The 72,089-nt window shown below is 40.0% G+C and overlaps 3 protein-coding genes and 1 long non-coding RNA gene across 5 annotated transcripts; 2 read left to right on the top strand and 2 right to left on the bottom strand.

The window, feature by feature from the left end:
* The first annotated feature begins 32,424 nt into the window (after positions 1-32,424).
* Positions 32,425-40,593, top strand: LOC104101254 (eukaryotic translation initiation factor 4B1). Its single transcript, XM_009608705.4, has 3 exons — positions 32,425-33,756; positions 37,104-37,790; positions 40,278-40,593. The coding sequence occupies exons 1-3, from the start codon at positions 32,570-32,572 to the stop codon at positions 40,300-40,302; spliced, it is 1,899 nt and encodes a 632-aa protein (XP_009607000.1). The 5' UTR covers positions 32,425-32,569; the 3' UTR covers positions 40,303-40,593.
* LOC138900552 (uncharacterized) lies at positions 37,183-37,981 on the bottom strand. Its single transcript, XR_011411646.1, has 2 exons — positions 37,867-37,981; positions 37,183-37,834 (listed from the first exon to the last, which is right to left on the bottom strand). It is a non-coding gene; the product is annotated as an uncharacterized lncRNA (long non-coding RNA).
* A 10,425-nt stretch (positions 40,594-51,018) lies between the features above and the next one.
* Positions 51,019-51,432, top strand: LOC138900013 (uncharacterized). The gene has a single exon (XM_070186713.1). The coding sequence runs from the start codon at positions 51,019-51,021 to the stop codon at positions 51,430-51,432; it is 414 nt and encodes a 137-aa protein (XP_070042814.1).
* Positions 51,433-52,156: 724 nt separating this feature from the next.
* Positions 52,157-56,858, bottom strand: LOC104101253 (uncharacterized). Of its 2 annotated transcripts, XM_070187667.1 has the most exons (7): positions 56,763-56,858; positions 56,257-56,303; positions 55,238-55,397; positions 54,977-55,069; positions 54,794-54,892; positions 53,600-53,928; positions 52,157-52,419 (listed from the first exon to the last, which is right to left on the bottom strand). In XM_070187667.1, exons 3-7 carry the CDS (start codon positions 55,286-55,288, stop codon positions 52,407-52,409), a joined length of 585 nt encoding a protein of 194 aa, XP_070043768.1. In that variant the 5' UTR covers positions 55,289-55,397; positions 56,257-56,303; positions 56,763-56,858; the 3' UTR covers positions 52,157-52,406. The 2 variants fall into 2 exon arrangements, with proteins under 2 accessions (XP_070043768.1, XP_018627976.2); XM_018772460.3 differs by lacking the exons at positions 56,257-56,303; positions 56,763-56,858 and having other exon boundaries at positions 55,238-55,748.
* Positions 56,859-72,089: the final 15,231 nt, after the last annotated feature.

Genomic DNA, 72,089 nt, shown 5'->3' with positions numbered 1-72,089 from the left:
GGGTATTATAGCTCGGACCATATATTTTATTTTTCCAACTTGACAATCTTCAACGAAACTCATTATCTTTGATTCGTCCACCCTTTAACCTTCACGACACTTTACTTATCGCGTGTTATAAGTAGCATAAATGCTTGTAACCTCAAAAATAATCTCATCCCCGAGTCTACGTCGATTAACTTACGACGAAGCTTTTTTACGTACGAAAATGCGGGATATAATATCTCATTTCCGAGCTTTCATCAACTTACTTATGGCATATTTTTACCTATGAAAACATGGGGTGTAACATCATTCCCCCCTTTGGAACATTCGCCCTCGAATGTTAACTGATGCACTTATCATTCTCATAACCCATAGCTTTTGCGAATACTTTAATATTATTCTAGCCATGTAGGCAACTGTTCTTTGAATAAATCCTAAGTCTAGGGTATTCCCCACTTTAGTCCTCTTTCTCATACCATGACTTGTGGTCGAGATCTTTCCATTCTCGTAACTGTTGCTACCTCATGTCATGCAGCATGTATGACTCTGACTTTGTAAGTGAGCCTATGCGACTCTTCTCTTCTTTTCCTTCCAACTTTTAGCTAATCTTTAGGCCTTACTTTGTAAACATATACAGAGCTTGACAAGATGTCCCTCTGGGCATCTATAGGTATACTTGAAGTTCTTTGCTCGGTACCTTTTTTTCAACTTACGAATATTGCTATATCTTATTTCATAGGTCTGCTTATTCGTTCGTATGACTCTACCGCATCTAGGTAGGTCATATTATACCATAACTCTTACTTTGATTTATCGTTACTGAGGTATGTTACCGAACTCAAAGTTACTTTTGTTACTTATACCATATGTATAAATCTAAGTCCTTTAATGCTTCCTCATTACTTGTTCATCTTAAGAATAACGGCCTAATCTCACCTCATACTTTGTGACTTGTGTCCATCCATTCTTGATTCACCTCAATATTGATCTATCATCTACCACTGCTAACTTGATCTCTTATGTAACACTACCACTAGGGCTCACATCTCATTGGGGACATCTGGAGTAATTAGATTGGTCCACCTAGGGGCGATACTGTACTTCAATAACCATACTTTATAGCATTCCAATGTGACTCACTTACGTGGGTATTTTAATCTTGTACAATTCATGAAATCCCTTCAAATCATCACTCAATCGAAGGTCCAAACGTCATCCTTCATTTATCACAAGTATACCCTCAATTTACTACCCGGGCAACATTCCATCTCTTTAAATGCTATTAGTTTTAGACTCCTTTGAGTTCATTCAGGATGAACTTTCTATAACTTAGAGAAACCATCAGCTCTTTTGTCTTTATGGGCTTAATCCCGATAACTTATCCATTCCCGTAACCTTCTCACTTGCCATTCCTTATTCTTACTCATGTCTTTCCAAAACCTTGTCGCTCTACCATACTTTAGCTTGCAACCTTCACATATTCATTTATACTACTCGCAACCTTTCTTCAACTTACTTGTACCATAGATTCCCTTGCGTTATTCTGGAACATCAAGCGAGACATCACATCATTTCTAACTCTTCTTTACTCTCGTAATTGGACCTCTCGATACCTAGAAATAACACTTTTGTCACTAACGACGCCGCTACCATTCCTGGATACTGAATCCCCACGCTTCTAGCTTTCTATCTACAGTACGGACTATTCCCAACCTTCTACATTTAAGTCTCTCGTACGCTGTTCACTTTTACCTTACTTACCTTAAAATCTCGCATCATGTCTTCTATCTCTTTCATGACCTCCCTTTCACATAGGTATAATTCATATCCACAACTTGAAGCTCTATTATAATACTTGCACCTCTGGTGCACACATAATCCGGTAGGAGCTTCATACTGACTTCTTATAAGGCTGGTACTTTTCTGACTGGCTTTATCATAAAGCCATTATAGAATATGGTTAATGTATTATTTCTCTTGTATTTAAGAGTGATCTTGCAATGTTCTCAATCACTAGGTCTAAAATTTTCTTGGTCCAATAATCAGACTCCTGATTTACTGAGTTGATGTAACTCTTTAGTTTCCTTTTCCTTCTGATCAGCATTCATATAGGCTTAAACTATCTTCCGACATGCCGTTTCTGGGATTAGTTATTACTTTATCCTTTCATGGGCTCTATGGACTAGCCATGACACAATCTATTAACAATTCCATCCTTTGTCTATGCCTTGGGCTCAATTCTTTCTTTTACTTATACCAGAGTCTTCTACGGCTGTATGATTGTCACATATGTGCTGCATGGATAATACTCTAAAATCTTATATGCATTCATAACGTAACTCACTCTGGATCACCGATCGAATAATTCCTTTTGTTCCTTCTCCACTTTCTTTAAATGTAAGCAATTACTTTTCCTGATCGTTTTGCTACTTGTTGCATGTATACTTAGCTTATCTTAGTTCCCACGCATACCGAAATTTTCGTGCAACTCATATGATCTCAAATATTACTTTTGATTTTTTCTTCCCCTTCCTTAGACACGGTAGGTACCACTTCCTTATGGAGAGCATATAATATTGTTGTGAGACTGTTGTTACAAGACCATTTTCTCCTTAGGTTACTGAGCTTAGGTTGAAGCCTTTTTCCTTACTTCCTCAGCTAGTCTTTCATTGTAGTATTTAGGGAGGATCCTCTGATTCTTGTAAAGCTGTGAGCTTATCACATTGTATACTCGATGGAATTTTTTTGATGTCCTTCCTCGCCTATAATTACCCGTAGTTACTTACCTCCACGCCCTTGTGCTTGTAGGGTTGCTTGTGAACTGATATTTTGACTGTCTTTCCAGTGGGACGCTATTTTATTTCCGTAACACTCATACAATACCTTTACTACCCCAACTCCTATCTGAATATTTCTCAAGGATCACGATGTCGTATCTGCGAGACTGAATTTCCCATATTGGGGTTCACTATGTTCATCTTGCACAGTCTGTCAATTTGTCTGTGTCCTCTTGTTTAGCCATAACTAGGCTCTTCCTGGATCAACTACTAACTACTCGTTGGCCCATTCTCATATCAATATTCCGCATAATCTTTCTTGGGTTATTTCCTTTGCATTAACTTACGTCTCGCACTGGCTCCTTATTTATCAATAACATCTCGGGTAGGGACCTTACTTTCTTTCCTTGACGCTGTGTTTGCATAATGTTCTGGAATCGTAGCATATCTGTAGGCTTTGAATAAGTGCAATCTCATCCCTTTTTCATTTTTTTTCTTCGCATTCTTTCCTTACCATTCCATAATTACAAGAACCACTTAATTCTGACTTAATACCACATCACTCTGTATTCCCCTCTTTAGGGTAGCACTAATATTTAGTGCTACGATGATCTACATATAGATGTTTTACCCTCTCTTCTTTGGCATCTTTTCACATCATCGATGATCCTTACTCGCCTCGCGGTAATCTTTCTGTACCAAGGATAACAAAATTCCTCACTCGCGAGGGTGACACTTAATGTAACTGGCACATATAGTCCCTTAAGATTAACTTTACTCACCTTGCTTGCTTTAGGGAAGCGTCTTCCTGAATGACCTTTAAAGGGTATTCTTCTGTCGTCCATTCTATTATCGCTGGAACGGAATCTGAAATTCTCATGATGTCAACCATTATCAAATCATTCAGTCCCTAATTCATATTTAGTTTATCTTGTTCACCAATCCATACTGATTTCTTATTACTCTGGGGTTTAATTTTTCCTTTTGGTAATCGCGTTGGAGTCACAAACTTATTTCTCAAAATGAGGATATGACTTTATGGCCTATACTCTTTTATTGTCTCAAGGCCAGTCACCTCTCATCCTTTCCTTCACCTGACTATAGGCTTTGTAAAACTGTCATTTTTTTGATCTACCATTATCATCCATGTATCACATCTTACTCATAATGCTTCATTAACTCTCTTCTTATTTCCCGCAAATATTTATGTCTATCACTTTATTCTGAAAACTCGAACAAGACATTCTTTTACTTTTAGCTCCCCTTGATCCATCTACTGGCTCCTCGAATTGCTTAACATTCTCTTTCTACCAAGGATGGGAGCCACACTAAGGTAATATTTATCCCTTCCAGGCTTCCAGTGCTTATCTTTGTAGTACTCATATCTAGCTGTACTATTTTAGAGTGTACCATCGAGGTGTCTCACAAGGAGATCCATTACCACGTTTGCTCTATCTTTCGGAAACGTCAACTAACTCTACCAATCCATCCACTATTTTGGGTTACTCTATCCCCAACCGGATCCTGATAACTTGTCCTTCTCTTAAACTATGTCTGTTAGCTCCCATAGGGCATAACTAAGATCGGTGTGGCCGATTGTACATACATCTGTCACTATTGAAGGTAATTCAAAATGCTTATATCTCCCTTCCTGAATGGTAAATAATGATAATCTTTATTAACTGGATTCCTCGTACCCTTTTTCATCTTGCTTCTTATACTTCTTGAAACTTGTATTTATCTTCTGAATCTCTCATTGTCTTTCACCATAAAGGTGGATAAATATTCTTGCCTTAAGGTTCCTTATCAAGAGGCTTACACATCTTAGTGTACACATGATCTGTTGAATACCTCATATTTATCCATCATAAGCATGATGCAAAAATTGAGTTCCTCTGAATCAACTCTTCCACAACTATATCTCTTACCAACCGTCTTTCTCCATGTAGGCATCGTTGTATTACGAATAAGATAGAGCTTAGGAAATTGAGTTCTTACAACTGAGCTCTACCACACGATCTAGAGTAAGAAGAAAGAGTGAAAATCCTAAATGCCATGTAGCCTCCTTCTTATAAGTGTGGTGCACGACACACCCATAAACAAGACTCTACTAGACACGGCTTGTAGACTCCCTAGGACAGAATTGCTCCGATACCACTTTTGTCACGACCCAAGCCGATAGGCCGCGACGGGAACCCGGTACCTTACTCAACCGAGTACCAGCGTAACGTATCTTTCTTATTACATCATCACATACACGTGACATACGGGCCTAATAAGCCAACATCATCATTTATAAACCCAAAATATAGGCCGACAAGGCCGTACAATCTTTCACGTACACGACATATGTCTACAAGCCTCTAAAAGTACATAAATATCATAAAGGTTAGGACAGGGCCCCACCATACTAATCAGTACATGTCCTAATCATACTGACCACATAAGCAACTCCAGAACAAATGAAGTACACCAACATCTTCCGCTGAGCTGATCGCCTACTTGGAGCACTCTCGACCTGTCTATCGAGACCTGCGGGCATGAAACGCAGCATCCCCAGGCAAAAGGGATGTCAGTACAAATAATATACCGAGTATGTGGGCAAATCATCAACGTATACCAGTTGATCAGGTGGTGGTGCGTATATAACGCCATAACCTTTTTCCATATCCCATATACATATAATATACGCGTATATAACGCCATCTGGTCATGGGTCAATGTACATGTATAAATGCATGAAATGCATAAGAATTACGTTCATAAGATTTCTTGGATTATCATAAAATCAATATACCTTTTGGATAAACTTTATCAAATACGTATTTTTCTGAGACCCATGAACAGAAGATATAATAATAATTCACATAAGGAATCAATAACATAGACACCCCTAATACTTCTATGAATAGAGTCATTTATAAAAATTATGCATTTACTCGTTTCGTTTGTATCATATGGATCATGCCAAAAAGAAAGAAGGAATAGCCTTAACATACCTGGAGTAGGGAAAAATCCGTATGATGTTCTTGGAAAAGGTTGTACCGTACTCCTTCAGAACCCCAAAATTTTTGCGTTGCTAATTATGCTAAGAAACTTCGTTGGATTTTGGTTGAATTAATCACGTTGTCAATGTAATGTTTAGAATCTGATTGAAGTTGTTTGAGAATGAAATTTGTTGAAATATTATAAGAATTGCTAACTTCTCACTTCTGATTGTTGTGTGGATAAGGAATTGTAGGAATTTTGGTTGAATTCTTATTAAAATAAAGATTTGCTGCCTCCCAAACATATGCACTTCCGTTTCCATTTTATGATTGAAGGGAGGTTATTGCTTTGTCAAATTGAGTTGGCCCCACTTTGATGACTAATGTCACATAATCTTACTAAATGTTTGCCACCTTTCAAGTATTATATAAGAGTCACAATGTTTAGATTAGTGGGCTGCCACGTTTTTGTACTCCAAACTTTATCCAAAATCACCATTAATTAACCACTAATCTTATGATTAATTTGATAATCTTTCACTATCCAATAATTAACCAATTACCCACATAATAAAGAATTACCTCAAATTACTTAAAATACTACTCACTTTTAACATACCTTATACATCTTACTATCATGATCATGTAGTATCTTGTATGGCACTAATCCATAAATACCGGGTATTATAGCTCGGACCATATATTTTTTTTTTCCAACTCTACAATCTTCAACGAAACTCATTATCTTTGATTCGTCCACCGTTTAACCTTCACGGCACTTTACTTATCGCGTGTTATAAGTAGCATAAATGCTTATAACCTCAAAAATAATCTCATCCCCGAATCTGCGTCGATTAACTTACGACAAAGCTTTTACGTACGAAAATACGGGATGTAATATCTCATTTCCGAGCTTTCATCAATTTACTTATGGCATTTTTTTACGTATGAAAACATGGGGTGTAACAATATATTTCAATTTGCGCAATTGAATTATCTAGATTGCACTTTCATAACAAAGATTTGTTTTCTATTTCTAATGTTACTCTAATGATTGCAAAATAAAGAAAGAAAGCTAGAGATAATTGTTTTTAAGATTTTTCCAAATGGATAAAAAGCATAGGGTTGTGGCCATGACCTAGGTGTCTGCCTAATGGGATAAAGACTTTAATACTTGTTTTGTCGATTGGGGTTATTATAGCTCTCAACTCTAAATTACTCACTCAATACCTCTCGTTCAAAGAGTGGTTTAGCCCAATTTGACTTTCTCAAGACCAAATGGGTATCACCCAAAATAGTTGATAATAGCTCAAGTCGGGTTATTGCTATTTCTAGGTTGAACCTTTTAATTAGGTTAATCAATCTCTCAATTGACCCAATTTCTTGTTAGCCTAGTTATCCTAGACTGGGTCCCTCTTTCTCAAGTAGAGACTAAGTCAAATAGGCATGAATTAATATTTGCAACCATTAATTCTACAATTAAAGTATGAACTAAGCTAAATAATCAACACCTAATCATAAACAAACATTAAATTACATACCCATAAGGTTTACACACTAGGCTTGGGTCTTAACCCTAGTAAAAGCCTAGCTACTCATAATGGGGTTTAAAGAAAATAAGGAAGAAAAACTAATTAAACTCATAATGGAAGCTCAAAATGATTAAATCTATTGTAAATACCAAAGCAAAATAAAACATTCTAAGATAGTAAAGAAAAAAGGCTACAGCAACTTCAGAGGTTCAAACTTGACCTAATTTTGTGAAACTCATTTATTTATATAAGACTGAAAATTTCGGACAAAAAATGCCCCTCGAGAGGTTCTGTGGTCGCACAATTCCATGTGCGGTCCGCAGATTTCTTCATCTGGCAGGAATTGGAGTTCTGCGGCCGTACATTTCTGAACTGCGGTCGCGAGGCATTCTTCTACGGCCGCATATTTCTGGACTGCGGCCACAAGGCAACACTTCTGTGGTACGCATAATTAGGAGTGCGGTGGAAAGACACTCTTCTGCGGCCGCACAAATCTTGTGCGGTCCGCAATTCACAGAAGCTCCTAGACTTGGTATTTTTGCATACTCTCTGATCTTTGACTCTTAGCCCAGCTTTTCAGCCACACAATTCATGTGCGGTCCGCACTTTGCGCAAATGTCTGCTAAATTTTTCTTCTTTTTTTGCGGCCGCAGATGGAATTCTGCGGTCCGTAATTTCTTCTTCGGGCGCAGAATTCCTTCTGCAGACCGCACATTTATGCTTCTGTGCCCTTTATTGCCTTGTGCTTCGGACTACTCCTTTTTTAGTCGGATTTCATCTCGGGAGACCAATTTCCAGCATTCCTGCAATTTTGTATAATTTTATTAGTTTTGGGAACACAATTCAATGCTTTTAGACTAAAACTAAAGCTAAAAGACGCTAATAAGCAGTCAAAATCCCCACTTATCAACTCCCCCAAACTTAAGTCTTTGTTTGTCCTCAAGCAAAAAAATTAGTTCCCACCTCCAAAAGTTAAGGTTCATTTCAGCGAGGAAAAGGTGAGCCATCCAAACATCAGTTGGGACCAACAATTACCCACACTACTCATGTATTATCAACAAGGGAACAAGTTAAACATTCATGCACATATAGTTCTAATGTGACATTTGAGCTTCAAGAATTGACTTTACTCATCAAGGATTCTTGCTCTATCTTGTGTTGATTTTATTGAACCATAGTTCTTTTCAATCTTGAATGTGTTCGTTGTGGGCCCTCGACTCTTTCCTCTTTAACAATCTAGTTGCGTGATTGGTGAGATGCTTTGTTGCTAGTCCAAGTACCCGTGCAAAAGGTCTAGAACTTGCCTTTTATAACCAAAGTCAACACAAGAGTCACAAAGTTACTAACTAGAGTTGTTTCTTTCAAAAATCTTGTTTATAACCATAAGCACGTAGTTAAGTGTGTTGGTACCAATTGAAGCATGTTTGACTCTTCGAGCATGACTTAATTAGGTCTTTTTATTCATTACTACTACTATTATTACCTAGACAACAAAAACGGACTCATTCCCTTAAGAAGGTTGTCACGCCACCCATCGTGGGGACGAGTCACCCGGTTCACACAACAACTATCTTTGGAAAGAACCGTGGCATTAAGAAAACCAAAGGCTTATTATCTAATAGAACATAAAAAGAAGCTACTAAATCAAACAAAGAAGCTACTAACTCAAACTAAGAACTAACAAAGGAACAAAAATAAAGAAGCTAATAAACAAGAACTACTGAATACACATAATGAGAGAAAAAGATAGAATATATATATATAATAAGAAAGAAAAAGAAAATAATATCAAGTTATTACATGCCAAATATCTCAGAATGTACCAAATATGATCAATAAACTCCACCCCCCGAATAAAGATAAGCATTGTCCCCAATGCATAACAAAATAAGAGTAAAAGATGGGAAAGAGTGAAGAAAACTCCCTATGGCTCCTTGGACATCTCTGTATCCCCAGCAATGTCACTGCCCTCAGTCTCATCCAACTAAATCTCATCATCCTCAACTCTGGGTATGACTGGGTTGGTGAACATCTGGCGCACTGCCTCGGTAGTGTTGGCAGCAAGATCTGGCTCCTCAGACTAGCCAGTTGGTGCCACTGGCTCCTCAGACTGAAGGGTGTGGGTCAATCAGCATGTCAAAAGGGATATCTCCGGCTGCAACAAGCTTGGTCACCTGTCTCCGGAGCTTGTCCACTGACTTCTTGCTGTCCTGGGACTTTCTCATCTTTTTTACTTTTTTTCCCAGCTCTTCGATCACTGACCCGTGTTGTACCAAGGTAGTCATGATGGTGTTCAGGTTCCCTAGGATCTTCTTCAATGTCTCCTCAACCATCGGGGGAAACTGAGGTACTTGAACAGTAGATTGTGCTGCAACAGTACTAGATAAGTCAGACAACTTTGCAGTTGATGTCTGCATCCAGTTGTTGAGGCTCGCCAATGTTTGGGAGACTCATAGCGTAGAAAGTAGGGCAGTAGGCATGGGCACCGGATTCAAAGCCTAGGTGGAAGATGTATCAGGAACTGCAGTAGGGACTGAAGATGATGGTAGAGGCATAGTTGCGGCACTAGAGGAAGGCTCGACCAAAGTGGATGGATATCAACTGCCTCCGCAACTACCACAGCTGGCTCATCAGAGTGGCCTGTGGTGGTAGACGACAGACCTTTTCTCTTCGGGTTGTTCGCATCCATAATAGAGTACCATGAGAAAGGCTTTTTCGGCCTCACTTTTGTATTAAACTCCCTTGGTTCCACCCCCGTATCCGTAAGATACTCTATAATGATGTTGGGGTACGGGTAAGAAGAGTCATCCTGTTGGGCGATTACTGAGATATTGGCCGACATCACGACACCCACATTGATAGGGTACCCGGCCATAATAGAGGCAACTAAGACTGCCCGACGAATCGGCAAGTGAGTCTCATTTTGACTCGGGTCCAGTCTGCTGCAGACAAATGATTGCCACCCATTTTCTTCAAAGCTTAGTGTGCTCTGTTGGATAGGTACCCCAGTGGTGATCCATGGTGGTGGTGGTCCTGGTGCAGCTAGAATCTCTGCTAACCAAAGACAAATTGCATTCTCAAGTGCACACTTTTCCAGGTATTCATTGGCTCGACATCATCAAAGCCCAAGTATGTGTTCAATGTGTGCTGGTAAAATCGCACTTTGAAGTTTCACACGTTTGTCACCTTTGTCCCCTTTTTAATATGTGTCACATTGGCGTAGAATTCCCAGAAATGGCATTCCTTAGCATCCACCACATTCTGGGTAAACCACATCCACCATTTGCATTCTCTAAACTGCCTCAGCACGGCCGGGTTGTACCTTTCTACATCTGTCAGTAAGAATTATCGCTCAAGTGTTAGCGACCTCATCGGCCACTAGTGCGAAAACTAGTGAAAGCTGCTAAGATGACGAATCAGTCCTCTCTAACCTATTTTTCTTTGTTCTTTCAATCCCAGCAGTTGTGGCATCTCCCCCTTTACCATCATCGGGTATGACCTGAATAGGTGTATCCTGTGCATAGGGACTGGTGCTGCTGAAGGCTCAGAAGCCTGACTAGTACTTTTCGATCCTTCGAAAGTGCTGTGGGATGAGGACGGCTCGTCCCTAAGTTGAAATCTCCCTGGCGGCATGTACTGTACTGCCGGTTGTTCCTGAATAGAGGCTGAGTTGCCCTCTAATACGTCCCTAGATGGGGCGTATGAACTCGTCTCGGATAGATCTGCACCTCTCCCTCTCCCGACTGTTGTCTTTTTTCTGATTTCCTTCTGTTGGGCAAGAGGTAAAGCTCTCTTGCCTTGTCCCCGAGAAGGTTCACCCCTCCCTTTGGAAGAGCCGCCTCTGCCTCTAGATCAAACCATTGTCTGTACCAAGTAAAGGTGGTTGTTAGTTACAGTTCAATGTTCAAGCATACATAGAAGATATGCAAGAATACACCAGAAAACACAGTGAGGGTCACAGACATAGTCTGCTTGCATGGTAAGGATCTGCGGTTTGCATAATTTTCTTGCGGCTGCATCTCAAAAACCCAAAATATGCCAACTCTCTGATGATAGAGAATTGGCTAATGTGCGGCCGCAACATGATTTCTGCGGTCCGTACAATTAGACTTGCGGCCGCACATTTGAGTCACAAAGTGTAGACTCTCTGATGACACTGAAAGGGATGTTCTGCAGCCGCAATGGGAATTTTGTGGTCCCCACAAATTTCTTGCGGCCGCAAACCCCTTCTTCACCAATAAAACCCTAGATCACTTTCTCCAGACCGCACAATTAAACCTGCGGCCGTAAAATTCAAAAAGACACGAACAGTCCAGTATTTCTATCTAGGTTTTGCAATTCTTGTGCAAAATTTGACATGGTAACAACATAAAGGCATGAAAATACATTGACCCAATCCCCATAGAACATATACTAGTTAACCCACTACAGATTTACCCCCACATGAGTGCACAATTGAATTCTATTGACAAATGGCCTAAAATGACTAAAAATCTACAAATTAAAATAAAAGATTAACAAGAAATTGAAGCATACCAGATGAATGAGTGTGAAGAGTGACTGATCAAAGCTGTTGTATGTGTGTACAGACAGATTCACCATGAAATTTCAAGAGAGTACTGTGTTTCTGCTCAGAGAGGGGAAAAACATAACAGCTGCCCTTAGCCCTCTATTTATACTACTTGGTTTTCTAAGGGAAGGATGGGCAAGTGAGGCCGCACAATTTAATGTGCGGTCTGCACTCTGTTACCTGGGGCTGCATTTTTGGTGCTCCAACTGCCGTCTGTAAAATTCTACGTGCGGCCACAGATTTCTTGTTGCGTCCGTAAATTTCCTCTTGCGGTTGCACATTGACCATTTCTCTGACAGACTAACGTCAGAGAGTTTACATCTTGAATCCTCCATTTGTGCGGTCAACAAGGTAATTATGCGGCCGCAATGCTCTTTTGCTACAACACTCCAAATTGTACGATCCGCACAAATCAACTGCAGTCCGCACTTCTTTCAATACTTAGCCTCATTTTTTTCCACAGTTACTGTAAGTCACACTCAGCCCTATAGCACATTTCAAATCAAGTTAGCGCAAAAATAACACCTAACTACAAAAGAAAAACAGACGAAAGGAAAAGAAACATGGGTTGCCTCTCAAGAAGCGCCTGATTTAATATTGCGGCACGACGCAGAATACCATCAATTGAAATGAATGACCGCCACAACTTGGTCATCTCCAACTCTTCCCAAATAGTGCTTCACTCGGTGACCATTGAATCGGAATACTTCACTATTTTTGTTCTCCAAGTCCAATGCACCAAAAGGTGTCACACCCACAATTCCAAAGGGACCACTCCATTTAGACTTTAGCTTTATGGGAAACATCCTCAACTTGAGTTGAACAATAATACGAGATCGCCCACCTTGAACTCTTTGTTCTAAATGTATTTTTCATGAAGATATTTCATCTTTTCTTTGTAGAAGGACGAACTTGTGTTGGCATGGTACCGAAATTTATCAAATTCATTCAAATGTACAACCCTCAAGTTAGAGGCTACATCCCAATCAAGATTCAACTTCTTTAGAGCTCACATAGCTTTGTGCTCAAGTTCCACCGGAAGATGACAAGCTTTTTCAAACACCAACCGGTACGGCAACATTTCGATAGGTGTTTTGTAAGCTGTCCGATAAGCCCATAATGCATCATCAAGCTTCTTGGACCAATCTGTCCGGTTAGCATTCACTGATTGGACAAAATACTCTTTATCTCCTGGTTGGAGACTTCCCCTTGACCGTTAGCTTGTGGATGATAGGGCGTTGTGATTTTATGAGTAACACCATACTTGATAAGTAAAGCGTCGAAAGCCTTGTTGCAAAAAAATGACCCCCCGTCGCTTATAATAGCCAGCGGAGTACCAAACCTTGTAAAAATATTCTTCTTCAAGAACGCCACCACATTTCCCGCTTCATTGTTGGGTAGAGCAACGGCCTCCACCCATTTGGAAACATAATCCACCGCGACCAAGATGTAGGTATTTCCACAAGAACTAATAAAAGGACCCATGAAGTCAATACCCTACACATAAAAAATATCAATCTCCAAAATGGTGGTGAGAGGCATTTCATTTTTCTTTAAGATTCCACCGGCCCTTTGACATTCATCACATCTTTTCACTAAATTACTAAAATCCTTGTAAAGAGTGGGCCAATAGAAACCACAACTAAGAACTTTGGTTTTCGTTATCGCTCCACCATGATGACCACCATATGGCGAAGAATAACAAGCCCCAAGAATTTCACCTTGCTCTTCTTCCGGTACACATCTTCTAATCACCACATTCATACAAATCTGGAAAAGGTATGGTTCATCCGAATAATAATCTTGACAGTCCCGTTTGAGCTTCTTCCTTTGATTTGAAGAGAACTCATCCGGGATAATACCACACACAAGGAAATTTGCTAGATCCGTGAACCATGGCACCTCTTTCATTGAAATAGCCAAGAGTTGCTCATCGGAGAAGGAGTCATTGATTTCAAGGCCATCATGCGGTCTCCCCTCCCCCTCCAAATAAGACAAGTGATCCGCTACTTGATTTTCACTCCCTTTTCTATCTTGGATGTCAATATCAAACTCCTGCAACAAAAGCACCCATATCATCAACCGAGCTTTGGAATCTTTCTTGCTCATAAGATAACGAAGTGCTGCATGATCCGTGTGGACAATAACCTTTGCACCCATCAAGTACAGGCGAAACTTCTCAATTGCAAACACAATGGCAAGGAGCTCTTTCTCTGTAACGGTGTAGTTGACTTGGACACTATTCGTGGTCTTACTAGCATAGTAGACATAGTGAAAGATCTTGTTGATGCTTTTACCTAAAACAACCCCAACCGCTACGTCACTTGCATCACACATAAGTTCAAAAGGGACACTCTAATTTGGAGTTGTGATGATGGGAGTAGTTGTCAACTTGAACTTTAACAATTCAAAAACTCTTATGCAATTATCATTGAAGTTGAATTTAGCATCCTTATCAAGAAGTTTTCACAACGGGTTCACTACCTTAGAGAAATATTTGATGAAACGCCGGTAAAACCTCGCGTGGCCTAAGAAACTCCGCACACCCTTCAGCGAAGATGGAGGTGGAAGTTTAGAAATCACATCTATCTTTGCCTTGTCAACTTCAATTCCGTTCTTTGGGATTTTGTGTCCAAGGAAAATGCCTTACTCGACCATGAAATGACACTTCTCCCAATTGAGCATCAAATTTATTTCTTCACATCTTGCCAACACTTTATCTAAATTTTCAAGACAATCATCAAAAGAATCTCCAACAACTGAGAAGTCATCCATGAAAACTTCAAGGTAGTCATCCACCATGTCCGTGAATATAGCCATCATACACCTTTGAAAAGTTGCCGGTGCATTTCGCAAACCAAATAGCATCCTCTTGAAGGCGAAAGTACCATAGGGACATGTAAAGGTTATTTTCTCTTGAACCTCCAGTGCAATAAGCATTTGGTTGTAGCCAGAATACCCATCAAGAAAGCAATAGAAAGCATGACCGGCCAATTTATCAAGCATTTGATCTAAAAAAAGGAAGTGGGAAATGATCCTTCCTTGTGATTTTGTTGAGCTTGCGATAGTCCATACACACTCTCCAACCGGTCACCATTCTTGTAGGAATCAACTCATTCTTGTCATTAGTGACCACCGTCATGCTCTCCTTTTTAGTGACACATTGAACCGGAGAAGTCCACAAACTATCGGAAATGGGGTAAACAACCCTGACATACAACCACTTGATAATCTCCTTCTTGACAACTTCTTGCATAGCCTCATTGAGTCTCTTTTGATGTTCAACAGATGGTTTGGTGCCTTCCTCCAAGTTGATCTTATGCATGCAAAATGCGTGGCTTATCCTAGGAATATCTGCCAATGTCCACCCAATAGCCTTCTTTCTCTTTTGTAGCACTGCAATGTAGAATCTACCTGCACGTTAGTCAAACAAGAGGAAAGAATAACCGGTAAAGTAGAACAAGGTCCAAGAAATTCATACCGAATATGTGGAGGCAATGGCTTCAACTCCAAGGTAGGGGGCTCTTCAACGGAAGGCTTTGTAGGAGGAGTTGTCCTATTTTCAAGATCCAAAGATAGTTTCCGAGGCGCATAATTGTACGACCCCATTTCTTGCAAAGAGTTCACACATTCCATGAAGCCATCCATCTCGTCATCATCAAAGTTGATCAAGACGGCCTCCAACATATCACCAATATTGATTGTGGCACTTGTATCATCAACAATAAAATCGGTCACCAAGTCCATAAAAGAACACACCTCATTGCTATTTGGTTGTCGCATGGACTTACACACATAGAAAACCACTTGTTCATCACCCACCCGGAAGGTGAGTTCTCCGGCTTTAACATCACAAAGAGCCTTCCTCGTAGCAAAGAAAGGTATTCCAAGAATAATCGGCAGCTATAATCAACTTCACAATCTAGAATGACAAAATCTGCCGGAAGAATGAATTTATCAACACGAACCAAAACATCCTCAATCACTCCCAAATATCTCTTCATAGTACGATCAGCCATTTGCAATCACATAGAGGTGGGTCTTGCTTGTCCAATTCCTAAGGTCTTGAAAATTGAATAGGGCATCAAATTGATACTTGCCCCAAGATCACAAAGAGCTTAAGCAAATTCGGCACTTCCAATTGTACAAGGAATCGTGAAAGCACCGGGATCCTCCAACTTAGGAGCCATTTAATGCACAATTGCACTCACTTGATGAGTGACTTTGATAGTTTCAAAATTCATTGACCGCTTCTTCGTCACGAGAACCTTCATAAACTTTGCATAACTGGGTATTGGTTCTAAAGCTTCAACTAATGGCATATTGATTGAGAGACTCTTCATCATTTTAATGAACTTTTTGAATTGATTCTTGCCATTTTGTTTGGCAAGTCTTTGAGGGTATGGAGGTGGAGGTGGAGGCTCAGGCAATGGTGACTTAGCCTTTTGCACTACCGGCTCCGGTATGTCAATAATGTGATCCCTAGACGGTTCACCTCCTCTTGAGTCTCTTCCATACGATCATCAATATCAATCCGAACTTCATCATTTGATTGCACCACATTGTTCGGGACCTCTTCTTCTTGTACCACTTGTTCATCATCCACAAGTTGCTTTTGACTTGAGGTGGGTGCATTCCCACCTCTTCCACTTCTTGTAGTAACGGTCGTGGCATGTCCCGCGTTGTTTCCACCCTTTGGGTTTACCACCGTGTCACTTGGTAGTGCCCCTTTAGGATGAGAATTTAGAGCTTGAGAGATTTGCCCCATTTGAACTTCTAAGTTGTGGATCGATGTGTTGTGTGAGGAAAGTTGGGCATCCGAATCGGCATTCTTTTCCATTATTTGCTTGAACATGTTCTCAATACATCCCATCTCATTGTTTTAAGAACTTGGCATATGGGAAGAATATGGAGGCGGGTTGCTCGATTGTTGATATATCGGGCGCCTTTGAAAATCCGACCCCCGATTGCCTTGATTATTGTTCCATCCACCTTGATTGTTACCTCCCCCCCCCTAATTTCCTTGATTAATACCACTCCAATTTCCTTGATTGTTGTTGTTATGTCAATTCCCTTGATTGTTTCCACCACTCCAATTTCCTTGGTTGTTAGAATTCCAATTGCCTTGATTGTTTTGCGGTCGCTATTGTTGTTGGTTTGGGCCTTGGAAGTTGTTTCGTTGCCCTTGAAAGTTGTTCACATATTGCACCTCCTCTTCTTGTTCATTGTAAGAATCGTCTTGATCAAAACCACTATCCTCTTGCACATAACTCCACTCGATGTTGCACTTGTGGACCCTTGATCCTTCTTTTGTCCACCATAATGTTCATTCCCTCCATGGCATTGACTTGCTTAGGATTTTGCACTTGTTGAAGTTGAGCCTTTGCTAATTGATTCATGGTGGTAGTCAATTAGGCAATGGCTTGCCCATGGTCATGCAACTCTTTGTGAAGGTAGATCACGTTGGGATCACCTTGTGGAACATTAGCCCGGGATTGCCCTGCTGATGATGTTTCCGCCATTTCATCTAAAATCTCACATGCCTCCGCATAAGGCATAGTCATAAAGTTCCCACTGGCAAGTTGGTTCACTACACATTGGTTGGTTGTGTTGATCCCACGATAGAAAGTTTGTTGAATCATATTCTCTGTCATATCGTTGTTGGGACATTCCTTAACCATTGTTCTATAGCATTCCCATTTATCATGTAGTGGTTCATTTGGCTCTTGCTTGAATGCCAAAATCTCATCCCAAAGTGTAGCCATGTACCCCGGAGAGAAGAACTTAGAAAATAACTTTTCCGCCAACTCATCCCAAGTGTGAATGGAATGGTTCGGCAAACGTTCCAACCAATCTAAATCTTTTTCCCGTAGAGAGAAGGGAAAAATCCTTAGCCTCAATACATCATCGGAGACATTTGTTTGTTTGCTCCCCCAACAAGTGTCCACAAACCCCTTCAAATGTTTGTATGCATTTTGACTTGAAGCACCGGTGAAGAAACCTCGTTGCTCTAGTAAAGTGATCATCACATTTGTGATTTGAAAGTTGTCTGCCCTAATACGAGGAGAGACTATTGCACTAGCATATCCTTTATTGGGTAACACCCGGTGTGGAGCCGCTCGTGGTGGAGGTGGGGATGGAACGAGGACATTGTCATGAGGAACTCGGCCTCTTCTATTGGCTTGAGGTTCAAGAGGAACCTCATCAACTTGCTCATCTTCGATGTTCACATCCCCCAAATCAATATTTCTAAGCTCATTGTTTGCCATAGTTGTACCTACGATTTATCAAACAAGTTAGGAACACGGAAGGAAAATAAGATATTCAAAAAACACACCCAAATATATAGCTAACATCATTTTTAACTCCCCGATAACGACCCCAAAAATTGATCATGTCCAAAGCACACCTCAATAGAGATATGAAACGGTCGTATGCAATAATAGAAATCCAACTAAGAGTCGGGGTCGAATCCACAAGGAGCTAAGATAGGTGTTAGGGGTATATATTTCAATTTGCGCAATTGGATTATCTAGATTGCACTTCCACAACAAAGATTTGTTTTCTATTTCTAATGTTACTCTAATAATTGCAAAATAAAGAAAGAAGAATAGAGATAATTGTTTTTAAGGTTTTTCCAAATGGATAAAAAGCCTAGGGCTGTGACCATGACCTAGGTGTCTGCCTAATGGGATAAAGACTTTAATGCTTGTTTTGTCGATTGGGATGTATTATAGCTCTCAACTCTAAATTACCCACTCAGTACCTCTCGGTCAGAGAGTGGTTTAGCCCAATTTGGCTTTCTCAAGACCAAATGGGTATCACCCAAAACAGTTGATAATAGCTCAAGTCGGGTTATTGCTATCTCTAGGTTGAACCCTTTAATTGGGTTAATCAATCTCTCAATTGACCTAATTCCTTGTTAGCCTAGTTATCCTAGACTAGGTCCCTCTTTCTCAAGTAGAGACTAAGTCAAATAGGCATGAATTAATGTTTGCAATCATTAATTCTACAATAAAAGCATGAACTAAGCTAAATAATCAACACTCAATAATAAACAAGCATTAAATTAGATACCCATAAGGTTTACACACTAGGGTTAGGTCTCAACTCTAGTAAAAGTCTAGCTACTCATAATGAGGTTTAAAGAAAATAAGAAAGAAAAACCAATTAAACTCATAATGGAAGCTTAAAATGATTAAATCTATTGTAAACACACCAAAGCAAAATAAAACTTCCTAAGATAGTAAAGAAAAATGGCTACAGCAACTTCAAAGGTTCAAACTTGACCTAATTTTGTGAAACTTATCTATTTATACAAGGCTGAAAATCTCAGACAAAAATTCCTCTCGGGAGGTTTTGCGGACGCACAATTTCATGTGCAGTCCACAGATTTCTTCATCTGGTAGGAATTTGAGTTCTGCAGCCGCACATTTTTGAACTGCGCCGCGGGGCATTCTCTTGCGGCTGCACATTTCTAGACTGTGGCCGCAAGGCAACACTTCTGTGGTCCGCACAATTAGGACTGTAGCCGCAAGGCACTCTTCTACGGCGGCACAAATCTTGTGTGGTCCACAATTCACAGAAGCTCTTGTACTTGATCTTTTTGCATACTCTCTGATCTTCAACTTTTAGCCCAGCTTTGCAGCCGCACAATTTATGTGCGGTCCACATTTTGCACAAATGCCTGCTAGATTTTTTCTCTTTGTTTACGGCCGCAGATGGAATTCTGCGGTCTGCAATTTCTTCTGCGGCCGTAGAATTCCTTCTGCGGACCGCACATTTGTGCTTCTGCGCCCTTTATTGCCTTGTGCTTCTGACTACTCATTTTTTAGTCGGATTTCATCTCGGGAGACCAACTTCCAGCATTCCTGCAATTTTGCATAATTTCATTAGTTTCGGGAACACAATTCAATGCTTTTAGACTAAAACTAAAGATAAAATGCGCTAATAAGCAGTCAAAATCCCCACTTATCAGGATGCACAAGGGTTCTTGGATCAATGTCACCGCATTCTGCATATTATGGGTTTGGTGGAGTCGAGTGGGGTCGACCTTGATACTTTTCAGCTGTCGGGGTCGGCGTATAGATGGCGGCAGACTTATGAGAGTTTATTCCATAGACCCATAAGGGTGAGTTGCACGAGGAGTTCGAGCAATTGCGCTAGGGGATTATGATTGTGTCCGAGTATGCTATAAGGTTTACAGAGTTATCTCGTCATGCACCTACCTTGGTTTCCACTGATAGAGAGAGTCCGTAGATTTATTGAGGGACTCGTCTATAGCCTCAGGTTTGGGATAGCACTAGAGTTAGAGACAGAGACTCCATTCCATATGGGATAGGGAGGCTAAGAAGCCTCGAGGTTTTAGAGGATTTAGTGGTTCCCACTCTTAGGCTTCGATCTGTCATGACAGAGGCTTTGTTAGTCGGTCAGTTCAGTCCACACTTCAGGTTACCGGTAGTGCTCCAGCTAGCCAAGGACCCTAGGGTACTCATACCGGACAACCATCTTTCAATGCACCTTCTGCATGGGGTTCTGACAACAGTTATTCCAGTCATCCAGCGCACACTCAGTACCATCAGTCATGCCCACAGAGGAGTTATTTTGAGTGTGGTGATATTAGGCACCTTATTAGAGATTGTCCCAAACTTCGGAGGGGTGGACCTCAGTAGGGTACTCAGGCTATGGTTTTCGCTCTAGTTGTTACTCCACCTGCACAGCCAGCTAGAAGTGAAGGACAGGCGTGTAGAGGATGTCCTAGAAGGGGAGGCCATGCCCGTTGTTATGCTTTTCCTAGTAGGACTAAGGTCATTGCATCAAATCCTGTCATTACAGGTATTGTTCCCATCTGTCATAGAGATGTATCAGTTTTATTTGATTCGGGTTCTGCATATTTGTATATATCATCCTAGTTTGTTTTATATTTAGATATGTCTCGTGATTCTCTAGATACTCCTGTCTATGTGTCTACACCCATTGGGGATTCTATTATAGTGGACCGTGTCTATTACTTATGTTTGGTCACTATTGGGGGCTACGAGACTAGGGTTGATCTTTTATTGCTTAATATGGTGGATTTTGATATGATTTGGGGTATGGATTGGTTATCTTCATGTCATGCTATTCTTGATTATCACGCTAAGACCGTGGCGTTGCCTATGCTGGGGTTATCGATGTTGGAGTGGAGAGGTTCCGTGTCATGTTCCTAGTAGGGTGGTGTCTTATTTGAAGCCTCAACGGATTTTTGAGAAGGGGTGCTTGGCATACTTAGCATTTGTGAGGGATGTTAGTGCTGATACTCCTACCGTTGAGTCAGTTCCGATAGTAAGGGAGTTTCCAGATATTTTCCAGCAGACCTACAAAGCATGCCATCCGATAGAGATATTAATTATGGTATTGACTTGGTGCTGGGCACTCAGCCCATATCTACTCCACCATACCACATAGCTCCAGCTGAGTTGAAGGAATTAAAGGAACTACTTCAGGAATTTCTAGATAAATATTTCATTAGACCGAGTGTTTCACCTTGGGATGCACCAATTCTATTTGTGAAGACGAAGGACGAATCCATGAGTATGTGTATTGAATATAGTCAATTGAACAAGGTTACCATCAAGAACAAGTATCCACTGCCATGTATTGATGATTTATTCGATCAACTTCAGGGTGCTAGGGTATTCTTGAAGATTGACTAGAGATCGGGGTACCATCAGTTGAAGATTAGGGCTTCAGATATCCGTAAGACGGCTTTCGGGACCAGTTATGGGCATTACGAGTTTTTGGTGATGTCTTTTGGGCTGACCATTGCCCCAGCAGCATTCATGTACTTGATGAACAACATGTTTCAGCCTTATCTGGATTCCTTCGTTATTGTGTTCATTGATGATATATTGGTGTATTCTCATAACCGGGAGGATCATGAGCAACATTTGAGGATTGTGCTTCACACTTTGAGGGAGAAGAAGCTATATGCTAAGTTCTCCAAGTGTGAGTTCTGGTTAGACTCGGTGGCATTCTTGGGTTACATTGTGTCTACTGAGGCGATTAAGGTGGATCCAAAAAAGATTGAGGCAGTTTAGAGTTGGCCCAGACCTTTTACTGCTACTGAGATCCGGAGTGTTCTAGGTTTGGCTAGGTATTATCGTCGCTTCATGTAGGGTATCTCGTCCATTGCAGCTCCATTTACCATATTGACTCAGAAGGGTGCCCCATTCAGGTGGTTTGACGAGTGTGAGGAGAGCTTTCAGAAGATCAAGACTGCCTTGACTACAGCTTCACTTCTGGTTTTACCTTCACCATCGGGTTCATATACAGTCTATTGTGATACTTCATGGGTTGGAATTGGGTATGTATTGATGCAGGATGACAGGGTGATTGCTTATGCTTCGCATCAGTTGAAGACCCATGAGAAAAACTACCCAGTGCACAATTTGGAGTTAGCAGCTATTGTACACACACTCAAGATTTAGAGGCATTATCTCTATGGCATGTCATGCGAGGTGTTTATGGATCACTGGAGTTGAAATCATTGGATTCTTCAACACCTATTCAGGCAGAAAGGTTTGAACATGAGGCAACGGAGGTAGTTGGAGCTATTGAAAGACTATGATATCACCATTATTTACTATCCGGGAAAGGCAAATGTGGTGGCCGATGCCTTGAGTAGGAAGGCAGAGAGTATGGGGAGTCTTGCTTTTTTTCTAGCTAGGGAGAGACCGTTAGCTTTGGATATTCAGGCTTTGGCCAATAGTTTCATGAGGTTGGATATTTCGGAGCCTAGTAGGGTTCTTGCTTGTGTTGTATCACGGTCGTCCTTATTTGAGCGCATCAAGGTGCGTCACTATGATGATCCCCACTTACTTATCATTAAAGACACGATGCAACATGGTGATGCCAAGGAGGTGACTATTGGTGATGATGGAGTATTGAAGCTTTATGGCCGTATTTTTGTGATGTAAATGGGTTGTGGGAGTTGTTTTTTGACGAGGCCCATAGTTCGCAGTATTTTGTTCATCCGGGTGCCGTGAAGATGTACCATGATTTGAAGTAGCACTATGGTGGAGAAGGATGAAGAAAGATATTGTTGAGTATATGGCACGATTTTTGAACTATCAATAGGTTAAGTATGAGCATCAGAGACCTGATGGGTTACTTCAAAGGAATATTCCGAAGTAGGAGTGAGAGCGCATCACTATGGATTTTGTGGTCGGGCTGCCACGAACCTTGAGGAGATTTGATGATGGGTGGGTCATTACGGATAGACTGAACAAGTTTGCACACTTCATTCCAGTCATGACTACCTACACTTTAGAGCAGCTGGCTCGAATTTATCTTAGAGAGGTTGTCTGCATGCATGGTGTGCCTGTGTCTATTATCTCATATTGAGACACTCAATTTACATCGCAATTTTGGAGAGTCGTGTAGAGAGAGTTGGGCACACAAGTTGAGTTGAGTACGACATTTCATCCCCAGACAGATAGACAGTCCGAGCATACTATTTAGATCTTGGAGGACATGTTGCTAGCATGTGTCATTGATTTCGGGGGCCGGTGGGATCAATTTTTGCCATTAGCATATTTTGCCTACAATAACAGCTACCAGTCGAGCATCCAGATGGCTATGTATGAGGCTTTATATGATCCGGTTGGTTGGTTTGAGCCTGGGGAGGCTAGTTGTCAGGCACTGACTTGGTTCGTGATACTTTGGAGAAGGTGAAATTAATTTAGGAGCGGCTTTGTACAGCACAGTTCATGAAAAATAGTTATACTGAGGACAAGGATCGTGATGTGGCATTCATGGTGGGTGAGAGGGTTCTACTTAGAGTTTCGCCCATGAAGGGTGATATGAGGTTTGGGAAGAAGGGCAAATAGAGCCTTTGGCATATTGGTCCTTTTGAGGTTTTAAAGAGAGTTGGTGAGGTGGCCTACAGAATTGCTTTGCCACCCAGCTTATCTGGAGTTCATCTAGTGTTCCATGTTACCATGCTCCGAAAGTACTATAGGGATCCGTCACATGTGTTAGATTTCAGCTCGGTACAGTTGGACAACGATTTGACTTGCGTTGAGTAGCCGGTAGCCATTTTAGATAGGTAGGTTCGAAGGCTGAGGTCAAATAATATTGCATCGATGAAGTTCCAGTGGAGAGGTCAACCAGTCGAGGAGGCGACATAAGAGACCGAGCATGATATGCGGAGCCAATATCCTCATCTTTTTGGCACTTCAGGTGTCTCTAAACTCGTTCGAGGACGAACGTTTGTTTAAGAGGGGGGAAATATAATGACCCCACCGCTTGTTTTGTGTATTTGAGGATCGTTCCTCTATTTGATACTTCCCGTAGGTGTATTTGTTGTTATGTGAATTGCAGGGATAGTTGGTTTGGTTTCGGGGAGGTTTTGGATTGAATTAATACACTTAGTTCCTAGTTGGAAGCTTAGGTTGGAAGTGTTGACCAAGTTTGGCTTTTATGTAGTTGACCTCGGATCGGAGTTTTGATTGTTCCATTAGATCAAGATGGTGATTTTTGACTTAGGCGTATGTCCGCATTTGGATTCGGAGGTTCCTAGGTTGATGTCACACCCCAAAACCGAGGAGCGCGACCGGCGCTCAACCGAGTGAATTTGGCCTTGCAAGCCTATTAGATTTCCTTCTACCCAACTCATTCATGAATAAAGAGAATATATGTTTTTGTTATTCAAACAATAAAGTGATCATGTCTGCAATACCAATTTCTTACTATTAGTTACTTCATTTTAATGTCTTAATTTCACACACACTTTTCATAATCTGAATTGGAAATAGTAATTCAAATACAACATAATGAGTTTGACTTCCCCAGCACCAATATACAACCCACACTATGTCTACGGAGCCTCTATAGATAAAAAAAAAAAGTACAATGATAATGCTGGCAACAAGGCCCCGACTGTACCTCAAACAGAATACACAAAGAACAAAAGATACATGACCCTGGGATGAAGTGGGGCTCACCAAGTCAGCTGGGAAGAAGGTGTACTGCTATAACTGATCAATATCTCCTGTTGTGGAACCACCTGCATCCATTTAAAGATGTAGCGCCTCTGGCAAAAAGGACGTTAGTACCGTCGAATAGTAATAGTTTGAAAACAAAACACCAATTTAAGAATTCGTAAATACAATATGAATATAATGAATCACGACGGCAATAGAATAATATAGATAACCGTTTAAACCAGAGCAAGCTTATTAAAAGCTATCAATAACATTTATAGGATTTAAGATGAGATCCTTTGTAACCATCTTTACATAAAGCGCCCTGTCGCCTTACCCAATGTATGCAGGTGGAAGTATAAGCATAATACCACAACTCTACTCAATCAGCCCTGCCGCCTCACTCCAATGTATGCGGGTGGAGGTATAACCACAATACCAAGAACCTACACAAAGCGGCTATGCCGCCTCACCCCAATGTATGTGGGTGGAAATGCATCAACGATACCAATACCTACACAAAGAGGCTATGCAGCCTCACCCCAATATATATATATATATATATATATATATATATATATATATATATATATATATATGTGTGTGTGTGTGTGTGTGGGTGGGTGGAGGTGTAACAACAATATCAAAATCATACACAAAGCGCCCCTGCCGCCTTACCCCAATGTATGCGGGTGGAGCTGTAACCCCCAATCACAATCTCTACATAATTTTGGCATAATAATTTTCCACATAAATCACAACTTGGAAATCATAACACGTAGATACACAATCCATAGTTTGGAACACATCTTCAATTTATATTTCAATATGATACGAGCATTTGAAACACGAATTGAACATATATCTTTATCACAAAACTTATCTAAATACTCAATTTGTAATCAACATCTTGGAACTTACAAGGATAATGGGGATTCCAATTCTTAAAGAAGGGTTTAGCCAACATACCTCAACGAAGCTTCCTTAAACTCTAAAATATACCGGAATTATTAGCAACTTCAATCTATTTTAGAAATATAACAAATTGAACCAAAATTAGGAAGATGCGCATGGTTCTAGCTCATTTGAGCATTTTATCAAACACTAGGTTTGCATTAAGGTTTCAAGGTCCTTTTATGGAGGATTCCATCATCCCACAACCCAATCTTTACCATTTTTAGCTCAACAATCTTCCTACACCCTTTGATAACACATGCATGTAAAATAAACAACTCTCATGCCAAAACATTATCTTGTTAATTACCCATTTCTAGACAAAATTCGAAATCGAGGGTTAGGGTGTAGAATCTTACCTCTAGGATGAAGACCTAGTGAGTTTCCCTTCTTAATCTTTTACAATTTGAGCAAGAATTGAAGAACAATTATTGAGGAACACCTTCTCACTCTAGGGCACTCTCTCTCACTCTAAAATGTCAGAGTTTAGCTCAAAAATGGCCCAAAACGTGTATTTAACGAAGTAGGGTCGGGTTTTAAAAACCCAAAAATGAAGCTCTGGAACAAGGTCTGCGATCGCATATGCGATCGCATAATCGATATGTGGACCGTATATCGGCCGCATAATTGGTGTCCAAAGCTGGGCAAAAATCTACTTGGGTCTGCAGTCATTATGCGGCCTGCAGACTTATTCTGCGGTCCCATAATGAATGCAGAACAGTTCTGCGGTCGCATAGTCGACCGCAGAATGGCATCCAAAAGTTCCCCTCTCCTGCCTCACTCTGCGGCCATTATACGATCCACAGAGTGATTCTGCGGTCGCATAATGGACCGCAAAAATGCATTTTTCTGCCAAAAAGTTTCCTTTATCCCCAGTGCCTTGTTCAACCTAAAAAGTTCGAGTCGCAGTTCGCTACACGTAAAACCAATTTGGCACCACAAAATATTATTTTCTTTTGTAAAATTTTACGAGGCCTTACAGTTGATTTGGCTCTAATTGGAAGTTTAAAGGTTTAGAAATTCATAGGTTTGACCCATAGTTTACTTTGTGGTTACTGATGTCTGTTTGGGATTCCAAGCCTTGGAATAGGTTCGTATGATGATTTATGACTTGTGTGTAAAATTTGGTATCATTCCGAGTTGTTTAGGCATGTTCGGCATAGGCTTGGAATTCGAAAATTTGAATTAGTTCATTAAGTTTGAATTGAGATCTGATTCGTAGTTTTGATGTTATTTTGTGTGATTTGAGGCCTCGAGTAGTTCCGTGTTATGTTTTGGAATTGGTTGGTATGATTGGACTGGGTCCCGAGGGGCTCGGGTGAGTTTTGGTTGAGCTTCAGATCATTTTGGCTTTGGTTGACATTCTTGTTCTGATGTGTTCGCACTTGCGATGTCAGGTCTGCAGGTGCGAGTTCGCAAATACGGACGGTTGGTCGCATATGCGTAGTTGGGAGGGAGGCATCTTGGTTCGCGGATGTGAAGGACCTTGCGCAAAAGCGATAGCGTAGATGCGCATCCTTGATCGCAGAGTGGCTCGACATATGCAAGGTATTATTCTGCAGAAGCAGAATATGGAGACTTAAGTGGATTCCGCATCTGCAATAGTTTTTCCGCTGATGCGGTGTCGCAAAAGCGACATAGGGGCCACAGAAGCGAAAGTGCTAGGCAGAATATATCTTGGGCGAGGGTTTAGTTTCATTTATCACATTTTGAGATTGGGAGCTCGGATTTGGGCTATGTTTGAGAGAATTTTCACCATTTGAATTAGGGTAAGTATTTTTTACTCAGATTTGATTGTTATTTATGATTACATCCTTAATATAGCATTTGAATGATGAATCTAAGTGAAGAAAATTGGGATTTTTGCAAAACTTTTCTAAAAAAATAAAAAATAGGGATTTGAACCCCGATTCAGAGTCGGATTTGGATAAAACTTGTATGGTTGGACTCATATTCAAATAGGTGTTCGGAATTTGTGACTTTTATCGGGTTCCGGAAGGCGGGCCCAGGTTGACTTTTTAATTTTTGATAAAGATTAGAGCTTTATTAACTGGAATCGATTTCTATAGTCGTGTTTGATATTATTAAGTTATTTTTGGCTAGATTCAACCCGTTAGGAGGCCAATTCGAGAGGCAAGGGCTTTTTGGAGTATTGTTTTGGCTTATTTGAGGTAAGTATCTTTCCTAACCTTGTGTGGGAAATACCCCTTGGGATTTAGCCATAATTGCTTACTTGTGTTATGTGAAACGTGACGTGTTTATGAGGTGACGAGCGCGTACATGGGTGCTATCTGTGGTTTGTGAATGTAATAGACCTTAGGCTATTAATATGCCTTAGTTTGAATACAAACTCGCTCGCATGATCAAAATACCAAAATAATATCCAGAACCACGAATAAGACACCAAAACACATAGAGTTCACAATGAAACTCAAGAATTGCCAAAATTACAACCAAGCATACGATTCCCATTAAACCAGCTCGGAATGACACCAAACTTTGAAGACTATTTTTTAATGATAAACGGATCTATTCCAAGTCCCGAAACCGAAATTCGAACCCGATAGCCATAAAATCAACCTATGGTCAAACTTAAAAAATTTCTCGTGGCTTGTGGTTATGAGGTGTGGTACCTCAGAGTGTTTCTATTGTAAATATTGTGTTAGAACGACTTGATTATTTGATTGTCATTTGTTTTCCTTATTTGGTTTCACTAGTACTTTAACGATGTTCTGATATCACATGTTTATTGTTTGTTGCCATTTACTGATTCTTGCTTCCATTATTAACTTTATACTGATATACTATACATATTATTATGTGTAATAGATGTCTTGACTTGTACCTCATCACTACTCCATCGAGGTTATTCTTGATACTTACTGAGTACCAATTGTGTACACGCATGCTACACTTCTGCACATTTTCTTGGTGCAAATCCAGGTATTAGAGGCTATGGGCCCAAGCAATATTAGCTTCTTTGATCACGAGGATTCAAGGTAGGGCTGCTCGATCACCGCAATCCCTTGGAGTCTTTTTCTTACATTATTTTTGTCAATTATTTATCCTAATAATATTGTACTTTGAGTTATTTTTATGTATTCAGTAGATTCGTGACTCTGTACTACCTAATCTTGGGAGGATATTGTGATTTTTTCCGCGTAGGCTTGTATCACCCTTATTTCAGTATTTTTATTAAACTATGTTTTTAAAAAAATCATATTAATTGGTTTAACTATTGTAAGTGATCGGCTTACCTAGTTTTGGAGACTAGGTGTCATCACGATCCTTAAGGTGGATTTTTGGATCGTGACAAAGTGCCCATAAAACTGTTGTAAATTACAGAACCAATCATAATATGCCACGTTTCTTTAGCATTAAATGTAAGTCCTTTCACTTTTGCAGCATATCATTGTAACCTCGGGAATAGGCATGAAATAAATTTTTTTATCACTTCCCCAATAATCAGTTTGTGATTATTCAAAAATTGGAGCAACTATATGTATTGGCAAAAAATAGACTTATTAAGTAAACTGGTCAGATCTCGACACGCATCGAGAATATGGAGAAATTAGAATTTAATTACGATCATAGTCGACAATTAATTAGCATCGGGTATGTTGATACTATAACTATTATTACCGGGACTATTCGTAACGAAAACCATTCCGGATCCAATACAGAAGATTTCTCGTATATATAGAAAGAAGGAGAATTATAGCATGTTTGGCCAAGCTGGAGAAATCAACTTATTTTGAGAAGTGCTTTTTTCAAAAGTGATTTTGAAAAAAGTACTTTTGCAAATCACTCTGAAAAGCACTTTTGAGCAATAATTTATATTTGGCCAAGCTTTTTAAAAAGTGCTTTTAAAAAATTACGAATAAAGACATGAATAGATTTGCTTAATAGTTAATATTATAAGTAAATAAATAATCTTAAAAATTTGTTATTACATGCAATAATCAAATCTTTTCATTTTATTTAAGTAAAATATGAAAATAAAATTTAAAAATACTTAATTCTTTTAATATAAGTTAAATATATTAAAAATCATTCAACAAATATAAAAGCATTCACCCCTAAAGTCACTGTATATTAGAAAGCTATTCTAAAAATAATAAGAAATATTTATACATTAATATTCTAAGTATTAGGTTTAACAGTTATTTTGGTATATACTATATTTTGTTAAGGGTATTTTTGGTAAGAAGAAGAGTCAAAATTACTTCTGCTTCTGCTTTTGGGAAGAAACTACTTTTTTCTACTTCTCAGAAACTGCTTCTGCTTCTTCCCAAAAGCACTTTTCCCCCCAAAACGCTTGGCCAAATACCTCAAGTTAGGGAAAAAAAGTGCTTTTGAGAAAAAAATAGTTTTTCCTCTTGAGAAGCTTGGCCAAACAGGCTATTAGCCAAATCCCAAATAAAGCAGGATTAGGAATAAATCCCTAAGTAGTTAAAGAATCTCAGCGTAACAGACAGCATAACGGGTGAAAATTTTAATTAGTGATTATAACGGGCAAGCATGATAGGTGAACAGTTACAAGTAAATTTGCTATTTAAATCATTTTGGGAGTTTTTCCTATATATATATACTATAATAGGAACTTATTAATTTATTTTCTCTAGGTTTTGTAGTTTTAAAAAAGTATCTAGGTTTTTCTTATAAATTATATACATTCCCTCCTTAAAAGGCTCTCATCCCATTATTAATGCATTCAATTAAGGGATTCAATTATATCTTTTCCTTTTTTTCTCACTTCTCCTCATTTCATGTGTCCTAATATCTTGCAGATCTCTTCATCTCTCTCTCTCTCTCTCTCTCTCTCTCTCTCTCTCTCTCTCTCTCTCTCTCCTATAGTTGCCCGTCTTCAACAAGAAATTGGTAATTTTGCTTCAGTTGTTGAATGATTTTGGTTGAATAGATATAATGCCATACAACATATTATATGTTCCTATTATCCTTATAATATTAGGAAAACAATTCCTAATCTAACAAATCCAATAACACGGAACTGCTTTCCATAATAGCAACAAAAAAAAAACTTTTTCTTTGCAATTAGAAATCTATACACACGACATAGAATGCCATGCGATTACAAAAACTTTTAGTTGCTAAAAGTGTCTTCAACAATTCAAAAATCGTTGAACTCTACCAAAACTATTACTAATAGGATAATGGCTCGTACAAAATCCAAATATGAAATTGGTCACAAACTTACAATTGTTGATCGCCATATACAATTAATATACAATTATCATACATTTGTGATATAATTTCTGCTACAATTATGATACAACTGTGATACAATTCTGAAAAATTAATATACAATGCTGATCTTCATCTTCTTCAAGTTTCAATCACAACTATAAACTTAATTTTTGATACAATATTGTATTATAATTATATTAGTATTGTATCAGGTATTGTTTTAGGTAATGATGTATCAGATATAAGTCAAATACAACTTTGATACAATTGTGATACAATTATGAAACAAATCTGATACATTTATGATACAATTATCATACAATCGTGATACAATTCAGAAACTTCTTCTTCTTCGAGTTTCAATATAAAATTTTGCCTAAAAACAACTCTAAACTTAACCAATCTCCCTCAAAATTAAGATATAAACTCCAAGATATATTCTCAATCGTTTTCAAGAACGCCCAATCCAAACAAATCACAAATTCGTAAAACCAAAATATTGAATTCAAAGCTTCGAAATTTTTTGGTGATTGTCAATGGAGAACTCTTTGCTGCTGCAATTTTAGAGATAATATCGATGGATTTGTGTGAAGGAGAGATTTGGGTTGATTTGTATGAAAGAGAAAGAAATATTTTAAAATCTTTTTGAATATGTGATGAAAAATGGGCTTGTATAACTGATATATATGAGAGTGTGAGGGGAGGGATCCCGTGTGTGTGTGTGGGGGGGGGGGGGTTAGGGGGTAGGGGAGGATTACATCCTAATTTTAAGGATGCTCTCTTTATTAAGATTTTGTATATAAATAGTAAATATAGATAGAGAATGTAATATTTAAGGAATCTAAGAAAAGTAGTAAATAAGTTTCTATTATAGTATAGCTAGGTAAATTTTTCAATAATTTTTCCTTCAGTTGTGGGCTTGTGGCCCATCTGAAATATTATTCTCATTCATACTCATTGTATTTCCCGTGATTCTAACTTGAAGGAATCTGTTGGAAACGAAATATTAGTCAATAAGAATTCTCTTTTCTCTTTTGTTTTACTTAACTGTTTAATTTCATTGTTCATCTCTTATATTATTTCTTTGATATTTAGAAAAGTGTGTGAAATTGATTGTTAGTGTCCTGAAATACAAAAATTAATTGCTTTGACCTTTAAGCTAAATTTTAGGTTAAAAACTAAACTTTCGGATAATATATAGTTTACTTTTTGTGAAACCATCTTTTAATAGTTTATTTTTCCTAAAAATACTTGATGTGATGTTTTAAAAATCAAACACGATAAATGAACTTAAATTCCATTTATGGGATCATACTGATTAGTACTTTTGTAAAAATGAAGTCATCTACTTTTTTTTTGGGTTGTAAATACATTTTCAAAAATAAAGTTACTAATCAATTCATAATGTCGGTGCTCCGGATATGCCAATAGGAGCCCCATTCTGCTCCAATAAACACCTGACCTGTACATACACCCATCTATCTCTCCCATTTAATATAAGGAATAGAGTTCTCTTTTATATCTCCGGTTTTGAAAATAAAGGGAAAATACATCTCATTTTTAGAAATCATTCAATTTGCTCTCTTCGAAAATGTCGAAATCTCCATGGGGAAATATCGGTGCTTGGGCCGCCGAAGCCGAACGTGCCGAAGCCGAGGAAAAGGAACAGGCCGCCGCCGAAGCTGCCGCAGCAGCGGCTAGGCCTACTGGCGCCGGGAAGGACTCGCAGAGTTTCCCTAGCCTTAAGGAAGCGGCGAGCACAAAGCAGAAGAAGAAAACAAAGATGAGCTTGCAAGAGTTCACGATGCAAAGCACCTACACCACTCCCACCGGGTATGGGTCGGGATCCACTACCCGGTTAACTCCCGACGAGATGCTCCTCCTTCCTACCGGCCCAAAGGAACGATCCGCTGAAGAAATGCAATATGGTGGCCGTCTCGGTGGTGGGTTTTCTAATTATGGTGGGTCCCGCAGTATGGGCCCACCACGCCGAGATCGAGAGGGAGCGGATGGTGAGGGTTCGTGGGGTGGTGGTGGTAATAGAAGGTCATATGGCGGATTTGATGATGATCGAAGGGGCCCACCTTCCAGAGCTTCAGATTTTGATCAACCATCTAGAGCTGATGAGGTTGATAATTGGGCTTCAATGAAAAAACCGTTACCCCCTCCATCACTTGATTCCGGTCCAGCCCGTACCAATCGGTACGGTTCTCTCGGAACCGGAGGTGGTGGAATTTCTAGGGCTGATGGTGATGACAATTGGGGCGCTTCGAAAAGGCCAATTGTCTCGGCCACACCACCACCACAAGGGAGATCTTGGTTCCCAGATTCGAGAGGACCTGAACCAGAGCGTTGGACTCGTGAGGTGGCAACAAATCATGAAAGGCAGAGATTGGTTCTGGATCCGCCCAAGATGGAATTGGGAAGTGAGAATGTGAATGAGACTGTGGTGAAAGTGAATAAGCCGAATCCATTTGGGGCGGCGAGGCCACGAGAGGAGGTGCTGGCGGAGAAGGGTTTGGATTGGAAAAAGCTGGATATGGAAATTGAGGTTAAGAAGGGAAGTAGGCCAACGAGTTCACAATCAAGTAGGCCTGGGAGTTCACATTCAGCTCGGTCTGAAGGCCCAGCGGCATTACAGGGAGGAGTGATGGAAGTTAAACCTAAGCCAAAGGTGAATCCTTTCGGAGATGCAAAGCCAAGGGAAGTTTTGCTTGAGGAGAAAGGTTTAGATTGGAAAAAGATTGATTTGGAGTTGGAGCATCGACGCGTTGACAGGTTTGGATTCTTTACCTATTATTTAACACTTCTTAAATTGGTGAAATTAATGCAGTTGTAGTTTTGTTTTGATACTTAATAAATTGGTAATCTAAAATGGGCTTTGCTTAATGTGGGGTTTTGGTATATCTATGCTGTGCAGTTAAGTTTACTATTATAGATGGTAACTACAACAGTGGTCATATTGGTATGTTTTGTATGTTTCTCAAAGCTCTTAGAATGAAGCCAGCTTCAGAGTGAAGCATGCATAGAAATAAATGTTGACTTACTACTGGATAATATGATACTCAATGGTTTGCCTAATTTCAATAAGTTAGACCAGCATTTTATAATCTTCGTTACTGCAGGGGATGTGTTTATCTTGTTGATCGAATCACCTGCTCTGAACCGTTGGCTCCATGCAATTAGTTCAAAAAAGTTTCTATTTTTCTCACAATTAACATGAAATTGAAGGTGTTTTCTTTTCCTGAGAAAAGAGAAAGTGCTCAGGGAGAAACCTCCACATTTTGGTTAGTTATGAGTAGGCTCAAAAGTTCTCCTATTTCCATGACAACTGAAAAACAGTTGATGCTATACATTATTAATGAGATATTGAGGTTCCTTCCTAGCTGTCAAAAAATTCCTGGCAACTGCTCCAAAAGTCTCCATTCAGTTTGTTCCTTTCTTCTAACCTAGCCCCACTATCACACCATCTGCCCTTCTTTTAGGCTTTTAGCTGAGAAACACATCCTCTTAGCATTTCTTGATGTTTCTCTCCATCTCACCCTCTTTACTTAGTAAAGGCATAATCAAATTTCTTCCCTCCCTACTGCACTCCCAGGACCAAACAATTTTAGGCCCGACCATCACCATCCTATGACAGATCTTTTTGATAATGGATCCTATGACAGATCTGCAAATGGTGAAACCATTTACATGAAAGACAATGCTTTTTGCCTGACTTCTTGTGTAAAGAATCTAACTCAGCTGCTGTTAACAAAGATGAACTATTTAACCTTCAAAGCTGTTTTTGCTAATTAGTTGGAATCAACAACAACAAACCCAGTATGTTCCCAACAGGTGGGGTCTGGGGAGGGTAGTCCGTATGCAGACCTTACCCCTACCTAATGCATGTAGAGAGGTTGTTTCCAATTTGCTAATTAGTTGGAATAATAACCTTATTTTAAAAAAGTGGCAATAAATAATTGAACTTTTGAACCAGAACTTTATTTGGAAAATAAGTGGATAACCGGTAAGGGAAACTCGAAACCCTTGATACCTCCCTTGTTGCCTTGCTTACTTTTGGATAAGAAAGGGTTTATTTAAATTTGAAATTGCTTCCAGTAGCTACTTCCAGGAGCTTAAAATTTTGAAGGGGAAATTTCACTATAATTGAGAGAAAGAAACCAGTAGCTACTTCCAGGAACATAAAAGCATTCAATGGTTTCTCCTTTATCAGTACGTTCCTGCTATTGCTGGTGAGTCTTTTTTATGCAAAATAAGGGTGAGCCTTAGGTTTTGATTTATGTGCAACCGACATAGTAATTCTCCCTCCCATTCGCTAAGCATTACTCTCTTGTATTTCGTGGCGTAGTATCTGTCTTAGCATGGTAATTCGCTCTTGTACTTTTTGACACACCATAAATATGTCAGGACATACCATAAGTATGTCAGGAAAAATCCTATGTCGTGCAAACTTAAGCTTGTTTGTCGTCTACTTTGTTGTTTTCTTATCCAACCACAACAATATACCCAGTATATTCTCACAGACACAGTGTGGGGTCTGGGGGAGGGAAATGTGTACACAGACCTTACCCCTACCTTGTGGAAGTAGAGAGGCTGTTTCATTCTCGCCTCAAGAAAAGCAATATTCAGCTTGTTTTCTTATCCAAGAAAGAGAATTCCAGCCTGTTATTGGACTATTACTCCTTTACCTTTTTGAGCATTGACTATTACTCCTTTACCTGACCTTGTAGATTTCTCAATTGTTGCACATTTAACCTGCCTTTTCAAATGACTGGAAATATGTGGATGCGATAAGTTAAAGGCATCAAGTTACCCATCCAAAAAAAAAAAAAAGTTAAAGGCGTCAAGTTCATGCTTTTTGGTATAAATATCCATCTATCTTATAAATACTTGATTGCAATATTCAGCTTGTTTTCTTATCCAAGAAAGAGAATTCCAGCCTGTTATTGGACTATTACTCCTTTACCTTTTTGAGCATTGACTATTACTCCTTTACCTGACCTTGTAGATTTCTCAATTGTTGCACATTTAACCTGCCTTTTCAAATGACTGGAAATATGTGGATGCGATAAGTTAAAGGCATCAAGTTACCCATCCAAAAAAAAAAAAAAGTTAAAGGCGTCAAGTTCATGCTTTTTGGTATAAATATCCATCTATCTTATAAATACTTGATTGCATCTTTGTTTTCACCCTATTACCTTTTGTCGGATAAGGTTGTTAACGTTTTCTTCTCAAGTCTCTTTTACCTCAAAGAAAAGGAAAGATTAAAACAAGAATTTTCAAGCAATTACGGCTAAATGTGAATCATTATTTTGCAATGTTGTTAGAGAATGTTGCTGCTCATAGTGTAAGTTGAGGAATTGGCGATTTGGCGTGGTTAACCATTCCTCCCATTATTAGAGAGTACTCTTTCCATCCTAATAACAATGAATCACTTCCCTTTTTGGCTGGCGCAAAAAGGTTAGACGATTTTTTAGCTAATGTATTTTTCTGACATTCCAATGTAATTTTTTTTTTTTTTTTTCTGGAGAAATTGTCACATTTCAAACTATCATTTAAACAACTTATCTATCAGACTTCATATTTGAACAGTGTGCTCTTGATCACCGTGCTGGTAAATTCCTGGAATGGAGGGAGTATTATTTAGTGTTCAGAAGAATAGTGGTTTCAGTGAGTGAGTGAAAATCAAGAAGTAGATCAGCTTCATTCCTAAAAGGATTCTAACAAATTGTAGAAAATTAGTGAGAATAAGGGCCTAGATCTGCTTTGTAGATGCTATGGGTGCTCTGTTAAAGTGTTCTTACAGCTGTAACCTATTCATGTTTAAGTGGACATCTTTGCAGAATTTGTACTGTAAGATACCAGTGAAGATGATATTTACCATATTAAGGCATGCTCAAAATGGAGATGCCTCTATTGGTTATTTAGGCTTCTGAAGTTTTATCTAATCATGAATAAAATCATTCTTCTTTTTGGTAATTCCCCTTCCTTGGACCCTGGAGCTTTGTGCACCGGGCTACCCTTTTTTTTCTTTTTGGTAATTCCTTGAAAAATTGAAGGAAATGTTATCAAAAAAAGAAAGTTTAACCATCTAGCTCTTCCTGATTGATTAAACATTTTAGGCCAGACACAGAGGAGGAAAAGAATCTGAAGGAAGAAATAGAACAGCTCAGAAAGGAAGCTATGCAGAGCTCGGGTCATGACCAGACTAATTTACAGAATGTGATTAATCAGAAAGAGAGGGACTTGGAACTGCTGTTCCGTGATTTGGATGACAAAGTTCGTTTCGGTCAGAAAAGGCCAGGCTCTGCGTCAGGCAGGGAAAAGAATCTGAAGGAAAAAATAGAACAGCTCAGAAAGGAAGCTATGCAGAGCTCGGGTCAGGACCAGACTAATTTACAGAATGTGATTAATCAGAAAGAGTGGGAATTGGAATTGCTGATCCGTGATTTGGATGACAAAGTTCGTTTCAGTCAGAAACCTATTCAAAGGCCAGGCTCTGGGTCAGGCAGGGCTACTGGACTTCCTGAGAGAAGCCTTTCTCAGTCAGCATCTTATGAAGATCGTAGAGCTGGTGAACAGATGGACAGGCCTCGATCACGTGGTGGAGATGCGTGGGCAAGGCCAACTGACCCAATGGAGAGGCCTCGATCACGCGGTGGTGTTGACGCATGGGCAAGGCCAAATGAACAAGTGGAAAGGCCTCGATCACGGGGTGGTGGAGATGGATGGACAAGGCCACCAAGTGATGAGAGAAGATCATTCCAAGGAGGTAGAGGAGGTTTTTTTGGCAGCCGGGAGTCTGACAGGTAGAACTCTGGTTCTCTCTCTCTCTCTCTCTCTCTCTCTCTCTCTCTCTCTCTCTCTCTCTCTCTATCTCCAGACACGTACACCCACACAGCCCACGGTTCTTTTTCCTTGCAACTATAAGTTTGCTTCTACTTAGCTACTTATTCAGATTTAACTTGTGCCTGATTTTTCTTGACTTGATCTCTCTTTCTGTCTCGGAAATCTGCTGTACATACCATTCCATAAACTTTTTCTTGGCCTCCGTGTTTTTCTTAAATTTTATTCTCTTTGGGTCTGTCAAGATGTAGGACTGTTTTAAGTATGGTGATTTCAAATGGAATATGGTACAGTCAAGTACTGTGGAGAAATCTGTTATTAAAGAATAGATGGATCCAATAAAACCTGTTTGTTTGAAGATATTCCTGCTTTCTCTGATAATTTCTATTCGTAATGCATCTGTCATCACAATAATTCTCCAACCAGACAGTTGCTCTGGAGTTTCAAGATCTTATATGGAATTGTCTTGCTAATAATTTACTTGCAGGAATTAGTTTTCTATGTTATTGTTTTTGTCTATCTTTTCATCAATTCATTTTATCTTATCTTGGAGTATCACTGAAGAGTATGAATGTCCACTTCTCAATGTATGGGAGAAGGTATAGGATAAGTGTAACTTTTGAAAGGGGAGTGGGATCTCTATTCATAAATTTAAACCCTTAAGTTAATCTACTTTATCAATGAGAATATGAGATTATGGCTCCTGTTTATTTCCACGCTGTGCTGTAAATTTTTCCTTATAATGTACGGTTAAGGGTCTGATTTGCCCCTCTACTATCATAAATAAGCCTTATTTACCCTCCGCTTAAGTTTTCTATCAAAAATATCCCTACAGTTATACATTAGGTTCATATTTACCCCTTACACGTTAAAAATACCCTCCCATCTTTTAAAATCCACGTGGCATCCCCTTATTGGACCAACTGACCCGCCTCATTTTTTTAAATTCAAACCCACCCGATCCAGTAACAGAGTAGCTACCGTCCTACTCTACATCTTTTCCCTTTTCTGTATAGCTAATTCCACAGGTTAGTTTACAGTGTGTTCTAGTATCCTTTTTTCCTTGGCCAGCGAGTGGAAATTTCCCCATCTCCAAAGACAAGAGATCAAGTACATATGCCTTATTCTTTTAGACTGATAGCCAGGGGCGGAGGTACAGTGCTCGATGCGGGTTCGGCCGAGCCCGGTAGCTTTTGTTCAAACTATGTATTTGTCTTAAAAAAATCAATTGAATATGTACAACTTATTAATTTAGAACCCAGTAACATAAAAAAAATTACAATGCCGAACACATAAGGTTCAAATCTTGGTTCCGTCTCTGCTGATAGCAGTGCTTATATTGCTGAGCAGCTAACTTCCACACAGACAAAAATGCAAGAAATTCTCTATCAAAGCATAACCTGAACGTGTTTTTCTTTGTTTTCCCCATAAGCTGAAAAATAATGCTCACTTCTTTCGCTCAGAGCTCCGGTTTAGCAAAGAACAGAAGTCATGGGTCTCTTATGCAGAATAAGTTACATTCCCACTAAAAAGTTCAAAACATATAAGGCTGTTATTTTGGTTGCTGGATCGGGTGGGTTTGAATTAAAAAAATGGGGCGGGTTAGTTGGTCCAATAAGGGGATGCCACATGGATTTTAAAAGATGGGAGGGTATTTTTAACGTATAAGGGGTAAATATAAACATAATGTATAACTATAGGGATATTTTTGATAGAAAACTTAAACGGAGGGTAAATAAGGCCTATTTATGATAGTAGAGTGGCAAATCAGACCCTTAACCGTATAATGTATCTTCTGAGTCTCTTCGTATTATTCTAACTATTGGAGAAAAGTTGTTGATTATGTGGATATATTTCCTCTGCGACATAGTTTGTGACTTTGCTAAGAATTGAAAGTACAGTTATATCAAATGATTGATAACCACAGTGAAGGCGTGGGACCCTAGAAGTATAGCTAGTGACAGCCCCTCTCCCATTCCCAAAGAAACTGTGAAAGGAAAGGGAAAGTGCTTTCATACAGGTGAATTATTCCTTTTTAGTACTGTTGACAGCTTAACGTCTAAGATGTTGAAAGAGGACAGAAGGATGAATAGTAAGTTGTGAATCTGCTGGAATACAGTACTCCATATTTTCTCCAACTTGAAACTTCTTTTTGAGAATTTTCCAGATGTAATGTTTTATATGATACTATTATGTGAACTGCTAATGACTCCTGCGGGCAAGTATATTCCAGTGTTGCCCTCCCGGAGTATGATCCATTTTAGTGTGTATTATTGTGAGTGAACTGGTAGTCCCACTAAGGGAAGAAATGATCTAGGGGACGTAATGCGATTTTACGATGCACTCTACTCATCCTTTTTGATTACTTATGCTGAGTAGTGGCAGACATATGTTATTTAAGGATTTATTTTTCATTGTTTGGTGCTTTATATATTTGTGTAATTTGGCAGGACAAGATCCAGGGACAGATGGTGATCTTCAAGTACTGTGGATTCTTTGGCTTTTCTCGCCTGCTTTTTTGTCCTCTGACAAATTAGAACAGAATAATATATTTCAGACTTTAATCTTTTTGGCTTTTAGTTTTGCTGCAAGGATGAAGCTAGAATTACTGAGTGTTGATATGAGCATTTTTGCTGTGGTTAATTGTCTCGTCTCAAAGTTGTGTAAAAGTGCATTTTTCCTCCATTTCTCTTTGGAGGCAGGGTACCAGGGTACCTGTTTTGTTTATTGCTCCAAATGACTTATGTAACGTGCATTTTGTGGTCATACTTTTTGGTTCTTTTTTTTTTTCTTTTCTAAAATCCTTTTTGTAGGAAGATACTTCTAAAAACTTTGCTTATTTCGATAAAGAATGGTTCCCATATGTTACGACCCAAAATCTAACTAGTCATGATAGCACTTAATCCAACCCGCTAGGTGAGCTAACTTTCAATTATCCAATTTCAATAATAGTTATTAAAGCAATTTAAGTGAATAAAGATCTTAATCTTATACAATCCCTAAGAACTGACAGTACAAATCATGAGCTTCTAAGAATAGAGTATATAAAGCGGAAATGAAATAAATACATAGTCTGTTTGAGTAGTACATAAACAGAGCTTTTATAAATTTAAGGCTACCATGAACAAGAGACAGCTACAACAGGAACGCAGGTATATCTTCAAATCCCGCAACTATCGAGCACAACAACAGCAGTCAACATCTGCACGCAATGTGCAGAAGTGTAGTATCAGTACAACCGACCCCATATACTGAGTAAGTAACAAATCTAGCCTTAGATTGAAAGTAGTGACGAGCTTCTACCAAGATCGGGTCCAAATCCACTAATCCACAACAGTTAATAACGACATAAAGCAAATAATACCAGAAGTAACTCAGAGATAAAATGCTCAGTCACATCATGATTTCAGCAATAATAGTTCTTCCTTTCAAGTACATTAGTGAAACCCCAAATCTTTTGCCAAACTTACCAAAAATGTGAATAAGTTTGAAAACAGAAATTTTTCCAAAATCCTTTCAATAATAAATAAAATATCTCATTTTCATTTCAGATAACCATTGTAAAACAAATGTATCACTATGCTCATCTGTCAACATGTGTGAGAAATCATGAATAATATGATACCGTACAGCATGAGGAAAACACATCTTTATACATATATGTCATGTGTGCATGCCAATGCAATGTATCTCAGAGATTGTACTCATGTACTCACACCTTTCGGAGTACTCAATCTCACAGTCTCGTATTCTCTCTCACTATGCTCAGCACACACAATCACTCAGCGCTATACAATACCTGCTGCGGCGTGCAACCCGATCCCTGTTTATAGTCGACTACGCTCAGTGGGGGTGTGTACAGACTCATGAGGGGCTCCTACAGCCCAAGCGCTATAAGAACGGACAACTCACGTGCTGCTCGGACAACTCACGTGCCATAATATAAATATCTGGATCCGTACGGCCAACTCACGTGCTGCACGGCCAACTCACGTGCAATAATAATATAAGGATCTGCACGACCAACTTACGTGCTATATTATAATATAAGGATCTGCACGGCCAACTCACGTGCTATAGTATAGTATAAGGATCTGCACGGCCAACTCACGTGCTATAGTATAATAAAAGGATCTGCACGGCCAACTCACGTGCTATAGTATAATATCTCACAATCAGGCCCTCGACCTCACTCAGCCATAAAGCTCTCCGGTCTCTAGAGCTCTCAACAATCATGAAAACAGCCCAAACAACAATGATATGACACATCAATAATGAACAATAGAGACTGAGACAAAATAATCAAGTAACTATGACTGAGTACAAAACAACAATTTAAGAAAATAATTCAATATGTACACGACCTCTGTGGGTCTCAACAATACTAACATATAGCTTAAACATGGTTTCTAACATGACTTATAATCAAATTTCCACAACACATAGAGAACACATAATTATCAACAAGTTATTCAACTTTACAGTTTCAACGGGACGGACCAAGTCACAATTTCCTCGGTGCACGCCCACACGCCCATCACCTAGCATGTGCGTCACCTCCAAAATAATCACATGATACAAAAATTCGGGGTTTCATATCCTCAGTTCCAAGATTAGAAGAGTTACTTACCTCGAACAAGCCAAATCCAATGTCGAGCAAGCTAAGCAATGCTCAGAAATTCCATTCTACGTGTATCAACTTCCAAATGGCTCGAATCTAGTCACAATAATTTGACTCAGTCCACACAATTTATAAGAACTAATTCCATATCAAAATGCTAATATTTTTCACAAAATCCGAAATTACGCCCCAAAAATTACCAGTGGGGCCCACGTCTTGAAATCCGACAAAACTCACAAAATACGATAATCCATCCAATTACAAGTTCAACCATACCAATTTCACTCAAATCCGACTCCAAATCGGTATTCAAACTTGAAAAGTTCATTTTTGTGACATTATAGAAATTTCCTTCTATTTCTCTTGAAAATTTAATAATCTTACACAAAAAATTAAGATTAATTCATGGAATATAATCACAAGGGAGTTAAGAACACTTACCCCAAGTTTTGTGGAAACTTTCCTCTCCAAAATTGCCCAACCCGAGCTCCAAAATCCGAAAATGAGTGAAAATATTGAACCCTCGAATTTTAAGGTTCTGCCCCAGCGATTTCCGCACCCGCGGACAAGATTTGCGCACCTGCGCATCCGCTTGTGCGAGCAAAACGTCGCATTTGCGGATTCCACTCGTCTTCCCAGTTTCCGCTTCTGCGCGCATCCGTCCGCATCTGCGCTCACGCAGGTGCGGAATTTTCCCTCGCACCTACGACCAATGCCTCACAGCCCTCTGTCCGCATCTGCGCTCCTACTCGAGGTTTCAAATCATACCTAACAACCTCAAAAATACGAACTATACACGGATTCAAGCCTAATAAATTTTTTAATTTCCGAATTCTACAAACGACGCCGAAACCTATCAAATCACGTCCGATTGACCTCAAATTTTTCACACAAGTCACATTTCACATTACAGATCTATTCAAATTTTCAGAATCGGATTTCGACCCCGATATCAAAAAGTCAAACCCCTGGTCAAACTTCTCAAAAATTCAACTTTCAGCAATTCAAGCCAAATTCCACTACGGACCTCCAAATAATTTTTCGGACACGCTCCTAAGTCCAAAATCACCATACGGAGCTATTGGAATCATCAAAATTTGAATCCGAGGTCGTTTACACATAAGTCCGCATCCGGTCACTATATTAACTTGAGCTTTAAACCTTGGAACTAAGTATTCCAATTCCTTCCAAAACCTCACTGGACCCGAACCAATTACTCCGGCAATTCACACAACAACTGTAAAGTATAATTTGAGCAGTAAATGGGGAAACGATGTTGTAATACTCAAAACGACCGGCTGGGTCGTTATATTCTCCCCCACTTAAACATACGTTCGTCCTTGAACGTGCCAAGAGTTGTTTCCAAGCCATCAAATCACTGTTCCATCTTACCACACACGTACCCGAGGGTGAACCCACATCACCCTATCCCACATAGGCCTGACTACACAATACAACTGAAAATTATTAATTTAACCTTAGCCCATAAACTTTGGAGTTTAATTTTTAACCTTTAAAATTTCTTTCAAGACACAAATCTTGCATTTACACACCGTATAAGTCCGAACAAGTTGCATCGAGCTATACCTATAACCCCGGATATAATCAACCAACATATTACACAACTCACATGCTCGTAACACCATTCCTGATCGCAGTGACTACTCCAAAACCAACCGCATACTAGTATTAAACCCATATCGAACCAAACCTCATCCCAAAACCTTCGTACACTGTTGATAATAAAAGAAGCACGTGAAATTTCATGACCACTTACCAGATCAACAAGGCACAGATCTCTCTCACCGCAACCAGAACCATAATCCCTTTCTGAGCCGACTTTCAATATTATACTCCCGAATATACCAAAATCAAACCTGATAGTACCCATTCTAGGTCCAATGACCTTATATTACTAAATACAACTGTTCCATAGACATGCCTCACCGATATAACTCAGAGCCACAACTCGTGCCATCCGTGCACTAATACGCAACAATTCAAATGTACCCAGTCATGGAAAATGACTCAAATGAGAGAACTGCCCCGCCAGATTAACAAGTACCTCCATAACGAAACGCTGAAAATTCATCATACACTGTAGAACCATCACCCGATTCTAACACGAGGTTCATATTATATACCCCGAGCCACCCTGCTCCAAATTAATAATGACGGAGAGGCAATTGACAAAAATACCACACAAAACCTGAAAGGACATAACCATTACGCTATCGATCATGTAATACCCAAATAATCATCACACTTAAATTCCGCTATAAAGCTCAAATAGAACCGCATCATCTGTGCACATAACCAATGAATCACAACTCCTCGTAACAAAAAGGAGTAACTCACAGATCATTTGAGAACACGAATAAGTTCAACATCAACCGAATGACACATCCCTTAATAATAGCAGTATGGAGCCAACCATTCCGGTTCGGTGTAGAATACACATCTTAATTGAGCCTATCAATGGACCCCCAAATCAACTCTGGTCACCCACAGTAGATAAATAACCCTCCGAAAATTCACCGCGACTAATTCATAATTCATCATATCATCTGACTAGCTTCAGCCACGACTTCACATCCGCAACCATGTACAATCTGCTCCCGAAACTCCCAAATTCCAAATTCATAGGACACATAAATCACTATATTTCATTCCATCTCCACCGCCCGAATGCCTAACACCTCTCTCATACATGATCATCCCACGAGAAATACTTTAAAAGTTCTTCCGTGTCACTTGACAAAATTTGAATATCACAGTCTATCAACCATGTGAGTACCGCAATACTAATTTATACATCTGTAAGTCAAAATACAATGTGCCTTCTGAAATCTGTTCCTTTCTCATACAACACCAAGTAGTAATAGTATTCATCTAGTTATTTGAAACCGTCCATATTGTCCAACATTCGTTACCTTCTCTTCAAGACTGTACTGCCACCTTGTATATGAAAATCTAGTTTTCGTACAACACATAACATCTATATTTCCATCATGTGAAAGGCACAAAAATCTTATTATCAACTTTGAGTCACCAATAATTTACATACCATTTTAGTTAGAAACCTTTCTCTTGCTTCTTTTCAGGAGAAAATCACAATACACAATACGTTCTCCACACCGGTAGAAACCATCAAGAATACTTTGGAATCCATTTGCACCTAATCAAGCCCTTAAAACTAAATTCCTCTAACTTGACCAAGCCACGCAGGTCGCCAAGTCCAGGTGTATTGCCACAAAGCACCTGTAGAAAACCCCCACATCATATGCACCCAAAGAACCGATCTTATCCATTAACCTACTACCCAGTTGTCCTATTTTCTCCGAGTCCCTTCCGAATTTGTCTTCAGATTGATACTTCTTCTTGCTAAAATACCATGATCTTTAACTATAACTCACCCTACAAACCTTAGCATAGAACCAAAATGCCCTACGGCCCATAAGCAACTGTATTCTTCTTAAGCACCTTCAAAAATACCACAACTATAACACTCACTTTGAGAATACCTTATGTGAATTTGAAATTGTTCTTCTTACCTTCCTTATACAAAAATGTAGAATTCATAGTCATATAGAATTTTCGCAAGTCCAGGCACCATTAAACGCAAATCTCATATTTTTATCCATACATAAGTCCGAAAACATTCTCAATTGCTATATATAATTCTCAACCCACTGGAATTTTTTCGGGAGTTACCCACTTTGCTCACATCTAATTGCACCGCCCAAATGGGCCAAAAGATAGATGCCCCATTAGCACCACAACACTCAAAGAAGTAACTTTACTTTAACACCACATACCAAATTCATATTCCGTACGCACTACATCATTCACCAATAACAACTCAATCATCCCATGATTTCTTTCATATACTCATCCGTGCAATATAATCCGTAACCAGGAATTTTTCTTATTCGATTCATTTTCGAACTCCACCACTGCATGTCATCACTGATTCCCAAGTATACTTTAGACCCAAACAAAATTTGACACATACCCATGAATTGATTTGTCTATAGCAGGCTCCCCCACTTGGCTCAAAGCCATATATTAAAATACTCCATAATTCACAATACCCATACCCTATTACTGTCATAATACCGTAGTCAGTGCCACAAAATTATTCTCAAGCTCATTCAATGCCAACCATAAAAATACACCAAATCATCCGCTAAGATTGCAATCATTCTCTTGATACCCAGGTCGACTTTCTCAGCCAAATTCGAATTCAAATCTCTACACATACGCCCCACTGGCAGAAAAGAAACCCTCCACTCATATTACAAGGAACATACCTACGTAGATTACTCTCCAGGAGATAACCCACCTCGCTAGCCTCAAATTGGCATCTTGTTATTTCTTTTCGCAACCACAATTTCTACGCAATCACTAAATCTTTCTGAGTCCAAACTCGTTAACCAGACCTGAGAGTTTAATTTGTCTCACAATTTAAACACGTAAAAGATCTTTCAAAACATTCACACTCGAGACTGTACGTCACATCAAATCAAAAATCAAGCATCCAATGGTCTTCCCTTTACATATGAAGGAAACACTTCTCGTTATGTTCAAATCGTCTTAACACATCCCGCGGTCACATCATACCCATCATACCGCCATTTCACCGCTCATCGAGCCACAAATTTCACTATAGGGTCATCACCGGACATATAAGTCCAATTGTACGAGTTACAACTGAATCTACCGAGCTTAAGCTGCTGTCTAACCATGGCCTCAAGTCCTCCAGACTGGCCCACCACCAAAACACAGAATACTCACCTCGAACCTCATTCATAGAATCACAAGACGGCGATGCACATCTGATACTGAGCGCTCATGTGCGCATACGAATACGTGGAAGGAATTCAAAGAGTTAATGTCTCAAGCTGAATCAATCTCACACGATAAGGAAAGAAAGATGGGAAGTATATATCCTAAATGCGTTGTAGCCTCTCGAAGATAAGTATGGACGTTATCATACCGATCCGCAAGACTCTACTAGACACTTGCTCATGACTTGTAGAACCTATGAACCTAGAGCTGTGATACCACCTTGTCACAACCCAAAATCCAACTAGTCGTGATGGCACCTAACCCAACCCGCTCGGTAAACCAACTTTCAATTATCCAATTCCAATAATAGTTATTAAAGAAATTTAAGTGAATAAAGATCTTAATCTTATACAATCTCCAAGAACTGGTAGTACAAATCATGAGCTTCTAAGAATAGAGTATACAAAGCGAAAATAAAATAAATACATAGTCTGTTTGAATAGTACATAAACAGAGCTTTTATAAATTTAAGGCTACCATAAATAAGAGGCAGCTACAACAGGAATGCAGGTACATCTTCAAATCCCGCAACCATCGAGAACAACAACAACAGTCAACATCTGCACGCAATGTGCAGAAGTGTAGTATTAGTACAACTGACCTCATGTACTGAGTAAGTAACAAACCTAGCCTTAGGTTAAAAGTAGTGACGAGCTTCTACCAAGGTCGGGTCCAAATCCACAACAGTTAATAACGACATAAAGCAAATAATACCAGAAGTAACTCACAGATAAAATGCTCAGTCATATCATGATTTCAGCAATAATAGTTCTTCCTTTCAAGTACATCAGTGAAAACCCAAATCTTTTGCCAAAGTTACCAAAAATGTGAATAAGTTTGAAAACAGAAATTTTTCCAAAATCCTTTCAATAAGAAATAAAATATCTCATTTTCTTTTCAGATAACCATTGTAAAACAAATGCATCACTATGCCCATCTGTCAACAAATGTGAGAAATCATGAATAATGTGATACCGTACAGCATGAGGAAAATACATCTCTATGCATATATGTCATGTGTGCATGTCAATGCAATGTATCTCAGAGATTGTACTCATGTACTCACCCTCTCAGAGTACTCAATCTCATTGTCTCGCGTTCTCTCTCACTATGCTCACACACACACAATCACTCAGCGCTATACAATACCTGCTGCGGCGTGCAACCCGATCCCTGTTTATAGTCGACTGCGCTCACTGGGGGTGTGTACAGACTCATGAGGGGCTCCTACAGCCCAAGCGCTATAAGCACGGATAACTCACGTGCTGTACGGACAACTCACGTGCTGCACGGCCAACTCACGTGCCGCACGGCCAACTCACATGCAATAATAATATAAGGATCCGCACGGCCAACTCACGTATTGCACGGCCAACTCACGTGCTATAGTATAATATAAGGATCCGCACGGCCAACTCACGTGCTGCACGGCCAACTCACGCGCTATAGTATAATATAAGGATCTGCACGACCAACTCACGTGCTATAGTATAATAAAAGGATCTGCACGGCCAACTCACGTACTATAGTATAATATCTCACATTTAGGCCCTCTGCCTCACTCAGTCATAAAGCTCTCCAGTCTCTAGAGCTCTCAACAATCATGAAATCAGCCCAAACAACAATGATATGACACATCAATAATGAACAATAGAGACTGAGACAAAATAATCAAGTAACTATGACTGAGTACAAAATAACAATTTAAGAAAATAATTCAACATGTACACGACCTCTGTGGGTCTCAACAATACCAGCATATAGCCTAAACATGGTTTCTAACATGACTTATAGTCAAATTTCCACAACACATAGAGAACACATAATTATCAACAAGTTATTCAACTTTACAATTTTCACGAGATGTACCAAGTCATAATCCCCTCGGTGCACGCCCACACGCCCATCACCTAGCATGTGTGTCACCTCCAAAATAATCACATGATACAAAAATTTGGGGTTTCATACCCTCAGTTTCAAGATTAGAAGAGTTACTTACCTCGAACAAGCCAAATCCAATGTCGAGCAAGCTAAGCAATGCTCCAGAAATTCCATTCTGCGCATATCAACTTCCAAATGGCTCGAATCTAGTCACAATAATTTGACTCAGTCCACACAATTTATAAGAATTAATTCCATATCAAAATGCTAATATTTTTCACAAAATTCGAAATTACGCCCCAAAAATCACTCGTGGGGCCCATGTCTTGAAATCTGACGAAACTCACAAAATACGACAACCCATCCAATTACAAGTTCAACCATACTAATTTCACTTAAATCCGACTCCAAATCGGTATTCAAACTTGAAAAGTTCATTTTTGTGACATTATAGAAATTTCCTTCTATTTCTCTTGAAGATTCAATAATCTTACACCAAAAATGAAGATTAATTCATGGAATATAATCACAAGGGAGTTAAGAACACTTATCCCAATTTGTGTGGAAAATTTCCTCTCAAAAATCGCCCAACCCGAGCTCCAAAATCCGAAAATGGGTGAAAATGTTAAACCCTCGAATTTTAAGCTTCTGCCCCAGCAATTTCCGCACCTGCGGAGAAGATTTGCGCACCTGCGCATCCGCTTGTGCGAGCAAAACGTCGCATTTGCGGACTCCACTCGCCTGCCCAGTTTCCGCTTCTGTGCGCATCCGTCCGCATCTGCGCTCACGCAGGTGCATAATTTTCCCTCGCACCTGCGACCAATGCCTCACAGCCCTCTGCCCGCATCTGCGCTCCTTCTCGCGCAGGTGCGATTCCGCACCTCGCTTCAGCGCACCCCTGCTCGCACTTGCGAGCTCACTCCTGCGACTACTTTTCCGCAGGTGCAATTACACCAGAAGGCTTCAGTTCCAGCAGTCTTCCAAATTCAAAAAAACAACCCGTTAAGTATCCGAAACTCACCCGAGGCCCTCGGGTCCCGGTCCGAACATACCAACAAGTTGCATAACATAACACGAACCTACTCGAGACCTCAAATCATACCTAACAACCTCAAAAATACGAACTACACACGGATTCAAGCCTAATAAATTTCCAAATTTCCGAATTCTACAAATGACGCCGAAACCTATCAAATAACGTCCGATTGACCTCAAATTTTGCACACAAGTCACATTTCACATTACAGACCTATTCAAATTTCTAGAATCGGATTCCGACCCCGATATCAAAAAGTCAAACCACCGGTCAAACTTCTCAAAAATTCAACTTTCGGCAATTCAAGCCAAATTCCACTACGGACCTCCAAATAATTTTTCGGACACACTCCTAAGTCCAAAATCATCATACAGAGCTATTGGAATCATCAAAATTCGAATCCGAGGTCGTTTACACATAAGTCCGCATCCGGTCACTATATTAACTTAAGCTTTAAACCTTGGAACTAAGTGTTCCAATTCTTTCCAAAATCTCACTGGACCCGAACCAATTACCCCGGCAATTCACACAACAACTATAAAGTATAATTTGAGCAGTAAATGGAGAGATGAGGTTGTAATACTTAAAACGACCGGTCGGGTCGTTACACCATGTATTCAAAAAATAATTATGCCTGATGTGTTATGAGCCATTTAAGCATTTGAATTTATGAGACATTTAAGCCATTTAAGAAGAGGTATGCTCGAGGTCGATCGATGATTGGGTGGGGAGTCTTAACTAAGGATAAAGCCCAAGAGTTGGTAGGGAGGTTATCGACTCTGGGAGCCTGGAGGAGTAGTCAATGACGGTGAACTGTGTTAGGGAGGCGACGAGAGAGGTGTTAAGGATATCGAAGGGTTACTCTGGTAGGCATCAAGGCAACTGGTGGTGGAATGACATAGTCCAAGGCAGAGTGGAGGCGAAGAAGGTAGCGTATATGAAGTTGATAGGGAGCACAAGTGAGGAGGAGAGGAGAGCAAATAGAGAGAGGTACAAGGTAGCGAGGAAGAAGGCGAAGCTGGCGGTCACGGAGGCTAAGAATGCAGCGTTTGGTCGCTTGTACGAGGAATTGGGGAAAAAAGGCAGGGATAAGAAGTTGTTTTGGCTGGCTAAGGCGAGGGAGAGGAAGGCTCAAGCTTTGGACCAAGTGAGGTGCATCAAAGACGAGGACGGTATAGTATTGATGGGGGAGTCTCAGATTAAGCAGAGATGGTAGACGTACTTTCATGATCTTCGTAAGATGAGTAGGGGAGGGGGGATGTTGTGCTAAGGGATATGGGGCATTCGGAGAGTCTCCGAGACTTTAGTTATTATAGGCGCATTAAGGTGGAGAAGGTAGCGGGGGCTATGCGTAAGATGAGTAGGGGAGGGGGGATGTTGTGCTAAGGGATATGGGGCATTCGGAGAGTCTCCGAGACTTTAGTTATTATAGGCGCATTAAGGTGGAGAAGGTAGCGGGGGCTATGCGTAAGATGAGTAGGGGAAGAGTGACCGGGCCAGACGAAATTCCGATTGAGTTTTGGAAGTGTGTGGGTAGATCAGGCTTGGAGTGGCTGACTGGGCTGTTTACACTATAAAAAACGGGGGTGATTGTGGCGGCCGAATATGCAGTGGCGGTTCAGAACCGCCATAATGGTCACTAATGGCGGCTTACGAACCCGCCATAATCGCTTCCGCTAAAAGGTTTAATACAGCGGTTTCCTTTTAACCGCCGCAATATGCATAGTTAAGAACGACTGTTTACTTTGTTGATTGTGGCGATTAGTAACCGCTATAATTGATGTCTTTCAAGTTATAGCCAGTTTATACTGCCATAATTATAATATATTTAATATTAATTTTTTAATTCCACATTTAGATCCTTTTTACTGCACAAAATCCATCATAATATGTAATCAAGCACCCATCATAGAAATTAACATAAATTATAGAGAATTAGATAAGCAAAATATTCATCATATTAAAACATAGGTGCCCAAAATCCATATCATCCAAGATGCAAGTTTAAATTGGAGAGAGTTATTCACCAATTACAACACAAAAAAAACATAGTTCATCCTAACTAACAATCACAACACAAGAAAAACATAGTTCATCCTAACAATGATTACTAATTGTCATTTGCTCCGTTTTCATTGTTACTTTCGTCAAAGGATCTTCTGGGCTTAGTTGGTGATGGAACGCCATCTCCTAAATTGGGTGCCTGAATAAAAAAACTAATTAATAGTCTCAAACTAAGTAGCCAGTGCTAATTAGAAGTACTCAATGAATTCAACGGTCATGGATACCCCTCTTTTGTTAAATAACAGATTATACAAAAAAGGATATAGAAAATATAATAGCAATCAGACTCAATTACTATTTGCTAAAGGACTATATTAATAACATATAGATTGAAAACAGCATGAAAGTTTTGGAAACCGAGTCATATCACTTCCATATGCAATTAAAGCCCTTGCCAGACCTTAAGCTCATCTCACTCAATTAAGGAGTAGCGATACTTAATCAAACAGAATGTAGCGATACTTCACCTATTCATTGCCAATAGCAGCTTTCCAAAACAAAGTGTAATAAACTATCAGACCCCTTATGATACAAGAAAGCAAAATAAAATCTAATAGCTTCAATATAAACCGAAAATTTCCATAATCAAAATTAAACCTGAAGAATTATCAAAATAACATCATAAATTCTTCAATACAATGTCATCAGACATCAACTACACACTCAATCTTACCTTAATTGTAAACAAACATAGATAAGATCATTAAATTTTCTTATCTTACATCCAGAACTTGAACAGTAATGATATACTAGTATATGAATTCTCTGATTGGGTTTGTTTCTAATTTAAATATAATCAGTTGAGTATATGATTCCATTTTAATTGTATACAAACATAGATGATACCATTATGGATTCTTTGCTTCCTTTTGTTATCTTATATTATGGAGTATCAAGAACTTGAAAAACATAATGAGACGTAGCGTAGGAACTCTTATCATTTTTTTCTTATACATAGAACTAAACTCTTCCTCCTTAGGTTCTGGAATTGTATTTTGTTGGATGCTCTTACAATATATTCAACTCTGTTCTTCCAAATGCAATAATTCTAAGTAATAATTTATGGTCATATAATTAAGACAGATAACAATGACATTTATTGGAGAAATACTAGAAAGTCATACTCTTCTTAAACCTAACCACCAGGATTAGAGATAGATAACCAAACAATATTTCAAAAACACAAACATCAAAACAGAAAAGCAGTAAAAAACTGCCTTTCTCATAATAAACAAAATTATCTGATAATAGATTCCAATCTAACTTTAAACATATTGTCAAATTGAATGGGCAAACAAAGAAAAAATAAATACTTGTACCTATGGAGGAGTCGGAAATAAGTGAGCAAACTCCTCGGGATAATTCCTATTTTCATTTGAAATAAGCTAGTTAGCGCATTTAATTGTGATCTCATATTTGCCATCTCTTGCACCCATTGTGGAGGTGGAGCACTAGCGCTAGATGAGCCCATATAAGAACAACCACCTCGGCGTGATATTTGCTTGAATACTACAGTTGGAACTGCACCCATGCCTAAGCCTCGAATACGGCCAGGGTGCTCGGGACCGAAGACTACACCAAGCGCATCATTTAGTGAAATTTCTGCCAGAGTTTCTGGTCTCTGTCTTCGAATTTCTTCAATTCTTTCCTACACGAGGGACAAAATATATTTACAAAAGGAGAATCTATAAAACATTAAACAGTGCTCCAAGTATGTTCAGAAGCAGACCATTCAAAGTAATCGCCCTTCTTTCAAAGCTGAATCTCCAAATAAGAAGATGGTCAACAGAAATTACTACAGTTACAAACATTCCAAAAGAGGATCTCATAAAACCCGCACACCATATACAATTGAAACCAGTAAAATTATTTTGACTAAGATCAAGAACCCTCAACCTCTTACACTGAAGCAAACTCATAGGAACAGACCCATTCAAGAAATTCTGTGACAAATCCAAAGTTTGAAGATAATTTAACCTCCCAACTTCAAAAGGTATAACCCCAGAGAACAAATTCCCATAAAGAACCAAACTTTGCAAACCTTGAACTTTAAATAACTCAACAGGCAAACTACCAGAAAACGAATTACTCCTTAAATTAACATGTCTAAGCTCAGATAAAGATCCAAGACTAGAAGAAACAAAACCAATGACAGCCAGCGGAGAACCAGGCTAGTATTTCTTACTCACAAGCAGTGAATAGATGTACTTTTCTGCACATGAATTTTTTTTCATACATAAACATGCATCTGCTTTAAACACCAGAACATGCTGACAACTAAACTGCTGACAACTACACTCTTCACAGCAGTATTTTGTTAATAATCACAGTTGCAATGCCTAGAGAAATAGGAAGTTTCAGCAAGAGATAATATCTACTGTACAGCTACCTCCTCTGAGGTTTCTGACTGATTCAAAGTTGCATAATGGACTCTGCACCTAATGATATCAGACAACAGTTCCATATATAAAAATATCTATATATGGAAGACTAAAGCACCAAATAACACTTACCCCAATCTCCCTAGCTTGATCATTCACATAACTCCCATCTTTCCTCTTATGAGTCTCAGTCCACACTTTACCTCGATCAACTTCTTTCCCCATTTTCTTCTGAAATTTTAAAAAAGTAAAATTAATTAATTAAGAATATATTAATACAAAGAACGTATCAGTAAGTACGTCATATTAAACTACCATCAAATCCCTTCTTCTATCCAAACTCATAGCACCACTAGTATGGGGAAGTGTTTGTTGTCCTCGAATCCGTTGATTTCTCAAGCAAAGCGCCTACGAGTCAAAATAGGAGAATTTCTGTTAGATATAAAAAGCGACAAAGGCCCAGTTGCATTAAGCAAAATGAAAAAGGGAAAAAAAAAAGAAAAGAAGCCACAGCAGTGGCGGAGAAGAAGCAGCAGAGACAAGCAGTGAAACAAAGAGAAGAAGAAGAAGATGAACCTTTGTTTCCTCTTTTGAACGATAGTTAACATACAATGCCCATTGGTCCATGGGAATGCCTTCCGGAGCATTCTTGATGATATCTTCTTTACTCAATAATGGATCCTCAGCCTCATGCCATAGTTTAAGCAAAAAAGTTGGTTCAAAGCTTTTGAAGAATCTGTACATAGAAGGGAACAACTTGTTCTGGGAAAAACAAAAAATACAGCATGCAAGAACTACTTAAAAGTTCATATATATATATATATATATACACACAAGAACTTGTAGTGACTTATCATGAACTAATTAAATTCAAGTATGAGTATGTTAGTCATTCTATTACAAAATTAACAGATCAATGATTCTGCAAGACTCATACTTGCAGATGCACATTGCAACTGAACATTAACAAGATGCAATTTAGTGAATTTAGAGATTAGAACATGTCAGTACATATTATCTGCAAATTTCAGACAAATCAAGTGGAGATCACTAGGGGAGGTTATTTATTTTAGTGAAAATTGTGACTGGAAAAAACTGTTCCAGCAGAAAGTGGAGCACTAGGTATGTCTATTCAATAAGAGACATACAAAATTAGGAATCTGTCGAAGTAATACCACATCATCATAGATGCACAAGAAGAATATGTTGTTCTTTTGGGGGATAAGTTATACTGTCACAGTGATATTACTTTACTTTTCAACAGGTCTAATTTTACCTATAGTTACCATAACATAACATAGCTTTGAAGACGTTATACCACATCAAGCTGTCTACTGATACTGACATAGCATCAAAATTGAAACATAGCATCACAGTTAAATACAGAAAGCATAGAATGAGATCGAACACTTCTGAATAAATACAGGGACATCATGCATGGTGCGATGGTCCTCTAGTAAAACATTATAACATCACAGTTAAAAGATACATGTTTATTCACTAAAATTACAACACTTCTGAATTTATAATCAAAATGAATTGACAACTGAAGAGCAGCCTAGATAATTATAATACAGTACAAGAATAATGCATACCTATCAAATTGTTCACTGTCGACGTCGATCCCAATAGCTTCAACTACCTATCAAGCGCATATATAATAATTTAGGTTAGTATTAGATTGAACAACAGCTAAAAATATCAAAAATAAGTGCATGTATTTCAAATAGAAAAGAGAAATCGATAGCTAAACCAATGAAATCGACGGCTAAATCAATAAAATTGACTGCCAAAACGGTGAAATTGACAGAAAAACCAGTGAATCGACAACTAAAATCAATGATTTAAACTGATCTTCATTCAATACACATACATGCACGCCTTAAATCAATGAAATCAATGCCTAAATCAGCAAAATAAAAAGCCAAATCAGTGAAATTCACGGCTAAGATTAGTGCTTTAAACTAATATCCATCCAATACACACACATGCACGCCTTAAATCAGTGAAATCAATGGCATTTTGAAAGGAATTACACGAAAGACTTGAAACGAGTATTTATCATAAAAGGACTATTTATAGACGAATTGAAACACATTACCACATCTAAACGGGTTGAAATCTAATCTCCTTACAAAAAGCTAAATGATTTGGGAAAATCGTTAAACGATTTGACCTTAAACATTTGGGGGAGTCGTCTTTTTGAGAGAGAAAGAGAGAGAAGGCGTAGAGATCGAGGGCGGAGAGAGAGAGAGAGAGAAGAGCGTAGCAAATATTTAAACCAGGGGAGTTCTGTTTACTATATTAAAATTATGTTTTTAATATTAAACATATAAGCGGGGAGTTCTAAATTAAAGAATTATTAAAACAGTGGGAATTAGTGGCGATTTTGAACCGCCGTAATTAAAAAATGAACGGCCGTTTTAACATATGCCCTAATGGCATCTGGAACGCCGCCGTATTATGATCTATATTGTGGCAGTTTTGTTTAACCGCTGTTATTTAACCACCGCAATAATTCCGATTTTTTATAGTGTTAATATTATTTTCAGGACGAAGAGGATGCCGGATGAGTGGAGGTGGAGTACAGTAGTACCGTTGCACAGGAACAAAGGTGATATCTAGTATTGTAACAACTATAGGAGTATCAAGTTACTAAGTCATACCATGAAAGTTTGGGAGAGGGTGGTGGAGGTGAGGGTAAGGAAGACAGTGTCTATATCCGACAACCAGTTCGGATTTATGCCGGGTCGTTCGACTACAGAAGCTATCCACCTTATTAGGAGGTTGGTAGAACAGTACAGTGATATGAAGAAGGATATGCACATGGTATTTATTGACTTGGAAAAAGCATATGACAAGGTCCATAGGGAGGTGCTCTAGAGATGTCTGGAGGCAAAGGGTGTGTCGGTAGCTTACATTAGAGCGATCAAGGACATGTATGATGGAGCTAAGACCAGCGTTAGAATTGTAGGAGGCGACTCGAAGCATTTACCGGTTATTATGGGGTTACACCAAAGATCTGCGCTTAGCCCGTTCTTAGTGATGGATGCACTAACACATCATATTCAAGGGGAAGTACCATGGTGTATGTTATTCACTGATGACATAGTTTTGGTTGATGAGACGCGAGGCAGTGTTAACGAGAGATTGGAGGTTTGGAGATAGGCTATCGAGTCTAAGGGTTTCAAGTTGAGCAAGACTAAGACAGAGTACCTAGAGTGCAAGTTCAGCGCTGAGTCAAGGGAAAAAGGCATGGACATGAGGCTTAGATCACAGGTCATCCCCAAGAGAGCTAGTTTCAAGTGCCTTGGGTCGGATATACAGGAGGACAGATAGATCGACGAGGACGTCACTCACCATATAAGGGTGGGATGGATGAAATGAAGGCTATCATCTAGAGTCCTGTGTGACAAGAAAGTTTCACTGATATTTAAAGGTAAGTTTTATAAAGCGGTGGTTAGACAGCTAATGTTGTATGGGGAAGAGTGTTGGCCGGTTAAGAACTCTCATATCTAGAAGAAGAAGGTAGCAGAGATGAAGATATTGAGGTGGATGTGCGGGCACACCAGAATAGATAAGATTAGGAATAAAGATATTCGGGAGAAGGTGGGCGTGGCCCCTGTGGATGACAAGATGTGGGAAGCGAGGCTCAGATATATGGTTCGGGCACGTGCGGAGGAGAAGCCTTAGGTGTGAGCTGTTGGCTTTGGTGGGTAAGAGAGGAGGTAGAGGGCGGCCTAAGAAATATTGGGGAGAGGTGATCAGGCAGGACATGTCACTATTGCAGATTTTTGAGGACATGGACCTTGATAGAAAGGTCTGGAGGTCGAGCATTAGGGTTATAGGTTAGGGGTAGTGGAGCTTTTTCTACTTATTACTGGGGGTGAGGCTGGTTTTATAGGGTTGTTCTTTGACGGCTAGTGGTTATTGTTGTGTCCACACTATCCTTTATATTTTTCATAGCTCCAGGCCTTGATTACTAGTTATTGTTATTGCATACCATCTATTTTATGGTTTTTATGATGCTGTACTATTTCTATGGTTTCTGTTGATGATACTGATATATTGTCTCTTCTTGTTTTATTTCTGTCCTCCTAAGGCGAAGGTCTATCGAAAATAGCCTCTCTGCTCCATCGGGGCAGGGGTAAGGTCTGCGTACACACTACCCTCCCAGATCCCACTTTGTAGGATTTTACCGGGTCGTCGTTGTCGTTGTTGTTGTTGTTGTTGTTGTTGTTGTTTGCTTCGTCTATAAGTTGGCCTGCTGGTATAACAGTCTCTATTTTGAGTTCTCTGACCGATGTACCCGTACATGAACTATACTTTAGTTGTGCCATTGATGCATTACGGAATTGTGGTGCTTACTTGCTTGTAAGTTTTTTTTTTTAAAAAGGGAAGCGTTTTGTAAATTTTCTTGATTTTAATACAAAGATTGCATAGATTTCGTGTGGAGGGAGACATATTCGAGGTTGATGTATTTTAACCTTCAGTTGGTCCTTGTTTAGTAGAAGTTGTACATAGTCGGGCAATATCTTGTCTTGTAAAGTTAGAGTGTTGTGAATTCTATGGGTTTACCCATGAAGAGGATGTTCTTGTTATGATAAAATAACCCCATCGGCTTTTGTAGCCTTCTTCTTCCTTACTCTTTGTTACTAGGTCCTCCAAATCCTTCATATCCACCCTATCTAGCAGCATAGTTACCGCAAATATTCACAAATTGTTTTCCAACCAAGGGTGGAATCAGATTGTAGGGGAAAGGACTTAGAGGGTGGCAAAGATAGTGAACATGTAATGTCATGGGCAGCTTTCCATCCATACCCAATGACCCCTTGGATGCTCCCCATGGCGTTCCGGCAAGCCTCCCAATGCCTAGTTCCATGGATGGCCCCGATGTCTTGGCCGTGCCAAGTGACAAGCGCGCCTGTGCCTCTATCGCCTCATCGATAGCCCTCGCCAGTGCCCAGCCGCAGGCAGATGCCAACAGCGCCGCACGCGCAGACTCTGATGCTAAAGAAAAGGTTGCTGCCAATGGACTAACTTCTACCTTGTAGGAATCTAAATCCTTTTTATTGTAAATATAGAGTAGTTTTACTTCCCGTATTTCCATTACGTCTCTCTAGCTTAGTTATGTCAAGTCCTGTAACTTTGGTTTATTTTTTTAAGCATTATTAGGGGGGATCAAGTAATCAAACTTTCAAGCAAGCAAACAATTCTTTGTATTGGTGTCTCTCCCCCTCGACACTGTGTTGCCTTTTTGTAATAGCTTTTATTAATGCAATCAAGCTTTCTTTCATTTTTATTCTCTTTTATGTTCTCTCAATTGCTCTTCACATTGATTTTCCCGTATGACATTGATAGTCTCATCTAGCGTACAGAGAAGACCCCAGTTGGCGGATAGTAACTGCACGAACATCTGTTGCTTAGCCTTACGTCGTCCTTCCAAGAAATTTTAGGAAGGCGCCACGTATCAGTTGGAATCAGAGCCTAGGCTTGACATTGAACGTGGGAACATATTGCCATTACCATCACTTCTGACCATGGTGAATCATGGGGACAACATTGTGGCTCTTGAAGAGACGGTTAACGTATTACAACCTATCGTGAATATGATGCCTGATCTAAAAACCAACCTAGTGCAAAGATTGGATGACCTGGACCGCAGGATGTGGCAGGACAAAGGTGATATTGCAAACATCAGTCGCGACTCTGAAGGAGACCGGCAAACGACAGCCACAGAGGCAACCAAAATTTTCAGTAAATTCGAGGGCCTCCAACAGGAATGGACCGAGGATTTAGCCTATAGGGAACAAGAGGCAGACAAGGTGACTGCCATGCAGCAAACCATAAATAACTTGACGGGTCAGCTCAATGTTGTCAACGCTGCATTATAAGGCCTACTTTGAGGAGGCGGAAACCAGATCGGGGGTGCTGTGAACCTCGCCCATGTGGCACAAATGTTGAAGATTCCTAAGCCAAAACCCTACAATGGGGCTCGAAATACCAAGGAAGTGGATAACTTCATCTTCGACATCGAATCAGTACTTCGATGCCGTGGGGGAGTTAGAAGAAGCAAAAAAGGTAGCAAATGTTGCCATGTATCTTTAGGGTGATGATAAACTCTAGTGGCAGGTGAAATACGAAACCATTAGGGTAGGTGAAGATACTCTAGAGACATTAAGAGACCTGAAGGCAGCCGTATGCCTACATTTCTTCCCCAAAAACGTGGAGTACAATGCCCGAAAAAAGCTCCGGGAGCTCCACCAGACCAAGTCAGTATGTGCGGGAATTCTCTGCACTCATGCTGAACATACAGGATATGGTGGATAAATAAAACTCTTCACATTCCCGGAAGGTTTGAAACCTTATGCCTGTATGGAGATGCAAAGACAAATGGTCGACACTTTATCAAAGGCAATCCAAACAGCGGAATGCCTTGGGGACTACCAAGTGAAAGCTCGGAAAGATAGGCCTCAACCGCCTCTCCAAGGAGGATACAAAAGGGGGCCAACCTAGAAATGGTGGCCCTAGCAGAAGTGGAGGAGATCAAAGTGCAACCAAATCTAAGATTTCTTCCTCAGGCAGTAATAGTGTTGCGTCTCACAACAATGATCGGAGGAGGAAGCCCCCTTCAGGATGCCATCATTGTGTACTTGGGTGTATGTTCGGATTGAGGATCGGATCACCCGAGAGCATTTAAGCGCTTATTATGGAAGGTTGGTGTTTTGAAGGCTTAAGAATTTCCTAAGTTTGGTTTGAAGTGGACTTTGGTGTTATCGATGTCCGTTTGAGTTTTCGAGCCTTGGGATGGGTTCGTATTGTGATTCATGACTTGTACGCAAAGTTTGGCGTCATTCCAGAATATTTTGGTATGGTTCAGACACGTTCGTCAAAGTTTGGAAGTCTGAAAAGTTTTAAGAAGGATTTTGGTCGTTGATTCATAGTTTTGATATTGTTTGACATGATTTGAGGCCTCGAGCAGGTTCATGTCATGTATTGGGATTGGTTGGTATAATTGGACGGGGTCCCGGGGGCCTCGGGTGAGTTTCGGACGGAATTCAGATCGATTTGAGTCTTGATGGAGTTGCTGGGAATTTTTTATGCTGGTGCAACAGATTCTACGAAAGTTTGGTCGCAGAAGCACGGTGAGGCTCGCAGAAGCGGCTTGGGCAGCCTAGGCGTGAAGTCGCAGAAGCGGAGGCGAGCAGCGCACCTGCGTGATCGCAGAAGCAAGGAGATGGTCGCATGTGCGGTCTGGGCGAAGCTGGGCAGTAATCGCAGGTGCGAAGGGTTGTCCGCACCTGCGGGGCCGCAGATACGGAGAGGTTTCGCAGGGGCGAGAATGGGATAGGAAGCCTAGGGGTGCATGAGCAGAAGTATATTCGCAGATGCGGATACGCATGGGAGACCGTAGATGCGGAAGTGGGCTAGAAGTCCTGGATCGCAGAAGCGATGGGAAATCCGCAGAAGCGGCTACTGTACCGCAGATGTGAAAGGTCGTCTGGGCAGAGGTGTTCTTTTAAAAGCGGGGCTTGGCCCATTTTCTCTCATTTTCACTTGGTTGGGGCGATTTTGGAGAGCTTCAAGGGGAGATTTTCATCAAGTAACACAAGGTAAGTGATTCCCACCTATTACAAGTTAAATATATGGTTTGTATAGGGATTTAGTCATGTAAATTCGTAGAAATTTGGAAATTTTGGTAGAAAACCTAGAATTTGGTATTTTTGGATGTTGACCACGAAATTGGACATGAAATTAAGAATAAATTATATATTTGAGTTCGTGGTGTTATGGGTAAGGATTATCTTCAAAAAAATTCGGAATCCGGGCACGTGAGCCCGATGGTTGACTTTATCGACTTTTCGAGAGGAGTTGGGAATTGCTTAAATTGATTAATTATGGGTATTAGAATATATTTTGATTGGTTTGCACATTGTTTGAATAGTTTTGGATTGACAGACATTGGTTTGAGGTGTTAGAGAGGCTTTAGAGCCGGTTATGGAACTTCGGAGCGAGGTAAGTCTCATGTATAACTCTGTGAGGGGGAAACTACCCCTAGGTGATGTATTTGTTATATGCTACTTGTTATGGGGGCTACATATGCACAAGGTGACGAGATTCCGTACGTAGCTAGATCATGTTTTGTCCGGGTAGACTTAGGTTCCCGCCATGCTATAACTGTACTATTTATGTTGTCTCTTGCCTATTAAATCCCTTTATTTTCTATTACGACTTGAGAATAGACTTGTGTAGAGTGATAGACTTGCTATTGTAGAGATTTGGCAGGGCTTCATGATAAGCCGCAGATTAATTATACTCTCCTTACGAAATTCTCTCGCGTTATGTGTTCTCATCGAAAGGTTTCCTTTAAAATTTATAACTCACACGCCTATTCGTGAGTGAGGTCAAGGACCCATCAAAGCTTCTTATTCTAATGGGATCATGACGTTCCCCTCGACAGGATAGATACATCTATGGTTCGTCCTGTTTGACCCTCGGTAGTAGGCACATTATGATGGATCGAGCCGTACGTCTCGGCAGAATTGTGTACCACACTCTCATAGGAGCAGGCCATTCGCCTCGGAAATACAATAGATGTATCTATGGTTCGACAATATTATGATGGATCGGGCCGTATCGACATTTCTATATAATACTCTTATGAAATCGTGCGTAATAATTGATAAAAAGGTAGTATATGTGTGAGTTTTCCTGATTTGAACTGTGGCGACCTATCTGGTGAGGTCCATTATATATACTACGATTGAGGAAGTAACTACTAGCTGAGAGTTTGAGTTATTGCTGAGAGGAGAATTTTACCACGCATTTATACTTGTTATTTCGTTTATTTCCCTGACTCACATCTGTTTACTTCTATTGTATCTGTCTTATTGGACCACTAGTAAGTGTCGATGTCGACCCCTCGTCACTACTTCTTTGGGGTTAGGCTAGATACTTACTAGGTACGCATTGATTTACGTACGCATGCTACAGTTGCTGCACTTATTGTGCATGTACATATATGTCTGGTGGTCTTTTGGGCGCAGAGGCGCGGCTATTGCGGGGACTTTACCGTGAGCTACATTTCATGTTACGATCCGCAACCTGCAGAGTCTCCATCAGAGTTATTTATATTTCTCCTGTCTAATTTGTATTTCGGACAGATGTTGTATTTCATTATATTTCCTAGTTTATGCTCATGAACTGGTGACACCGGGTTTTGGGAGTTCCTATAGGTTGTTCATCATTGTAGTTCGTGTAAATGTTATCATTCACTCTGTAAATCCTATTTCACACTATTTAATTAAAAAGAAATTATGATTTTAAAGTACTATAATGAGTAATTAAATTGATCAATAATTGTTGGCTTGCTTGACGGAGGTGTTGGGCGCCATCATGACCTATAGTGGATTTTGGGTCGTGACAGCTTGGTATCAGAGCTCTAGGTTCACTTGGGTCTCACGAGTCATGAGCAAGTCTAGTAGAGTCTTGCGGATCGGTACAGAGACATCTGTACTTATCTTTGAGAGGCTATAGGGCTGTTAGGAGCACTTTCCTTCTTGATTTCCTCATCGTGCGGTTTGATTCCATTGAGTCTTGTGCCTTTATTTCCTTCCTACTTAATCTTATGCGATATGAAGTGTTTGTTATCAATTGGGAATCGAGGAGTTGTAGCGGTTCTGCAAACGTGGTGCAGGAAGTTTCTCCATGCGTATTCGGGCATGCTATTATCCTCGCCTTGCGGAAGGGTGTTTTGTTGTTTAAGCCTAGTATCTGTATTTCCTATAGTTTCGAGGCTATGCACAGATTATTATGATGTTCATGCGTTGTTATCACACAGTGTTGGTGTAATGGTAGGGTGCTTGTTTATGTGTCGAGGCATTGAATGACTCGAAAGGAGGATTTCTCAGTGCATGGTTTAGAGGTTCGGCATTTAATTCTAGCGGAGGAAAGGCAATCGGACTATGGATGTTCAGGCTTTGGTTGATGGACTAACGAGACTTGATACTTTCGAGCATGGTGGAATTCTCATTTGTGATGTGGTATTGTCGTCCTTGTTGAACGCATTAAGGCTCGCCAGTGTTATGGTGTTCTTGATTTGCCTTCGGGGCAGGGTGTTGTGAAATGGTGCCTGAGAAGCGGTTGTCAGAGATGGCTGTGTGTAGCAGTTTCAGAATCGAATCGATGTTTCTAATGTTGATGGCTCGAGAAAGATGATCTTCTAGGAGGCTTAGAGTTGGTAGCAATTTATGAGTTCAGGTTCTACAGAGATGGGTTTTGATTTGAGGCAGCATTTGGGTAGCGAAAGATGAGGAAGAACATGGAGGAAGGTGTCTCGCGGTGGTTTAATTTCTAGCAGGTCAAGTATGAAAAGTAGAGGTCAAGAAGTTGCTTAAAGGAGATGTTTTAGCCGAAGTGGGAGTGGTAGAGTAGTATATGGATTCTGTGGTAGGATAGCCACATTCCTTGAGAAACGTTTAGAGCAATTTGGGAATCATGACGGACATTGACCAAGTCCATAAATGCCATTTGGGATGGTGGCTAATGCACTGAGGAAGGTTTAATATGACATAAAGGAGTTTGCTTGGAATGACGAGGGGTGTAAAAGCTTGATTATCGTTAAGGGATGCGACATGACTTCGAGTTTGGAATGTATTGTCAGACTTTCAGTTGATGTCAACGGGGAATGAACAGACTTTTTATAGCTGGTGGACGAGCATAGGCCCAGGAGGGGTTTGCTGATTTCGTGGTAGTTGTAACCAGGGCAATGTCATTGGAAGATGTTGAAATGGAATCCCATAAGTGGGTTATCTCCTGTGAGCAGGTTAGCGGTTGTGTGATTTTGATGAAGTTTTTTACGAAGAGTTCTACTTACTACCCGCCAGAAGGTCGAATATGCGATTGTGGCTGATAATTCAGAATGCTCATGAAAAGTTTAACAAGAGACTACAAGAAATTTGGCGGGTTGACAGTGCGAGATCATGGTAATTGAGAAGGAGTAATCTTTGTGGGTTCTACATTATGTGATGGTAGCTTAAAGCTAAGTGGGGGAGCCCACCATCTACGATTGGATCGCGTGGTTGTCTGCTTGTGCGATTTTTGGTTATTGGTGCATTGGTGGATCATTTATGACTAAGAAAAGAAAACATCAGGGGTAATTTGAGCAAATAACTTGATGAACGTGTACTATATTTCGCCGTATCGATTCATGTACAGGTTTTGGGAAGACATAGAGTTTATGCTTCTTGTGGATGTGATTCATTTGGTTGCTTCTTTGGGAGTGTTCATGTGCTGATAGCGCACTAGAGTTAGGCTTATATTCGGGACTAAATTAGGGTGGGTGACTCTCTACAGTGGTTCTAATGGGGTCGTTATGTGGCTGGAGACCGAAATTTTGTAGCAGAGTGTGAAGAACACTTGTAGAATTTTCTATGTTATCATCGGGTTTGCGGGGTAGTATTGGAAAAATGGGAGAAACAGTTTCAGATTCACGGAAGGTCTTTCAGAATGGGTGTACCAGTTGGAGATGCTATTGTGCGCATGAGGAAGGTATGAGATGGTTCATGGGTATTGATACGATATGGTCTCGTGAAGTGGGTCACTCGGGAGGAGTGTTGTTGAGTTTTGTTATGATTCTTGAATGGAGCTACTATTATTTCTAAGGTAAGTCAAGAGTGAATTGGAATAAGTTGGTTCGGTTAGTAATGGTTGAATCAACATGATTGTGACAATGATCAGTTCCTTCGGCTTGTGAAGTTATACATGTGGTTTGTGGTTGTACGTGCGGGATCGACAACCACCATAACCTGATTGATTTGGGAGGTATTTGATTCAAATGGCCTAGTAGTGTAAATGGACTCCGGAAGAGTCATGGCGGTTTAGATCACGACTTGTGGTTTGTATTTTCTGCAGTTTGGGAATTCAGCTGCGTGTTGCAATGGTTCTTCTGAAAAGATTTACGTGAAAGGTTCCTAGCCAATGGAGTGCTTATTCTACTAGTAGTTCAGGGGTTATGATGAATTCTTGTATTCTCGCATAGCAGCATGATAGGTGCAGTGAGCAGTATGGGAATTTGAAAGTTGAGAATCAAGGTTGCGGTTCGATGTTGACAAAAATGACACGAGCTCGAATGAGCATGGGAGAATTCAGATGTTTAGAGTAAGCTGGCATTTTCTTTAGTGTCACCTGAGGACGGCGTCCTGTGTAAGAATCTTTGTGTATTGATTTGCGGATTCCTGTTGCTTTACCGAATTAGTACGGTTGGTGGTATGGAGGTGCAGACTTTGCTACCTGGTGCAGAAGGTCGTGGGAGCGTACCTCACATGGGAATTGTATGAGCGTGGCATGTTAGCCACTTGATGGTTATAATTGGAACCAAGTATGGAGATTCTCGTACTAGCGCTAATGTGAGAGTTTATGCCTGAGAGGCATTCTATTCCTTGGGTTGTGGACTGTGTGAGTTTGTCCCGAAATTGACGGTTGTTCTTATGTGTCATGGATAAGGTTATTGTGGACCTTTGAAAGGTTATTAGCTCAGTATGGTATGATCAGAATCGGCTTGAGGTCCGTTGGTGGGTCTAATGTGAATGTGTGCTCTACGTCAGGTGGGATGTGTTCATTCGGCATAGTATTGCTTACGGAGGAGTCTTCGGGCATTGGATGTTATTCCCGTCATCATCTATTCCATGTAATACTCTATTGTACCGTGTGCATTATGAGACGACTTGATTATTTGCACATGTGTTGTGATCCCGTGTTGCTTGTGGTATTATGTGAGCAGGATGGCTCTCAAGACATAGGTCATTTATTGCACATTAGTCGTGCTTGGGTTTTGTAGCGTTTGGTGTTATCCATCTCCCCAGGGTTGTATTTTTGCACGTGGCGTGCTTGTGGTCGATATTCGAGTATTTCGTAGGTATGAGTATTATGTCTTGATGGGTATCCCCTTATTAGCCGTTATGTGTGGATCGGGTGGCACGCCGCCACAGGTATGTTATTTGGATCGGGTTGCATGCCGCAACGGTATCATGTGTGGATCAGGTTGCATGTCAAAACGGTGAAATGTCGAGTACGGTTCCCTATAGATATTCTTGTGTATTTTGTTTCTCATTCTTTGAGAAGGGTTCACAGCATCTGTTCGACCGTTTTATTCGTTATGCGGGCTGGGTAATTCTTTTCCAGAGTTCATTCTTCCTTATGTATCATATTCAAGTTGTATCTTGTTGGCGTATTGATGGCGTCATATGAAATCCTGGGCAGTGTTTAAGATATCTTATTGCCTGAGCATCTTGTACTGGGTGAGACGAGGTTATTGGACCTGGGATCAGTGCGATCAGAGTCATATAGGGTATATTAAAGAGCAAATATCGTTATTCGATTCAAAATGAGGTGATGGTTCTTGTCAGGAGGAGAGACTCCAAGATTTATTGATTTGGTTAGGTGGTTATTAGTTTCTACACATCTCTTTCGTCGTAGCAGTATTGTGAGAGTTGAAACAAGGCTTACATATGTTATAAGGCGTATTGTGGGCATCAGATTCATGGAATTGTAGCTATTGTTATCGGAGGATGTTATTATGGTCATACGACTTATGTGGTGCAGGGTGTGATTTCAGCAGAGGAGCATGATCATATTATGGTACAGTGTGTAGTGATTGATGCAGTGTTCGTATGTTAGAATCGGGCCTCGTGGAAAATTTCGGATGTTGGAATTTGGTTCTAAAGCTTGTTAGCTAAGGTTATAGGGAGGATCTTCAGTTTGGCTCAAGCTAATGCGCTCAACTGGGTAGTGGAGGCTCGAGTAGGAGCACGAGGTGTTAAACAATGATTTTGGACAACTCCGGAACTGTTCTTGGCATGTTCGAGGACGAACGTATGTTTAAGTGGGGGAGATGTAACGACCCGACCGATCGTTTTGAGCTCTAGTGCGTCGTTTAGCGGTTTGAGGCCTTGAGTAGATTCACCTCAGGTATTATGACTTGTACATGTTGTCGGGATTGATTTGGAAAGAAAATTCTAATTTTAGAAACTTTAAGTTGGAAAAATTGACTAAGGTTTGGCTTTTGAGTAAACGACCTCAGAATCAGGATTTGAAGATTCCAATAGGTTCGTATGATGATTTCGGACTTGGGCGTATGTTCGGATTGAGTATCGGATCATCCGGGAGCATTTCAGCGCTTATTACGGAAGGTTGGCATTTTGAAGGCTTAAGAATTTCCTAAGTTTGGTTTGAAGTGGACTTTGGTGTTATAGATGTCTGTTTGAGTTTTCAAGTCTTGAGATAGGTTCGTATTGTGATTCATGATATGTACGCAAAGTTTGGCATCATTCTGGAATGTTTTGGTATGGTTTAGACGCGTTTGTCGAAGTTTAGAAGTTTGAAAGGTTTTGAGAAGGATTTTGGTCATCGATTCGTAGTTTTGATGTTGTTTGACGTGATTTGAGGCCTCGAGCAGGTTCTGTCATGTATTGGGACTGGTTGGTATGATTGGACGGGGTCCCGAGAGCCTCGGGTGAGTTTCAGACGGGATTCAGATCGATTTGAGCCTTGATGGAGTTACTGAGAATTTCTGATGCTGGTGCAACCGCTTCTGCGGAAGTTTGGTTGCAGAAGAGACATCACAGAAGCATGGTAAGGCTCGTAGAAACGGCTTGGGCATCCTAGGTGTGAAGTCGCAGAAGCAGAGGCGAGCAGCGCACCTGCGTGGTCGTAGATGCGGAGAGGTGTCGCAGGTGCGAGAATGGGAGAGGAGGCCTGGGGGCGCAGATGCGGAAGTATATCCGCAGATGCATCTGCGCATCTGTGCATGGGAGACCATAGATGCGGAAGTGGGCTGGAAGTCCCGGATCACAGAAGTGATGGAAAATCCGCAGAAGCGGCTACTGTACCGCAGATGTAAAAGGTCGTCTGGGCAGAGGTGTTCTTTTAAAAGAGGGACTTGGCCCATTTTCTCTCATTTTCACTTGGTTGGGGCGATTTTGGAGAGCTTCAAGGGGAGATTTTCATCAAGCAACACAAGGTAAGTGATTCCCACATATTACAAGTTAAATACATGGTTTGTATAGGGATTTAAGGATGGAAATTCGTAGAAATTTGGAAATTTTGGTAGAAAATCTAGAATTTGGTATTTTTGGATGTTGACCACGAAATTGGACATGAAATTGAGAATAAATTATTTATTTGAGTTTGTGGTGTTATGGGTAAGGATTATCTTCAAAAAAATTCAAAATCCGGGCACGTGGGCCCGATGGTTGACTTTATAGACTTTTTGAGAGGAGTTAGGAATTGTTTAAATTGATTAATTATGGGTATTAGAATATATTTTGATTGGTTTGCACATTGTTTGAATAGTTTTGGATCGACGGACATTTGTTTGAGGTGTTAGAGAGGCTTTGGAGCCGGTTATGGAACTTCGGAGCGAGGTAAGTCTCATGTATAACTCTGTGAGGGGGAAACTACCCCTATGTGATGTATTTGTTATGTGCTACTTGTTGCGGGGTCTACATACGCACAAGGTGACGAGAGTCCGTACGCAGCTATATTCATGTTATGTCCGTGTAGACTTAGGTTCTTGCCATGCTATAACTATACTATTTGAGTTGTCTCTTGCCTATTAAATCCCTTTATTTTACATTACGACTTGAGACTAGACTTGCATAGAGTGATAGACTTGCTATTGTAGAGATTTGACAAGCTTCATGATAGGCCGCAGATTAATTGTACTCTCCTTATGAAATTCTCCCGTTTTATGCTTTCTTATCGAAAGGTTTCCTTTAAAATTTATAACTCACACGCCTATTCGTGAGTGGGGTCAAGGACCCGTCAAAGCTTCTTATTCTAATGGGATCGGGCCATTCGCCTTCGCATAATAGATACATATATGGTTCGTGTAGTTTGACCCTCGGCAGTGCGCACATTATGATGGATAGGACCGTACGCCTCGGCAGAATTATGTACCACACTCTCATGGGAGCGGGCCGTTCGTCTCGGCAATACAATAGATGTATCTATGGTTCGGCAATATTATGATAGATCGGACCGTACGCCTCAGCATTTCTATAAAATACTCTTATGAAATCGTGCGTAATAATTGATAAGAAGGAAGTATATCTGTGAGTTTTCCTAATTTGAACCGTGAGCTGCATTTCATGTTATGATCTGCAGCCTGCAAACTCTCCATCGGAGTTATTTATATTTCTCCTATCTAATTTGTATTCCGTACAAATATTGTATTTCATTATATTTCCTAGTTAATGCTCATGCACTTGTGACACCGGGTTTTGGGGGTTCCTACAGGTTGTTCATCATTGTAGTTCATGTAGATGTTATCATTCACTCTGTAAATCCTATTTCACACTATCTAATTAAAACAAATTATGATTTTAAAGTACTAGAATGAGTAATTAAATTGATCAATCACTGTTGGCTTGCCTGACGGCGGTGTTGGTTGCCATCATGACCTATAGTAGATTTTGGGTCGTGACAGCTAAGAATGTAACGACCTGACCGGTTGTTTTGAGAATTAGCATCCCCTTCGGTGCTTTAAGGTCTCGAGCAGCTTCATATTGTGTATCATGACTTGCGTGTGTGGTCGGATTCGATTTTCGGATGATTCAGGATTGATTTGGAAGAATGATTTTTGTTTTAGGAGCTTAAGTGGCAAGAGTTGATCAGAGTTTTGACTTTTGTATAGACGACTCTGGAATGTTATTTTGATGATTAAAATAGTTTCGTATGGTGATTTTAGACTTAGGCGTATGTCTGGATTTGGATTTGGAGGTTCGTAGGTTGATTTGATGCATTTTGGCAAAAGTTAGAAAGTTAAAGGTTTGGAAGGTTGATAGGTTTGACCGGGAGTTGACTTTTTTGATATCAGGTTAGGATTGTGATTCCGGGAGTTGGTATAGCTCTGTTGTGTCATTTGGGACTTGCATGCAAAATTTGACGTCATTCCGGGTTGATTTAATATGATTCGGCGCGAGTTGTAGAAGTTGAAAGTTCATAAGCTCATTAAGTTCGATTTGAGATGTGATTTATAGTTTTGATATTGTTTGATTTGATTTGAGGCCTCAATCAGGTCCGCGTTATGTTATGAAACTTGTTCGTATGTTCGGATGGGGTCCCAGGGGCCCAGAGTGTGTTTTGGATGAGTTTCAGATCATTTATATGTTTTTGGGCAAGTTTGTTTCTGGTTTTTCACACCTGCGCATTTTTAGAGCTCAGGTGCGGGGTCGCTTCTGCACATTTTGTGTCGCTTTTGCGATGATGAGGCCTGGGTGGGAGCTTCGCTTCTGCGGGTAGAGGAGCACAGGTGCGATGGTCGCTTCTGCGGCTTAGTGATCGAAGATGCGCTGTATCCGGCTTTTGCGTTCGTTAGGGGGCTTCTGCGGTGTTGCAGTTGCAACCACCTTTTGCGCGGGTGCGAGGT

Source organism: Nicotiana tomentosiformis, chromosome 10, assembly GCF_000390325.3.
Source record: "Nicotiana tomentosiformis chromosome 10, ASM39032v3, whole genome shotgun sequence".
Lineage (NCBI taxonomy): Eukaryota > Viridiplantae > Streptophyta > Magnoliopsida > Solanales > Solanaceae > Nicotiana > Nicotiana tomentosiformis.
The sequence above is the reverse complement of the archived record's forward strand: the minus strand, read 5'-3'. Positions and strand labels throughout refer to the sequence as shown.

What these genes read in the sequence shown, in the direction of transcription:
- LOC138900013 (XM_070186713.1), top strand. Translation starts at nt 51,019, where the DNA reads ATGACGGTGAACTGTGTTAGGGAGGCGACGAGAGAGGTGTTAAGGATA.
- LOC104101254 (XM_009608705.4), top strand. Translation starts at nt 32,570, where the DNA reads ATGTCGAAATCTCCATGGGGAAATATCGGTGCTTGGGCCGCCGAAGCC. An exon ending in GAGCATCGACGCGTTGACAG is followed by an intron (nt 33,757 to 37,103) that starts GTTTGGATTCTT and finishes TAAACATTTTAG; the next exon opens with GCCAGACACAGAGGAGGAAA. An exon ending in GGCAGCCGGGAGTCTGACAG is followed by an intron (nt 37,791 to 40,277) that starts GTAGAACTCTGG and finishes GTAATTTGGCAG; the next exon opens with GACAAGATCCAGGGACAGAT.
- LOC104101253 (XM_018772460.3), bottom strand. Translation starts at nt 55,405, where the DNA reads ATGTACAGATTCTTCAAAAGCTTTGAACCAACTTTTTTGCTTAAACTA. An exon ending in ATAGAAGAAGGGATTTGATG is followed by an intron (nt 54,893 to 54,976) that starts GTAGTTTAATAT and finishes TTAAAATTTCAG; the next exon opens with AAGAAAATGGGGAAAGAAGT. An exon ending in ATCAAGCTAGGGAGATTGGG is followed by an intron (nt 53,929 to 54,793) that starts GTAAGTGTTATT and finishes TCCCTCGTGTAG; the next exon opens with GAAAGAATTGAAGAAATTCG.